General features: G+C 41.4%; 1 protein-coding gene across 1 annotated transcript; it reads left to right on the top strand.

Moving 5' to 3' along the window:
• Window positions 1-1,167: 1,167 nt before the first annotated feature.
• Window positions 1,168-39,289, top strand: mtnr1aa (melatonin receptor 1A a). Its single transcript, XM_086211871.1, has 2 exons — window positions 1,168-1,578; window positions 37,684-39,289. Exons 1-2 carry the CDS (start codon window positions 1,395-1,397, stop codon window positions 38,550-38,552), a joined length of 1,053 nt encoding a protein of 350 aa, XP_086067997.1. The 5' UTR covers window positions 1,168-1,394; the 3' UTR covers window positions 38,553-39,289.
• Window positions 39,290-72,089: the final 32,800 nt, after the last annotated feature.

Raw genomic sequence — 72,089 nt, forward strand, 5'->3', positions numbered from 1 at the left:
AAAATAAAATAAACAAGAGCAGAGAGACCTAAAAAGTGAATACATTGCCTTCCAGTGAGTGATATTTTCCCACCATTTATTTTGAAAGGATGTCATTCAGACAGCTGTTGAATAAAGCTGTAGGTGTTTGTGTGTCAGATGAGTGGGTCTGACACGCCACTGACGACTGAGATGCTCCATTCTTTGGACTGAAAATCCATATACTCTCAGAAATCTGACCCTCCATGACAGAGGAGCTCAAAAGACTTGAAAGCTCCATCTCCTCCACGTGTGTATTTCGTCATACAAACATATTATTTTGATTCTTTTTTCACACGAATATGCAAATATTTTTCATTTCACAATTCAAAACTGCTGGACACAAAATGGATCTCGTTCTACTTTAAAGTCAAATCATTCAAACTTCCCCATCATCCTTTTATGCTAAATATTGGACCAGGATTTGCGTCCAAGATAACTACGACTTCTATGAACCACATTCCAAGGACCAACTCTTAAGGTCTGATTCTCAGTGAGCTAAAAGTAAAAATAATAATCATAATAAAGGTACAATTTCTTCACTTGATGTAAAAACAGTGATGCTCAAAACGAACTGGAGAAAACGCAATTTCCACAGGGAGGCTTTGATATGGTCTGGTTTTATTTAATAAAATAATAGTATCCACAATACGGTGTAAACTCATGACTGAAAGATTGTTGGTGCCAGTTTTTTTGGAGTCCCTTTAAACCGCAACACTGTAAATGTGGGTAAATTTATTTTGGGAAACTGAATGACTATCACCCTTCATCTGTAGGCTACACTGACACAGTTCTCCATTGTCTTCTTGGCTCTGAGGCTTTTTTTTCCCAAAGAGAAGAACCATGAATGATTCCTCAAGGTAATAATGAATGAGCGGCTGAAATAAAGCGATGCAGGCGACCGCAAAGCTATGAATGAACACATATGTGGAAAGGCAGGGCGTTTTTTTTTCATGAACGGCTGCTTTTACTCCGATTGGCCACAGGGCGGCAGTGTTTCTCACTTTGAAATAATAGAAAAAAAATAAAATAAGAAATGCTCATCTCCGGAATGTTTGGTCACATGCTGGGAAGGTTTGAAGTTGCGGCTTCATGTCACACATGCGTAACGACAAAGTGAATGGCACACGGGCGCAGAAGTGACACCGAGGAGACCACAGAGGGGTGGTGGTGGGGGGGGGGAGACGACCAGGGCTGATCCACCACAGCAGCTGGGGAAAGTCTACACGCAGAGAGAGAAGGATGAGGATGAGAGCCGTGGAAGGCTGTAGTGTTCCACCTCCACCGGCGTCTCCGGAACCCAGGCTTTAGGACGCACGGGAAAGTGGCGGTGAATTCGGCTTAGTTGAGAAAGTTCGGCGACCGTAGCCTATACAATGGTTATAAATGGTTCTCACCTGAACAGCACCTCGCCAGACCCCAGTGACACCGTCCTGAGCCGCCCGCCCTGGGTTACCACAACTTTGGGGTGCTTCCTCATCTTCACTATCGTAGTTGACATCTTGGGGAACCTCCTGGTCATCTTCTCCGTGTATCGCAACAAGAAGCTCAGGAACGCAGGTGAGTGGACTCAAGGAGGAGAGAGCGCGCGCGGGGACCGGAGCGGCTCACGCGCGCTCTCTCTCACTCTTCGGCTCGTGCAATTAGACGCAGCTGCGTTTGAAAGCGAACGGAAACAAACTTTGACACGTCGAATCATTCAACGCCGGCGGCTAGAAATGTACTTTAATGCCTTGTGCGATTACATCTGCTTTTAAATTGACCAAGTTAAGTTTTCAGTCATTTTTTTGTGTACAGTTTTGCTTTTGTTTTGTTTGTTTTTATATATCCAACCACTTGAAAGTGTCTGTTTTTTTTCTTCTTCTTTAACTCCCTCTCATCCCCTGTCATTTGTTTCACCGCGAGAACTCCCACTTTTCTATGTCTGTTGAAATCTGAGACGTAAATTCTCAGGTGTGAGACGATTACTCACGACGTGCTCTGATTGTAACGGACAGTTCTCATCGACCTGCTGTAGCCTACTTTTGGAGCGGATATAATTCACTGACCCACACCGAGTAAGCGGGCAGCTAAGCAGGCTCGGAGGAGAGCAAAGCGACGAGAAACATTCGAGCAATTCTTGACTGTCTGAAACCGAAGGGAAAGCCCATGCATCCCAGCAGTAATGCTTACCAGGCTTTTTTTTTCCAGCCCCGTCCCTCCTCCACTATCCACGTTTGAGATTCAATCTAATGATGACAACCACAACGTCATTTTTAAAGTATTACCGGTGATGGGACGTGAGCCTCGGTGTGTTCTACTGTGTGTAAATTGATTAAATTCTTTACGCCTGCGAGTCTGGATGAGATTGACACATCAGAGTTTGGCCTGAAGGTGCTTAAAGGCTGATATTTTAATAGCCGAGAGAGGACAGAGCAGCGCTGAGAAAACCCAAGAGCCTCCTGTCGTGCTCAGGTCTGCGCACTGTAACTGACAGCTACACATATCATGGCTGTCATCATTTGGAGGCCAGAGTCGGGTGATTTGCTAAATACACTCCTGACATTACCATTTCACTCACTGCAGAAATGTTAGGGTCAGAATAGATTTTCATCATGTGGCTAGAGAGCACAGATCCCCTGCAAGGAATATTAGGTCTTATCTTGGATGTTCAAGGATATGATTGTTTCTCGCTGAGATTCCTGCAAGTTCCCACTGCCTTTAGATATATCCGCATTTGATCAAATAAAATAAAGAAGAAGGGGGGAAAAAGGCAGGAAAGTCTGCAGTGTTTGCCCCGGAGTATTTGAGTAGAGCTGCACACTTGAAATAGAATTTGTCATTGAGAGTAGTGCTGTGCGACTTAAAGTTGTGGCATTGCATGATAAATTGAGGAACAAAGTCATAGACGAGAGGAGAGATAAGTTTAGGGAAATGGCATCTTTGAAGTAGTTCCGTTAATTATGGCTAATTACATGTAAAGGGGTCATAATGCAGCAGTAGCAGGATTTTAAATCAAGCAAGCTGTTAACTTATATTATCTCCGATGCTTAAATGTCGGAGACTGTTGAGAGTTATCAGAAGGATTTATTTATTCAGCTCATTTGACAATTTAATTTTCTTCTCGCCACGCCGATTTCAGCCCCCTAAAGTCCAACGTCTGAGGATCAAAAGGAAGTGATGGATAAAAACATTCCGCTTAATTGTGTTTTGCATAACTGTCCGTGAATACTAACAAGGTCTACACAGGCCGGTGACGTGGTTCCCCAAGTTCATGCCTTTGAAGCGTATTTGCTACTTTCCATATTCAAGTTCTGAGGACATGCATGTCTAACTTGAAGCTCTCGCAATTTGCTGTTCAAAAAGTCATTGGCCAAATGTGTGCAAATTGGCAGACGGATTGATTGACACAGAAAACTTTTCCATTCATACTTTCATTATTCTTGGAATGTCGTGATGGCTGCTGGCTGTTAGCGTTTGTTTTTCTGGCCCTCGTCTGTGGGAATCTGATGCCACTGATGATTGTCTGAAGAGTGGCCGAGAATTTCACTTGGACTGAACGTCAGTGTCAGTTTTCAGGAGTGCGTTGTAACTGCCGCGTTTTCAACCCAGAAAGAATTCAATAGCCTGTGACTTAATAGTTGACATCTTCTCTATTTGGCATGAACCTAATGTTGTTAGCGATTGCACAGCAGTCCAACAACAAGCGGATAAATTAAATAATGAGTGATGAAATATACTCAGTGGAGGACCTGGCAGGCTTTGTGGTCACATACTGCAGGCAGCAGCGCTACTGTCTCTGCATGGCCAAACTCTCTGCCAGTGCACGAAATGGCTAGTGAGCGAGCGAGCGTGAAGCCAACAACACATGGTGAGTGGTTTGAGCTGCATGGCTGGATACAAAGTATGTGCTGTGAGCTCAGCTTCATGCCAATAAAGCATCTTAAATGTACCTGTTTTGTTGTAGATAAAGGCATTTTCCACCTCACGCTGTGAAAAGTACAAAGGACGACCAACAGGCAATCTTTACATCCTAACTCGCGGATAAGTAAACTGCAAGATGATTTTTGTAATCATGTGATGACAACAGGAGAGACAATCAAACCTATGTGTGACTGCGTGCCATGATCCTCCATCCCATAGGTCGTGGTGTAATTTCTTCTTTGGTAAAAGACTCCCAGCTTCATATCCATGCTTGAAGCAGAGCCAAATCAAATAAAAACTGTTTTGAGAAGTGGTTTGCATTCAGAAAGGAAGGGAGCAGTCTGATGATGCTGCTAGGTGTCAGCAGTTAGGATTGGAAACCAATGAGTCAGGCTAGAGCTGCCAGCTGTACCACTCCAGTCCCAGTAATGCCTCCTACTGGGTAAAACTGAGGGACAGAGTCGCCCTGAAACTCTGCTACTTCGCACTACATACTAGTACTACATACGAGTACTACATACCGGGATAAAGTATGGCTACTGTTTTATAGCAGAAAAGTTTACTCATACACAGGACATCGTGCTGTGCTTCCACTGGCAAGAAGTGAGTTTGGAGATGAAGCATACAGTAATTCAGCTTAGACACTTTGGTTGCTGTGGAATATTCGCAGAAGTAAAAATGTCAGCACAAGGTGGAACACTGCCTCTGATCCTTGTTGTGGATTATATCAAGAATGATACAAAGGTTCTGTAAAACCGACAACCGATCCCTGAATACAAGCGTCTGGGCGTCTGATTCAGCGCTCAGACGTGTAGGAGATGACCATTCTTTGGATCTGTGGTATCTGTCCAGATCTTTCTCTACTGGGGTTGAACTGCTGGGCAAAAGGGGTGTTTGCAGGCCTATGGGAAAACACACCCAGCCTGTTAGAGCGAAGAAGAAGAACTGATTGCTATTTAACTTGAGTAATGTGGCGGGATTTTACATCGGGACGTGCTACCAATGAGACGCTGACATACGCAACATTGAAGGTGTGGTTTGGAGTGGCGACTGTCGAACCTGAGCTGGCTCATAAAATGATGATCATATCATACCCATATTAGGTCAATTGTTTGGTTGTGCTGTATTTTATCAACTCGATCCTGGCCAAAATCACTAGATCGGACAATGGAGGTACCTGTGAATATAATCTGAGTCTATAAATGATCTTAGATTCATGTGAAAGTGCTCCTGTAAGTATTGAGCCACAACAAGTGTAAAGACAGAAGAGTCACATCTGTACGGTAGAAAATCTGTTTACGGTCCCACATTTTTGTAGGTGGCAGGTGAAGTAAAGTACAACCATATAAATGTATTATTTATTGCTTAGATGTCTTATAGAGTTAAAAAAAAAAAGAAAAGAACTGATATATCGATAGACAGAGCCTCACAGCTGTGATAGCGGACATGAGAAGCAGTTATGAGCAATCTCATGTCTTCCTTTTTAACACTGATATTCCCTGATACACAAGTTCAGGTATCAGCGGCCGGACTGGGAAAAAGGAAAAACTGGCGTGGATCATCTCCAGGTCCGACATTCCATCCTTCCACGCTTCTTGTGTTGTCTGCGTCAGTTTGTAAACCAAAATAAAAGGCTTTTTTTGTACCTTCACCCACGACTGACGAGTAAAGATAGACCCGGCGTGCTGATATGAAACCTCAGTGCGCTGAGCCACATGTATATGTAGATGCTGCAGCAAAATATACTTCCTAGCTCCACATTGAAGCAGGCTGTCTTTGCTTTTTTTCTTTTTTTTTTGAGTGTGACACAGAGTTTATCCTTTTTTCTAAATGTTGCGTGAACTGGCAAGGCGCCAGCGGAATGCTATTCCCGACCATTCATGTTCATTACACCTCTGACGGTATTATTGCTCTCTGTTTAATGAATATTTCAAAACATTAATGAAGAATTAAGTGGCATTTGCAAATGTCTCCAATTAAAATGACTGTTTTGGGTTTCTAAATATCCAGTGGCTTTGTTGGGAGATTTTTAATGGAAATTGGATCAGCACTGTTGAGCCTAATAAAGAGATGACTGTGAAAAGAAAACAAATCCCCTTCTGTAGATCTTATACACCAGATGTTGATATTGCAGCATCCTGTTTTATTTTCATCATGAGGAAAGCCATTTGAAAGACCTGTTTTGTGAGAAATATTTATCCATTAGACCTGGCTTCCGGGCTTGAATATTTCTGAATCAAGTTTGCACGTGTATGATTAAACTGACGACAGAGTTTCTTGGGCTGAATTTGTTTTTACTGGAAAAGATCCGCAGGGGCTACTCAGATCTCCCACGCATAAATACTGCTTTATATTTGATTAAAAGGATTTATGGTATTTTTAGTGAGTTGAAACTGGGAAGCAAGCTGTCTTTATTTGCTCTCTCTCTGCTTTAATGTCTCAGTTATACCTAGCTGTGCTCATGCTATTCTTCAGCGTCCTCAGGTTCTCAAAGCAATATCATTTTCTGGATTCATGCTGAGCTCAGGAACAGCCTGCACAAAAGTCTCCTAGAATGCTTTCTTCAATTCCGAGACTGCGTGTTTGTTGCTTGACCAAACACAAGGAAACTTTAAAGCCTTGAGTTTTGTAACACAGAGATGCTTGAAAAGGTGGCAAGAACACTGCGTAACCTATCCTCTGCAGGCAGTATCTGTGTCACTCTGCTGTATCATGTGTTGCCACCACTGATGACAATGCTGGCTCTTTGTGAACCCTGCTGTGCCCCTGCTGAAACATTAGCGGTGAGAGACAAACACAACTGAAACGGTTTCTACGGGACAGCAGCTCAAAGTGCCTCCTTAAAGCTGTTAAAAAAAAAAAGAACATTTTACACGCAGACATTTGCATGGTGCGCATGCTGAGTTGACTTTAAGATGTGGACAGAAAGTACAGGCGTGACTTTAGTCAGAGTCCGTTGTCAAATCCTTCACACTGAGAAGCAGAAAATCGAAACAAACTGAAAATAAAATACCGAACCGTTACCACCAAACCAAGGATCAACTTTCACACGTTAACCAAAATCTTTTGGCTCCATGTTGAAAGCAAAGTAAGGTTATGTGCACCCGCCACATGCAAGCAGATGACTCGTCACCACTGCTGAGAAAGTGCACAATGAGCAACTGCTGCCACCTCAAACTCAATGGTTGGAACCATCAGTCAGGAAACCCCAAGGATAAACCCAGAGAACGACCCCCCCACCCCCATGCGGAACAGGAATCAGTAAAAGTGCTGCTGTGTTGTACTACAACTTCCACTGTTTATGTACTCTTAAAGCGCCGTTTAAGTGAAAATGTAGGTGGTCAAACCTTTAATCTTCAAGATTATTGAGACAAAGCCCACAATGTGCTGACCTAAACTGTAGTGGCTGTGAGGAACGGGAGTGCTGACTGGTCACGGCTGCTGACGAGTGCCGAGGCAATGCTAAGTTAGCAACCTTAACCACTGAGACATTTGAGCCAGCAGCAAAGCTCAACTTGATTCACCCATAATAAGGCAGACCACCAGTGATGGCCTGCCGGTTGCAGACGGCGCCGAGTGGCGAGGCCCAGCTTGTGCGGGGCTCACGTGCTGGAGTTGAATAATAAGCACATTAAACTGCCAAGTCTAAATCGATTCAGAAAAATCAGATTTTTATTGTTTATGATTCATTTCATTTATTCATTTCAGCTCAGAAAATGATGGATGGATTCCCGTTCACTGTGAATGTCCCGAGGTTACTACCAAATAATACGCTAGAAGTCAGGGATTCTCATCAGAGCAAAGATGGTAATTTGATGTATGAATATATTGGGAAAGTCTGCAACAGAAAGCGGGTTGAGGTGACGTGGGACCACCAACTGCCAGACTTTGCAGCAGAAGACAACTGCCTGAGTCTAGTCACGTTCCATTTTTGAGTCCGTTGCTCGCTTTTTGGTGAGTTTTACAACTTTAACTCCTGTAGGTATGTGTCAGTTAGAGTTCAAGTATGAGCTCCAAACCTGAAGTTTTTGAAGGGTCCCTCTGGAACTGCAGAGGCCACAGACTACACCTGAATGTTCACATAGGGGTGGCGTGTCTGCTGTATGTTTTCATCCAGGATGTTAATCAGATTGTACTGCTAGTAAGATAAACACTTTTGCAGTACCGTCACATACTTTTCACAGCTCGCCATAATTTAAACATTGGTTTTGAATTCGATATGGCTGAGAGAATATGCATCCTGTCGTTCCCTCTAATTTGCAAGAAACATAATGCAATAGAATACAATATTTTATGAAAGCCCATGTTTGGCTGGTTGTGTCCTATTATTCCTCCTGTTCCCAGACAGACATGTGAAGGCGTAGCTGCTCGCTGGCTCTGTCAGTTGCAGTGTTGATTGCCGTGATAAGCATCAGAGCGGCTCAGCATGGTGGAGCAGCTTTACAGCAGATGAACAGAAAGGAAAAAAAGAGCTCAGTGGGTGAAAAACATGGGCTAATTGGGGGCCCACAACGGCCAGCAGTTGATATATAGTTTGCAATTAATTTGCAGTTGACCCAGGCTGAATAAATTAATATTGAGCAGGGGGTGATAGGAATCTTTTTCTCTTACTCATGAGGCACTTAAGTCTCAGCTGTAGATTAGCTAACGACCCTGCTGTCAGCCAGGACACAATAAGAAAGGTGCGTATACGTGGGGCTGCTTTACACCTGATAACTTGCAGTTTACACACTGTTTCCTGTCACATGTGGAATACTTAATTATGTTTTCATTAATTAAACACACCTTGCACATCTAATTCACAGCTTTTTGGCTCTCATAAGGACTAAAACTCAAACATTAGATACCACAAAGATCTAATTAGGTAGCAGATATATGCACGGCTTTGTCTCCACTGCTGGGACTGTGTGGATGATGTTATCTTTGTGTTGCCAGCCTTGTCCGGTGTGTTTGCTGCTGCCTTTTTGCTCTTAGACACAGAGAGAGAAAGAGAGAGAGAGAGAGAGAAAGAGAGAAAGAGAGAGAGAGAAAGGTGCACAGAAGTATGTGATAGTGGAGATAAAGACAAGAATGGAGAGGCAGCAGCTCGGTGCAAGCCTGTCATACGGAACAGACATGCAGTGAGGGAGACAAAGGCTTATTTGTTTATATGCGAGTCCATGATTCTGTGTCTCACTCTTGTCAGCATGTGTATTTATAACATTAGTATGAATAATAACATTTTAAAAAGGTCTAAAGTTCTTTGACCCCATATTTTATAGTTGTCAGGTGCTTCACTGTCCTGCCGGGTTTAGATTTTCCAGGGCCATCAGAAAGATGAAAAACTGACCCTGCTATCGCTCACATCAGCTTCTAGATAAATGACTGATTTTCTAATATTTGCAGGATTACCTGTAAACGTAGCAGCTGCCTGCAGTGATATTTTATCTAGAAATGGTTTGCTTCTTCCATTTGATAATGATGAAGATCTTTTCTAGATTTCTCCTCCATATTTCTCTCTCATTTTTCTTTCAGGCTTTCACATTCTGCTGAGTGTTTTTCATCCCCCTCACCAAGTTTTGCACGTCATTTCAGTTTTCCACGTTCTTTGTACTCCTCCTCCTGAGCTTACTCACTCACACACACTCTTTTTTTTTTCCCTTTTCACTTTAATTTGACCCGCCAGGCTTCATATTCCATGACACCCTGTCGGTTTGTATCACTCTGATCCAACACCCCCACCGTCCTCTAAGGATGTTATGTTGTCAGACCGCATACCTGTAGAGGAATTCTGCCAATAGGGCTTTGCATCAAGTCAGTCAGGCAGTAAGACGGTTATCACACAAACCCTGTGGACTCCTGATTAAATAACGGTCAAGTGGGCAAAATGAATCGAAGCAGTTATTTTACGTTGTGGTCTGCTTGGCGATGGTCAGATTAACGAGACCAGGCGTCTGGCATCTGGTCGTCTCTGTGGCGACCCTCCTGTGCTGGCTTCTTGTCTCCTGCTCTCATTCTGTCTGGGACCGTCTCACAGTTTCACACACTCGCTGGCTGAGGGAAGCATGTTTTAACTTCAAAAGGACGACATAACGAGTCTATAAATACTTATACGTACAAGAGACTATATTTGCAGCCATGTAATATTCTGTACCCACCCCCCCCACACCCACACTCCAACAACCATCCCTTCCTCCTTCCATTCTTGCCTGTGCTATTTTTAATCATTTACAATATTCTACAGTGCTAACTTCTTTCTGCTTGATAGGAGCTCGGGATGACGCACATGGGAAGCTTAGGGCAGTGAGATCAAGTAAAACCTAATGCTCATCCAAGGGGAATTATGCATAACACATGCATACTGTAGAGTGCTTACTGTAGAGCGGTAACTATTTGATTACACACACATACACACACACACACATACACACACGAGGCGGCAGGCGCTCAGAGGTTAGAGATGCTGGCTGGTGATGAGAAGGGTGCCAGCTGAATCCCAGTTGAGAGAATCAGAACAGAGAAGCGAGCGGCGCTCTCCTCTGTGTTGAAGGTGCCCTTGAATGAAGCACTTAGTCCACCATTGCTATTCAGCGGCAACAGCAGAAGAATGTGGTAGGATTCAGCGGCTTCCAGCAGTGAACGCGTCAGATTATGCGATTGTTAAAGCAAGGCGCTGATTAAAAAAAAGAGAGAGAGAATGAAAAAACATGCAGACTCTGCAGTCAATCTGCCTCAACTTTTAAAACAGCCTCAACTTCCCACTGTCTCCTCCTTTATCGCTTAGCTTTTCTGACATTTTATCATCAGTTGGTTTAAAAATCAGGGCGCGATTTGTCTAGTCAAATAAATAAGCAATCAGCTCACTTTAGCAGGAACCATTCAGTTACGCTGCATGTAATGATGATTATTAAGGCAAACACATCCATGTCATTTGATGTTGCCCAGTTTAACACTTCTCCATTCAGCCTGACTCTGTTTAACGGTTCACAGTGGTGATTCCTCAGTCACAGTCCTACATTCACTCCAGATGACTGCAGCGCTAGAAAAGTAGCGCTCCTCCTAATGACGCTGGAAGCAGGTGTAAAAGTCTTAAAATAATCCTAAAGTTACAATTCATGTTTCTTTTTGAGGTTCGTAACACAGTTTCAAACCAAGCCAAGTCTAAAATAGGAATGCCTTTGTTTGACGGTCCCACCTAATTTTAGTGCATGAGTATTTTGGGAACCTGTGCACGTTCTGCCGGAGAATAAAAGCAGGACAGTTTGTTGTTCAGAGAAAGTGAAGAGAGTCGGACCATCCTAATCTGGACTTTCACGGTGAAATAATGGCTCTATCACTCTGCACAAGACACCCTTCTGAGTGAATTTCCTCAGCAACCTGCGAGAAGAAATAGTCTCTGTTCAGTCTGAGTACACTGAAACAAAGTTATCATTGAAATGGACAGCAGTGAATCCACTAAAGCAACATCTATGTTTAGAATCAGCTGACTCATTAAATCGTAAATAAGTATTAATAAATTTACTGCAATGTAAAAGTAAGAAGACCAAGGGATTTACGTCATTGCTAGCAGTGTTTGTTGTTTGTCTTTATTTCTTAGTTTGTTAATATTAACAGTGTACAGCCTGAATGATATAAAGATTTTTGGTTGATGATATCGAGGTTAGAGAGGCATGGTGGTGCAGTGGTGCAGTGGTCAGCGCTGTCGCCTCACAGCAAGAAGGTTCCAGGTTCGAGCCCCGGCTCCAGCACAGGATCTTTCTGTGTGGAGTCTGCATGTTCTCCCTGTTCCTGTGTGGGTTCTCTCTGGTACTCCAGCTTCCTCCCACAGTCCAAAGACATCAAGAGAGGACGAGGCTGATTGACACTCTAAACTGACTGTAGATGTGACTGTGAGTGGGAATGGTTGTCTGTCTCTATGTGTTGGCCCTGTGATGGACTGGTGACCTGTCCAGGGTGAACCCCGCCTCTCGCCCAAAGGCGGCTGGGATAGGCTCCACCCCCCAACCTTAATAGGATAAGCGGTAGAAAATGGATGGATGGAAAACTCTGGCTAGAAATACGACTATGCAAGTTTATAGAGCAAGGCTTAGAAACAGGTCAATCAGAAGAGAACCAAGGATGGACGACCCAGAGGAGAAATATAGCTCCTCATCCAGTTTTCCTGCTGGATTTATTTTTGTCTGCCTCTCGTCTCAATCCACTCCACATTCTGAAAACGCTGTTTTGTTTACTTTCACTGTAATGATCATTATTTGTCTGAAATTTTCAGCTCTTAAAATAACAATAAGATCCAAATGAAAATTTGCTTGGTTTAATAAATGAGCTGTACAATATCATTAATTTGTATCCGTGATTAAAGTTAAGTCTCTCAACTTTGAGGGTGTTTTCATTTTCGAAAGACTTTTCAAGCCAACCAAACTCAGTCCTCTTAAATAAGGGACTCACATGTCTTGTCATTTGAAAGAGTTCTCTTTGTGGTCCACTTCAGTCCTCGAGGCAGCGAACATCACAGCACATCATAGCACCTACGGCGGACTTGAATTGATCTGAATCTACCTCCTTAATCAGTCTGAGGTCGCTTTGATCGCTGGGATGGACCAAGGTAACCCTTCGGAGCCTGTGAGAACCTTAAAAGAACTGCTGCCGTTCTTGTGTTCCCTCTGAGATCATTAACCCCACAGTATTATGTGTCTTCCTTCTTCTAAAGAGGAGTTCAGTGAAAACTGAAGAACAGAATCTAATAGTCTTCCAATGAAGAAAAGCTCTTATTTCTGATGACGAGATGAAGCCAGGACTTCTGGGAAGGGTCAAGCCTGAAGAGTTCTCTCGTGCTTTTTCTTACAGCACTCAGACCTTTGCACTCACACGGATGCAGCAAACATGTGCTGACCTCAGAGGTGACCAAACTAGCGAATGTCAAATGTCGTAATCAAGTTGTGCGAGCAAACAGTCACTCACCCATTTGACCCAGCCGTCATCAATCATCGCAGCTGAATATGTGCATTGTTTTATATTCTGTGGCATATCAGTGGTGGTTAAGATCTTGGTTTGGTTTAAGGGAAGATCATGAGTTTGTTTGGTTTTAAAAAGGCAGTAAAACCCTGGGGTGGACTTTTGAGTAAAGCGACGCAAAAGTCCTGATTCGGCTGAACTCATTTAAGATTGAGAATAACATTTTTACTGAGGGAGCTCAGGCTGTGGGGCAACTCTTCTGCACACCTCTATCATTACCCGGCATCCCCGTACACGAGAAGATGCAACAATCTTCTCTTATCTGAGTGTATATCTCAGATGTTCATCGCCATTGAATTGTTTATGTACCTTGCACATAAAAATGAGCTAGCTTCAAATTTTCAATAGATACTTGGGTAAAACAGGTGACTGAGTTTAAAAGTTAGATTAGGGCTCTGTTCACACATCGGCCCAGGCAGACTAAAGCTGTTTTTTTCCTCGTCTTTGTGACTCAGATCAGATTTTTTTTAATGATCAGATTGTAATAGATTTGATCTTTTACAAATTTGATTTGGGACACTTTCAAGCATAGCTCCAAATCAGATAAAGATTTGATTTTTATCAAGATTTGGTTCAGTCTGAACAACCATGTGACCTGTGATGGGCCTGCTTCCACTGCATAATAACTTCAAAATGAAACTGTACCGCTCACATCTGTAGCCTTCACATCCCTGGTTGCCTCTGTACGCAGAGGGCTGCGTGCGATATAGGGTTTATCTGCGTTTGTGAGTTGGTTTAATAAATGAGCTGTACAATATCATTAATTTGTATCCATGATTAAAGTTAAGTCTCTCAACTTTGAGGGTGTTTTCATTTTCTAAAGACTTTTCAAGCCAACCAAACTCCGTCCTCTTAAATAAGGGACTCACATTGTCTTGTCATTTGAAAGAGTTCTCTTTGTGGTCCACTTCAGTCCTCGAGGCAGCGAACATCACAGCACATCATAGCACCGACGGCGGACTTGAATTGATCTGAATCTACCTCCTTAATCAGTCTGAGGTCGCTTTGATCGCTGGGATGGACCAAGGTAACCCTTCGGAACCTGTGAGAACCTTAAAAGAACTGCTGCCGTTCTTGTGTTCCCTCTGAGATCATTAACCCCACAGTGTCTTCCTTCTTCTAAAGAGGAGTTCAGGGTTTATCTGCGTTTGTGAGTCAAACTAGGACCATGACTCCAATTTTTGGAGGAAAAATGATCTGGAAAGAAATCTGAATGGAGCACAAATGCCTGCAGGGTGAATATAGTCTTAAGTAGTCTTTATTGAGTTTGTGAAATGTTGTGATTTATAGACTATATTCGCTATAACCCTCAGCAAGGACCAAGTAGCATCTCTGTTGGAAGGGATTTACTTAAAGTCTACTTGCTGTAGTAATAAACTATGCTATAAATACATAGGAGTCAGCTGACCAGCAAAAATAGAGCCTATCCACTCAATATGGTAGCTCAATTTCATCTTTTGGTTCTGTTGTTGTATCGGCATTATTGTCTCCTCAGCAGCTCGTTTGAAAACGGTGACGGCAAAGCTCACATTATATCTGATATTACATAAGAGTCAGTGACCCCTGCGTCTTGTTTTCTCCGCTTGCAGTCGTGTCAAAATAGTGATTTTAAAATGTTTTCTTCAGCAACCTTTTCTGATTAGACGAGTCAGATTTAACGATGCAGAAGTGTACACTAATTCTCAAGGGGCAGATTATGACACATTCTTTGTGGCCTGTCACGTTTGTAAAGTAATTAGTCCTACGCGTTCCTCTAATGAGCTGAAGCTGAGCGCGTGAGAGTTCCTCCACACACTGCGCTTTCCTTTAATGACCCATAAACATGCTCCCTGTGATTATTGTCGAAATGATTGCATTTTGTCAAACTTTCAGATGCATTTGCACATTGTGTTCTTTGGTTGCCATCCAAGACCAAGAGGGAATTATTGAATAAGGAGTTAGTTATTCATACCGTCTAGAGCTCAGTGACCTAGTCAAGGCATCAATTTCTCCCAGAATATGAGGACGTACTCACGGCAATTGGTCTTATAAGAAATAATCTGATATATTTTATGAGAGAAATATTGCAGCGTGATAAAAAAAAATGTAGATTTGTATCATACGACTGTGGCATAGGGATGTTCATTAAAGCAGTCTGCTGACTCTGCTGCAACAGTCATACAAATATCTTATTAATTTTCATTTCTTCCAGAAGTGTGATTCAGCACCAGATCAGACAGCAGTGTGCTGTGACAGTGGTTGCTGATAGATAAGGCAAGTTGAGGGACACTTGAAAAGTAACTTTGCTGATTTTCATCCAGCTTTGTGGGTAGGTCATGCAAATGAATACTATTCAAATTCCCTCCATGTTGCCTGCATCCACAGCTCATCGATCATTTGCCGTCAGAAGTCCTTTGGGTGATGGGAAAGAGGGGCAGCTGCTCCTCGATGCTCCAAAATGAAAACGGCCTGTTCACTGTTTTTCAAATGACAATGACATCTAAACTCAGAAGTCCATTAAAGGCAAATGTGTTACTAACACGGCCTGGAAATGACCTCAGAGGGCACCTAGCCCAGGGCGTTGGGCTTGTAAGTGATCTGATCTTTCGAACTCAAGTGAATGTAAGTGCCACTTTCCTCTCTTTTCTCTGGTAATGTAGCACCCATTTCAAAAACATTAGCGCCTTTCAACTGCACAGAAAACCCAGGTTCATGAAAAGACTTTCTCTCTTTTCTACGTTTTTAGGACTTCAAGATGCATTTTTTTAAATCTGAAAGCCCCCACAACTTCATTTTCAGAACTTTCTTCCTCTGTGTTTTTTGTACCCTGGTTACAAAAACATGTTCTTGTGAATATCTAGGTGATTAGAAATATAACAAAAAGCACTGATATCCTTATAGACGAAGCACCATTCTGCTTTGTTTTGCTCTGGATTTGAAATATTGCATCTAATATTGGAAATCCTAAAGTGTTAGATTTGGTCATTTTCTCCTCTGCTATTGTTAACCATGTTGATATCATAAGTCCCTCCTCCTCTGCATTCTCATTGGTCATTTTTACAGACCTGTCCTTTACGACTTGACCGATGTGATCTCAGTAATCACTTGTTGCTTAGAGAGACACTGTTTTCTACTTCTGTTTTTGTCAGTGTTGGCTGATTGACAACTTGGTGACAGGAGGCACTCAGGAGACACTGACAAAACCCACCGGTCCACCACTGTCACTGCAGAGGACCTGTGACTCAGTGTGTAGCCGAGTCATGACTGTCCCTCAGCCACCCACCAGCAATGACAAGAACCACCGTGAGAAGAGAAATTGCAGTTTCAAACTTAGAATAAAGATTCAGAATTTGGGCATTACGTACAATCATTGTCCAAACCTGGCAGTGCAGTATATTCTTATAAGAGGACAGGAAAAACAACAGATACATGCAGTTTAAACATCTCTATAAATACTGGGAGTCATTTGTCGACTAATGAGTTCCTATAGATGTGATCACTTAACCTGTTTCTTTGGGGTCAAGTTATTTCAAAAAGAATAACAAAAACGAACAAACAACAACAACAACAACCATGGACTGGCTCAAATAGTGATATCAGAAAAGATGAGAACTGGTGAGAAGCAGATTTGGAAACATACCCACAGGAGGAAGGGTGATGATGTCGCCGGAGGATGTGAACAGCTTTCCTGCTGACAGTGAAAAATGTTTGGAGAGCTGTGCATCAAACTGTAGAGAAGACAGAATATGATAATGTCCTCCCCTTCTTTTGTAATTCAATTAGTTTTGAGAAAAGCAGCTGCAGATGCTGTCACTTGCTCTGCACAGAGCCCTAAATACACTATATCACATCTAGAATGACTAATTGATGATTCATTCAACATCTGTGCCCATTAATTTCTCATAAGCTAAATCATCCTGTTAAAAATTTTAAATTATTTCTCTGTGCTCTAATTTCAGGTTAGGTAAGTGCACGTGTGTGTGTGTGTGTGTGTGTGTGTGTGTGTGTGTGTGTGTGTGTGTGTGTGTGTGTGTGTGTGTGTGATTTCAACCAATCCTGTCCTTCATTATTGAGGTTAAAATAATGATTGGATTCCAGTAAACTTGAGGTGAAGGTATGAGGTTACGCATCGCTGATAGTGTCCAGGTCAAAGTGTAGCTATCAACCCCTCCCCCGTATGCATCATCCAAAAAATTTCACCCGTCAGCGGTTAAGTAGAGGTTCTGTGGTGGAACCAACAGGAGACCTGAAATTTTGTTGTAATGGTAATTGAATATTTTGCCCAATTATTACACAGAAATCACATTTTTCCATATATAACAAAGCAATACAACCGTCCATTGACATTTGAAGTAATTTTTGAGTTGAGTAGAGCTACGTTGTGTATTTTGGTACTGCGCTTTCCTTGCACAGTGAAATCTGTCCATCTTTGGGGATTTCTAGCCGCGATGGACTTTACACTTTAGGGTTTTTGTTTATTTTACAAAAGGTGTTTGGTTTTTCTCATTTCACTCCCTGTTTCCTATCCAAATTTGATGCCTTTTTTTGGACTAAATTTGCAGCTGCACCTCAAAGACCAACAGAGGATAACACATAATGCCATGCATGATCCCATGTGTTGGTTTCATGTATGATAGCAGGCAGTGTTTTTTCCATCACGGTGCCAACTTCAAGAGTTCAGTTCAAGGAGTTAATTCTGTTTATTATAGTATTTATTATGGCAGTCGTTATCGTCTGTCCCCTAGACTACAACCTATAATTCAATATATGCCAAGAAGCAGTGCTGTTGCTCAGTGTTTGGGGCAGGAGGAATGAATGGCGTTGTACTCATTCACACTGGATTCATGTGTTTGTTTCAAGGAGGCTGTGAATCATGTTGTGAAGTGGTCCATTAATTGTTGGAATGATGAGGAGACAGGTGGACACAAACGCAGAGAACTCAGCAGGCAGGAGCGAGTGAACCAAACTGAAAAAACAAACAGACGAGGAGCTCAGGAACAAATGAGACTAGTTCCACTGAGAACACGAGGAACGTTCACGGGGAAGACAAAGAATAGTAGGAGGAAATGATTTTAAAAACAAAGTGAACTAATTGCATGACAAGACTCAGGTGGGAGAAGGTGAGGGCAGGGAAGGAGCTGGCTGAATAAGGATCATTAGAAACAGAGCTGCGACTGACGAAGGCTGATTAACAAACAAGGCACAGGCAACCACAACCAGAAAAGGAGGTAAAGGAGACAAAAACAGGAAGTAAAGTAAATCAAGACACAAGGGAAGAGTGCATTTCAAAATAAGACATGCAACTGGCGGGAGATATACATAAAGAGAATGAAACCACAGACGCAAAGGAAAAGAGGGAACAACAATTAAAATGTGAACAGTCCAAGTGAGAACATTACTGAGTTAACTGAAAAGCACTTGCATGTGGATACTTTAATGGATCGACATCAGCTTGAATAAACCTCCTTAAATGCTGATATTTTTTTCCCCCGCACTGCCAGCTGGCTTTATGTCTCCTCTGACTTTTCGTAAAGTTGTGGACTGTAAAACCAGAGCAGGATGAGCCTATAAAGTTTTATGGATGGGTTAGGAACTGTGGAGTACTGTCACATTTATGTGTGGCTTTGTTTTTATAGGCAAACCCATTTCACAGCACGCGCAATCAATTGTTCATACAAAATATTACGGAACGCACTCTTGATGAGCAAAAAATGTTCAACAGTTTCTGTTTTCGTCATCCACTTTTCTTAACTCAACCCTTCACCTGAATTTACTCATATATTTAAATCTAAATGTGGTCTGATGGCTGGACTAAACTTAAACTGAGATGTTGAGGATGCTAGGTGCTTGTTCTTTGTTTGAGGACTAAACGAATACGGTCATCTGCTCATTGAGGAATACATCTATTTTACAGTATTTTTTTAAAATAAAATTATTCATCAGTAAATGTGATTGTGTTTTGCAGCGTGTAGCTTCCCTTAATCATGCTAGTTTAGGTTCTGCAACAAACAAAATAGCTAAAAACGCATCAGGATCTTAAACATACCAATGTGAGACATACGTGACGTGAGAACTGATCCCTCCTGATTGCTTTTGTTGTGTTTGTGTTCTCCGTTCTACTGCACCACCAGTTTGTCTAACAGAGAGAGGGGCAGGTGATTGATGTCTCCCAGCTGCTGTGTGTTTGCACTACATACCATGCTTATTTTCTGTGCCTTGGTCTATACGACTTCTTTCCACACACAGATGCAGTTTCTGTGTGGCCAACGCTGGTGTGACTGTACACACATAATCAGGGTACATCTGAGGGAACTTTTGAACTTGTCATCATAATTGTGATGGGACTGGCCGCGCAGGATGTGACGCGAGGCTGGGAGACGACACGTCCATGTAGAAGATACTAGCGATGCAAAAGAAGATAGTGAGGTTTCAATATGGAGATTAGAGGCAATATGACATTCTTAATGCTCTTTGTGTGGCTTTGAAGCAAAGCTGTTAAATGTAATAAAAAGGAAGTCAGTGACAATGTCCAAATCATATACTTGAGGGACTCTTGGAAATGAATAATAAGATAAGCGGATAACGACAGCAGCAAAGTTAAACGCCCTTTCATTGTGGCGTGTAGGTTTTAAACACAATCAAAAGATGGCATTCAAAACATGCGGAAAGAATCCTAACTGTGGTGCAAGGAGATTACAGTGAGCTCTTTCAGGTCAATTGGGGTCAGATAGGATGACGGGAGTTACTGCACAAACTAATCATACATAATAAAGCTCAACAGATGCAAAACCTCTGCACTGACCTCAATTTTCCATGGGAACAGCAACAGTATAACAGAATATATACAATAAGTGTTTGCTTTGGGACAGTTACGTAACTCATTACATGGCAGCCGCATCACCTTAAACTAGAGTCTCATAGAGTCCTGACTCCTGCATATTGTTCTGCACAGCATAAAGGCGTGTGTCTACACATGCCTCTCTTCCACGTACATTTGCATGCATTGGGTGGAGAAATGCAGGTGGCAGGACTCAAGGATTGTGAAACTGTTCATACAAAACTCATATTTTCCAACTTTTTGACACATTTTTACATTTCTTAGGGAGAAAATAATTTAAATTAACACAATTCATTGAAATTCTGCTTAATGAATGTTTCTTCCAATCCAAATTAGTGTTAACCCTGAGGGAACATAACATTTTTAACCACAAAGTTTCTGACTTTATTCTCAGAATTCATTTGTCCGGAAACTAAAATGCTTCCATTGCTACATTGTTGTTGTTGTTGTTGTTGTTGTTTTTTTGTTTGTTTTGCCTGCAGCCAAAAAAAAAAAAAAATCTACCAAGATTAAGTAATTAGTCTACAGATGTATGAAAAATGTTCTCATCGCAGGTTGTTGTAATTCCTTCTGGATGTAGTCTTCGGTATACACAGCTTTAAGGCCTTGACTAGGCCACCTCCATTAATTGCCGGAACTTCAGAAAGTTCTACCTCCTTGTCTGGAAATTTTTTTAACTTAAATTCTTCAAATTATGCAACTATTCACAGCTGAGACAACAATTTTTGGAACAAATCACTCGCCCCTTCACTATCTGCGTCTTCACTATTATTGTCCTTGGCTTTAACTTGTGATAGCAAGAGTCTGCAGCTGTCCTCTGGTTAGACCCTGACCAAGACCAACACAGAACCCTCAGGTAGCAAAACACCTCATGCGCTCTATTGTAGGTTACAGGTGGTTGGTCAGTAATAAATTTAGCCTGGAGTGTAACCAGACTTTCGAGTTGTTCGATTTCTCCACCATCAGTTTCAGATCTGGGGAGGATTTCTGTGGTGTCTGATCGCCTGTAGGGGGAGTAATCAACTTGTGTTTCTCTAGGAATCGTTTCAGCTCTTCACCGGAGTCTCCTCTGGAGACCAAGACTGTCTGAACATTATTTCAATGCAAACCATGAAGTCGCTCTGCTCTTGACCAAGCTCAATGAACTGAACATTAGCCGGGCTAATAGCACAGTACGAGCTGCTGTCAAGATGATTAGAAAAGCTAAAGAGGAAGGTCATCACGCTCATCATCGACTGGAAAGACCCTGGTGGCTAACCAAGCTTTGAAGACAGATGGCTTTGAAGTACTGGTGAAAACACCGGATTCATGTTTTCTAATAATAGTGTGCAAATATTTCACCTAAAACAAGATCCTGAAGTTGTACAGCAGCTGTCACGGGAAAGTGGGGCAAAACAAACACACAGACACACACTTGGCATCAGCTGTGCTGTGTGATAAGATCTCAACTTCCACCATGTATGAATCTCTGCTCGCTGCTACGTGAGGTATCATTAACTGATAACACATTCAGCAGCAGGCATAGGCATACAAGCTCAGGAAGGACAATATGAGTATCATATTACTGCATATCATCATATGCAATATTTATAGTATTAGATTTTTTTAGGCGACATGCCTCCACCCTCATATTAGTGAGGATGGTCAGATGGCTTTTATGTCACTTCCTGTTAATATTCTCCAATTCTCCAATTTAATATTTTGATGAAAGCATCTAGGATTTTAATATAACTTTGCTTTGGTTGTCCAACCTCAATAACCTTGAAGCATGGTGAGTGTGCTGGTTTCATAATGAGTGGCAGTGGCTCCTCATTAAATGCTTGCTTTCCAGGGACCTAAATGACATAAATGAGATCAAACCAATCTTTTGACAGGATCAAGCTGCTTGATAATTGCAAATGGGAATCCAAGCCACCCTGTTATTGGTTGTGTGTGTGTGTGTGTGTGTGTGTGTGTGTGTGTGTGTGCGTGTGTATGTCTTAAACCATGAGGACATACATCTGTGTACATTGTCACAAGGGATTCGACCTCCTCTTGGGGGATAAAATATAAAGGTTAGGTTCTCCAGGAAACTAATGTAAGTTAATGCAAAGCCCTCTGTGGTGGGGTAGGTGTGTGTGTGTGTGTGTTTGTGTGTGTGTGTGTGTGTGTGTGTGTGTGTGTGTGTGTGTGTGTGTGTGTGTCTTAAACCACAAGGACATACATCTGTGTACATTGTCACAGGGGATTTGACCTCCTCTTGGGGTTTAAAAAAGTCCCCATGAAATAAAGCTCAGGTTCTCCAAGAAGCTAGAGTAAGTCAATGCAAAGTCCTCTGAGGTGGGGTAATGGTGTGTGTGTGTGTGTGTGTGTGTGTGTGTGTGTGTGTGTGAGTGAGCAACCGAGAGACTTTGAAATGTAGTGAGATATTTGCCAGTGTTTACTGGGGGTATTTTCTTCATGCATAAATACGAGCATGTAAAGAGTGTTGAGTCACTGCTGGTTTATCATGGTCTGATACCACATTTACTATCTGTTTGTATAAACTGAGATAAATATGACTAACATTCATCTAACTATTATTTACACCCTTTCTACTCAAAATACATTGGACACATTGGCGGCCATCACGTTGACATGTTGTTGAATAATTCTATACATTGATTTGATTTATTTTCATGTGGAAATAACACACAGTGTTAACCTGTTGCCTCACATTGCTTCTACAATGAGGCATTTATTCTAATATTTGTTTTAAAAGCTGTTTGTTTTTTGAAACAGTTTTGTACTGTTTCTGTCATTGTCCATGCCTGCAGGTCAGAAAGAAAACAGACCGGCAGCGTAAAAGCAGAGCTCCTCATCAACCCTGCAGCTCTAATAGATTCGTGTTAAGCAGCAGTTATCACGTCACAGCGGATGTCTGCTGTGACTAACCCTGCAACAGACTGGCCATTTGAGTATTTGTTCTTATATTTATGTACAGAAAACTTGGCCGATTCTCTGAGAGCTGATTCTGTGTAAGAGTGTTGGTTCCCGTGACAACCCCTGGTGGTCTGCAGACACCAGCACTTTGGCACCTATGGGCCAGTCACAGGTGGGCCAGACATCATGTTTTGACACCAAGTGTCTGATGCTTGTGATATATGTTGGGAGGTAGAAGCCTGATTTTGTTTTCTACCTTCAATGACCTTTTCAGCAGCACTAATATCTAATTCTTTAAATGTCAAAAGTGTAAGGTCCCATGATTTTTTTCCTCTTTTGCTATTCAACATTTGCTTCATGTAAGTGCTGTAATTTCCAGCCAAACCGGTTTCAGAGTAGAATCAGATGTTTCATCCTCTTCCATGTGACCATCAACAGACAGTACTCCTGTTCATGTTTTCAGTAACCCTCTGTCTGCAGAGCTGGATGTGCAAGCTTTATGTAACTGACATGACTTTGGCTGTCTTTCTCATCAATTTCCCTCTTGTCTTTGGTAAATGAAAAAGTATGTGGAAACAAAGTTTGTCTCCGTCCCAGCCAGAGTTGATTCAATCTGCTGAGGCGAACATTAAGCACAAGCAATAACCGTGCAAATAAATGTGCAGCACGAATTTGAGGTGTGTTGCTGTTTGAGAAGTAGATTAAGTTGTCGCAGCACTGGGAAGCACAAATCATAACACTCTACTCCAACCCATCCCGCGTGTCCTGGTTGAACCTTGTCTCGCCCTATCTGGGTCAATCCATCAGCCCCCCTACCAGGCTCTGCCTTTCAGACTGCTCCTCTTCTCCTCACTCTAGAGTCACCTGTGGAACACCGAGGCAGGGATGGAGAAAGAATTAAATAAACTACCTTGTGAGTGGGACAGGTGAGGACGAACAGCCTGGAAAATGTGTTTTCAGCAGATAATTTGTCCACATTGCTGTATGTTCAAAGCTTGCTCTGTGTTTGGTGGGATTTTCAAACAAGACACAAACTAACTCACAGAGAACTGTTGTTTATTACTTTGGTGGATGGTGTGTGTGTGTGTGTGTGTGTGCGTGCGCGTGCGTGCGTTTATTTCGCAGCAGCATTTTTGATTGTTCGAATTTGGCTCAGAGAGATGGGATTTGTGGAGGAAAAAAAACTTGCTTGATGAAGGTGAACTTCTTAAAACACAATAGCACAGTCAAACGTGATCAATGTGTGGGAAGAATTCCATATATGTCAGTCATAGTGAGCCACGTCCAGGTAGCGAATTTGTCCCATTTAAATAGATTAGTTAATACGTATTATTTGTTCTCATGAATCCAAACCCAGCCTATGTTACCTTTTCATGAACAGCACAGTCATTTCAGAGACCAGCTGACTTCCCTGTGAGGCAGTTGCATTTTCACGTTTCGACGTAGAAAGTCAATGTGGCGTCAAGTATTCCACACCTTCGCCACATAGGGATACTTTGCGACATTACAATTCCAAAATCATTCTGATTTCTTTTGTTCTTATTATTTCTGCATGATTAAAAGAAGAGAGCGAACAGCATCGTGACATCATACAGTAGTTACTGCTGCAAAACACACGCACACGAAAGCACAAGATGGTGGGCACAAGGGGGAGGAGTCAGGAGGCTGAAAGGGCGGAAAATGTCAGCTAACATTTAAAAGTCTTTGAGCAGCAAACTGAATTCCTTCCTTCTCATGATATATTGAATTTTTTTTAAAAATGACATGGGATACATGTCCATCCTGTAAACTCGGACTAACAAGGCAGTTGCTTTGATGCGTGTAAACACTGTTCAGCACTTGAAAAATGTGTCTGCTCAGTGTGTATTCACGCACCGTTGGATCAGAGGTGAAGTAAAATTCGTTAACACGAGTGTCAATCTCATGGAATAAATAAATGAGCACTGTTTGTTTATGACGGCTGTGACACTATGGATTCTTTCTTACCACTCTAAAAGACAAACCATAAACTTGTGGTCTGGATGTTTGTTGTGATTCAGTAGGATCAAATCTGGGAAAACAACCACAAAACAATAGACTGTTAACTGAAGTAGAGTCACTAAACTGACTGGAAACAATGATCTCTCATGTTGAGTCACCTACCAAATGCTCCCGACAGTAAGCAAATAAATGACAACAAAAAAAAAACCTCCTTGAAATTCTTGTTTTGAGAATGGAGCAAAAAAGTACTCAGAACTACCAGCGCTCCTCACTGAATCAAAGTCTCTCCATACTGATGGCAGCTGCAGCACATGCACCACAAGTAAATGCATAAAATCAAGGCATTAGTCATCTTTTATCGCTTTTACTTTAAGAGCTAATACATGACATGTCCCGCAGTATGAAAGGGGTAAAGTCACTCTGGATACTAGCATCAGCACAATAACCTGCCACATCAATGACAGATTGACACAAGAGAAACTCAGCAAAAACGTCAGTCCAGTGAGGTGTGTGTGTGTGTGTGTGTGTGTGTGTGTGGGCTGAAGGGGGGGGGGGGTCCTGCTCCTGTCATCCTGCTTAATGTTCATTTGTAATCTTGGTTCTGTGAAAAGCAGGACACATGCAATGATGCATAGAAGTCACACACATAGTATTCAGAGTTTTCTCCTCTATAACAGATGCTGGCACAAGTGTGGCTCACTGGGCAGCAGCTGGAGTACTGTAAATGTTAGCAGCACCAGCAGCTACATGAGCTGTGGCCACATGGTTCACTCAACTCAAAGCTCCTCAGGGGAAGTACAGTATCCCCCCCCCCCCTCACACACACACACACAATGACCTGATGCTCATCAAGACCAGTGTGATGGAAAAAACTCTACTGCATCTATGACTCGATAAGATTAAAGATTCAAGATGATTTTCCTTCCTGCTCCAACAAATGACTTGATTTTTTTTTTAACCTGTGTTGCCACTGGTTCATGACACATGAAGACTGTGTAATCAGATTGACAACATGACATTGGACAACTTGTCTCGGGGGCTTTATCTGGAAGACGTGACTGGACCTGTCAGGCTGTGTCAGGCCACCAGCTGTGGGGGCCTGGCTGACATCCAGTATGACACCACCCGTGGTGTTTTGTCATCTCTGCTCCCTAACCAGAGAAAGTAAGTGTGGCAGACAGGTATTTTCACAAAGCATGAACCTCAAAACTGTAATGGTGTTCTAAGAAAGAGGCCCAGCAATTTGAGGATGAAAGTACTTAATCTGGATTAGGAAGAGGTTAGTTTGTGAGGTTGTAAACTTCTGTGGCAACCCTGGTTGGACTTTCACGTGTGTGTTGCCTTCATCTCATGTGAGTTCCTTCTGTTTTGCAGTACCCCGCAGTGTTGGGAGAAGTTAGCCTTAAAGTCTTTCCTCCAAAAAGTGACTTTCTGGCACAAAGCTCCCTCCTCACATTAATCCTCTTTCTGACAAAAAAGACACTTTCTGTTGAGTAAAAGCCCAAAAACCTTCAGGATGTCAGGTGATCAGGAACAGTGACAAAGTCCTTATTTCAGCCAGCAGATCAGTGGGTGAAAGAACCCAACATGATTTTCATGCACATTTCATGTGTTATTTTTTTTCACTTGTCTGTCCCCATTTAGTTTGATACGGGTAAAAAAACACTCTTTTAGTTTCCTCACTGACTGGTATCTGTTAAAGGCTCAAAACCTTTGAAACAAACTTCTCCCGTGTGTCGTACCCTCTCCTTCCTCCACATCTGTCCCGCATCTGTCCTCATCAGCTCCCTTCCTCTACTCATGTCTTACCACCTGTTCGTCCTTGTCTCATTAGGTTTTGTTGAGTCTCGCCTGTTTGTTGTGCTGGTTTTGTTTGCAGTTTAAATTAAAGTAAAACTTTTCCGTGATCCACCCGCGCAGCTCACTCCCGGGCCACGTTCGCCATCCCAACCAACTTACTGGATCTTGATGGTGACTTAAGTTTCACCCCAGTTTAGTCCTAAATCAGCCTTTTCAGATATGTTTGCTATGGACCATAATCGTAGTTCAGAAACAACATTATACAAATCTGTTGTTTCCAGAAGTGGATGATGCCTGTGCTTTATTTAGTTTTATTATGGCGACTGAGCTGAGCCAAAACCACTTCCTAATTAGATAAGAAAAAATGCAGCAGTGTTTGCAATGGGCTGCACAGCCTGCATTGTGCGCTGAACTGAAGAAGATAGCATTTTGTACGATCCTGAGGAATGAAGAAGACATTTTGTGCTAATCTAAAAAATTTCCTACCCGACGGGAAATCCTTCTCTCTTTGATAAAAGAAATTACACAGGAGCACTGGGCAGTTAACAATCCTGAGTCAGCGTCTGAATTAAAACTCACAGAAACTCAGTGTTGTTTTGTTAAGCAGTTAATTCTGACATTTAAGATGACCAGTCTTCTTGCCGTATGAAAACAGCTGTGTAGTCTCATGGTCATGCCAACCAGAATCAGCTCGGCAGTGCATAAAGCTGCTTTCCCCTGTGTCGTTTGTGGTTGGTACTTCCTCAGCACGAGGCCACTTGAGGTCAGTTCATAAATCCCTGTTGCACCAGGGTTAGGAATAAACCACTGTCACCTAAATCCACATCCGTTTTTTTTATTCTCCCCGTAGCTGAAAAAAAAAAAAAAACGGATAGAGTAATAGCGTTGGTTACTGACCAATTTTGGCATCCATTCTCCATGTTTTATCATTAATGTGCTGCTTTATGTTCAGTGGGTTGTTTTTTTTTTTTCTTGACTCTTGAAATAGCTCCTATAAGAGAAGTGAGGAGATTAAAGCTGCCAAGAGTTTTATGTCTCGTCATCCACGCCTGTCACTGGCTTCATTCATAAACACAATATCTGTAAATCCAATACTGACCCAGGGACATAATCTCTCCCTGTCTCTCTCTCTGTCTCTCTCTCTGTCGCTGTCTCTCTCTGTCTCTCTCTCTCTCTCTCTCTCTTTCAAGATGATTAGAATTGCAGTTCAAGAAAAGTTCCAATGTCATGCATGTTGTTTCGCGGGCAGTTTGCCACATTTAGGCTGCTAGTTCTGCTGGATGGAGTGCCATGAAAATCCCCTTTTTTTTCTGTTTTTTCTACTTATGGTGCTAGCAGGGAGATATTTTGATTGAACTCTGTAAGACCTCATTAAATGCCCCCAACACACAGTCACACATAAAGGGATGGGAATTGAGAATCGCTTCCAAATTGTCTGATCCACATGCCAGCATGTGGAGTGTTTGGATGACGTCAAGTTCATGTGTCTGAGCTGGTCATGACAGAGAGGAAGAAACCTTGCAATGTCTGATGAGTAGCAAGAAAACAACTGCAATTTCCTTCAATTGCCTTCTATGCAACATAAGCGTGAATAGCTTGAATGTCACATGTTTGTCACTCAGCAAGATTTCCACATCTTCTCATCCAGGCAATGTGTGTGTGTGTGTGTGTGTGTGTGTGTGTGTGTGTGTGTGTGTGTGTGTGTGTGTTAGTGCTGTTAACAACATCAGTGCAACGCAGGCAGGAAAACGTTAACTGCGCAAATAGTCACAGATGTGATAAAGCAATCGATGCTGACAACCTTTTGAATGACTATGCTTTCACCTCTGAAAATAAATCAACAGGAGAATCATTAGAGACTAATAACAGCAGTAATGCTATAATATCAATAACCTTTGTGTCACCTCATTCATTAAAAAGCCATCTTTATTCAAGAACCTGTAAACTGCTGGAGCTGTAAGGCTACGCTCTTAGGAAAATCAACATAATATTCATAATCACCACTGTCGCAAAACCACATAGATCCATGTCAAGTTTGTTCAGGAGACTCATTGAACCCCCTTGTGGCCATGGCAAAAAAGGCTTGCAGTAGTAAATGCATTACATATTATTCATTATTTTTCACTAAGAATTAAGGACTAAGAATTCATTGTAGGCACGGTGGTGCAGTGGTCAACACTGTCGCCTCACAGCAAGAAGGTTCTGGGTTCAAGCCCCGGCTCCAGCACGGGATCTTTCTGTGTAGAGTCTGCATGTCCTCCCTGTGTCTGTGTGGGTTCTCTCTGGTACTCCAGCTTCCTCCCACAGTCCAAAGACATCAAGAGGGGACGAGGCTGATTGATACTCTAAATTGACCGTAGGTGTGGCTGTGAGTGTGAATGGATGTCTGTCTGTATCCCACTCATTCAGAATGAACCAGGGGGAACCCCGCCTCTCGCCTGAAGGCTGCTGGGATAGGCTCCAGCTCCCCCGCGACCCTTAACAGGGTAAGTCGTAAAAAAATGGATGGATGGATGGAATTGATTGTAGTTGTCTGCTCTCGAGAAATATCAAGAAAAGTAGATCCAGTGATAATTCTTGGTCGTGTCTTTGTTGCTAGCAGCAACAACGCTGATTTTCAGTGAAACATCTTATCTTGAGAAACACTAGCACCTTCACTGTCTGGTTTACAGTTTGGTTTTGGCAGTTTGTCCATGTGGATCCTACAGTCTTTATTGCAATATTCTTACTGTACATAGCAGATAAAAATGTATCTGCTTGTCCCTTCACCATGTACTTTTGAGTAAAAGCCTCTGTTGGTACACATTTTTTCCGGAGGGAACTCAAACCTGAAACTTCCAACAGCACCTTTGAATTTACGGTTTGTTCAGGTGACTCAAGCCTTGTAGTTTCCCCCTGAACAACCACACAGTTCTTATTGTGACACTCATGCTGAAGCTTGAACCTTAAGAACTCAAATCCACTCAGCCTCATTCATGAAATGTCCTTATGCTCAAATGTGTTCTGACATGCAATTGGATTTTCTTAACCCTGAATTTAGCCTTACAGACAGGAAGTAAAGCCTGAAGCCTTTTCGTAAGTCTTTCTCCTAACATGAACAGTATAGGTACCTGTCAGTGTTACATTTATTGTCATAATTGAGGCCAAATGAACCCAAACCATTATCCCTAGCACAGTGTTGTCACATCATTATGCATTTCATCATGATTTCCTTGGGAGGGCAAAAGATGCTGTGCTGCTGATTATCAGATCAAACAAGTGTCATGGCAACATATTTTTTCATTTAATTTGGAGGGGGTATTATTGTTGTACAAAGCGCTTTGTCATGTTGGCAAAGGTGTGCATCAGGTAATGATTATAAGAGAGGTGGGCGTTCAAATATTCAAAATGTTCCGGTGAAGGGAAACATAATTAAAAGGAAATGATCATCACCGTCATTCTCTCAGCTGTCACTGTTTGTTTTGCATCATTTCAACTGCTCAGTGAATCGCAGTGGGAAATGACAAAAGATATAAGACAAACAATCATACCGAAATACCTGGAAAAGCTGGCGGATTTGAAGATTTAATTTAAATGCATTTATTTTAACATCCATTTTTTTTGTTCTTTTTTAAAAAATTTTAACCGGCCTGCATGTCAAACTCAGGCCACCCTTTTTAGTCTTAAAGCTTCGCATTAAAAACTGTCACTGGCAATTACACACTCTGTGTTCAGAATACAATATAATTAGAGCAATAAAAGAGGAAGGGAAACGATAAGACCCAGAATTAAGGATTAGTGATTTGTTTTAAAATAATTTGTTTTACTGGTCTCTTGCCTGAACTTTGCTGTGTGTCTCATCAACCAAAAGTATTCCAGGTCATTAGACGTCCATCGAAGCACTGATGAGTGTGTGGTTCTTTTGGAGTGGCTTGGCACCTCCTGTTGATTTAATAAGATGAAAACACACACAAATTATCATCCATAATGACACTGCACTTTGGTGTAGCACTTTCCAAATTAGAGGCCACGGACAGAACACACTTAACTGCACTGCTGCCTTCTGATGGATGCAAAGATTTAATTAGCATCGGGAAAGCCTTTCATATTCTCATGGTATTTATTGGGAATACAGTAAATGAAACCAAATATGAGAGCTGCATTTTTCATTATTGTGGCTCATTTCTGCCCTCAGAATATTAACTTTAGCTGCATCAAATAACTACTGTTCAGCAAAATGTGCTGCCTTGTGTTCCTGGAACTCCCATCTGTTGATGCGATTTCTTTCATTCTGGTGTCTTTTGCACAGCAATGGGCAACGAACATTTCAAGGTCAAGAAAATACCCACACCTGATAATGGAGCTTTTGCTAGTCTTTTCGCCGCCATAGAAACAGAGTCAATCTTGAAATGTAGGGGAGACCAGGTATGGTTGGAACACTTTTTTTTCCCCAGCACCTTTAACTCAGTGAAAAAAAATTTCAGGACTTTTTCACAAAGTACCCACATTTATTTTCCTGAAATGTCACATATGAAAAACCTCGTTAAGAATATGAAGAACCTTGTTAGTTGAAGTCACACATGGAGGTTGTAATACATGCGAGGCTTAGTTGTAACAAAATAGTTGGCAAAGTTAGGAGATCCGCAGGCCACAAATGTGATATACATCAGCCTCAGTTGCAGGTTCTGATCATCAGGTCAGGTTTCTGTTTCACAAGCTTCAAGACTGTGAAGCAGGGGGCCTTGTTTGCTGCTTCTCAGCTCATGTTTTAGGTATTTGTGTTGTAGAACCAAACCTCTGCTTACCTCGCATGGAGTCAACTCATAGTTCAGGTTAGCTACCTGCCAAATAGCCACTTGCTGCAGAGGCATTCTGTAAAAGGATTAAATGCATCTGTTCCCAGCTTTGACAAAGATACGAGGTGATAAGAGAGGAAGTGGGAAAACACTGAAATGATCACGTGATTCCTCATCCTTCACAACTGGATTGGTCTGCCATACGTAATTCTCCCATTGTTAGAAGCATACCTGGTCTCCTCATAACATAGGAGCTAAACATTAATACGCTATACATGTATCATTATTATTAAAATATACATAAATCCCTGGTACCCTGAAATGTATTCATATTCCTGGAGTCTTTTCACATATTAACATATATTAAAAGAACGTTCTGTGGTACAGTCAGCCAAGGGCAGTGGATTTAAGACCTTTAAGTGCTTTTTTGCACATCCATAATCAATAACTCCCTCTGACAAGGTATGCAGTTAGACTGGACTTTTGACCTTGGGTAATGAAATGCGTAGTTCATTAGCACAGTTGGGACATACAAGGCCACAGTGTGCCGCGGCTGATAAATTCAGTCTTGCTCCACCTTAAGCACATGCACATCTTATCTTCTATCAAGCCTCCGAACCTTCCAGGGATGCAGCGGATGCCGTAAATCTGAAATAGATCTCTTCAGTTTAAATACTGTCAGCTTAGTCCTTTGCTATAAGGAGAACAGCAAACATACGTACATCTGTATAACAACACTGACCGCCAGGATGATATTGTTCTGATGGAGGAATATTTTTGCCTTTAATATAACTTTGAGAATGAAAGTAAGTTTTAATTCAATCGGTTGTAAAAATTCTGAATTTGATTATTTTACTCAGAAAAGCCATCCAGCCATACAGTACATCTACTCTGAGCAAGCAGATAAAATGGGCCGGTTCAGGGTGACAAAGAACAAAGAATTCAAGGACCAACGTCATAGAGTTTGAAATGGTAAAATCTTAATTACGTTGGTCAGAGCTACATGCCAGAGTAGAGAGAGATGTCATTGCTGAGAAACAGCAAGACTGTGAGAGAAAAACATTGGTTAATCCAGCGTAAGTCTTCAGCTGTGATGCAAAGCAGTCCGGAGGAAAGAGACAGCTCAGCACCAGTCTAACAACTTCCCTGCTGCGAAGCATGAAGGTGGCAGTCTCATGTTCTTTTCAGAACTGAGGAGCAGGGGAATTGTGCTTTGGAGGAAGAATAAATGCAGCCAAATGTGAAGTTTTCCTATGGTTTTTTTTGTCTGTGTTTTTTCTTTCTGGTCAGCTTTCCAGCCATGAGAGACTGACTGTTAATGAATTCAAAGTCCCAAAGATTAAAGGTAGATCAGTTCTTGGCTTAGACGTGTAGCTAATGCCCAATTATGGAGAGTAACTGTAGAATTGGTGAGCCCACTGGCTTGGCCAGTGTTGATGTTTGCGTCTCTGGGGGCGGTTAGATCTGTAAGATGGGAGATGGAGCCATGAGGGAGCGGTGACAGAAAATGCAGACTGATGAGTGAAGCTGTTGTGCTTGGACGAGTGTATTTTATTGGATAAAGAAAGCCTCTCAAATGTTTATCCTAATTTGATTTGAAGACAGAAGAAAAATATGTGACTGGAGATGGACCAAAACACTTACATGATTTGATGAAAGATGTCACTGAACAATTAGCGTGCTAAGCTTGATATCAAATCACAGGCCTTCCATTAATGGAATAGCTTTTATTAACATTTGACATTTCCATCTTGAAATATTTACAAATGAGAAATAACACCTGAGATTCACAACATTAGCAGACCCTGGGGTAGCACAGGAAAGGAAACGTGACGTCATGTTTGGTGTCTCTAAGTGTTCAAAGAGGAGGTGCCTCTGGAAGAAATATATCTACCAATCAATCAAATCAAAAGCCTTTATTTTCATTGTATAGCATACAATGAAATTGGAGTGCAGCTCCCTTTGGTGCAATTTTTCAAACGACATTACAACAGATATTGAATATATATACAAGGTTCTGGGCATTAAAAAAGATATAAATAGAAATAATTAAGAATTAAGAAAACTATACATAAATGTATGTGTGTGTGTGTGTGTGTGTGTGTGTGTGTGTGTGTGTGTGTGTATGTATGTATGTATATATATATATATATATATATATATATATATATATACATACATATACATACACACAATTGCAGTGAATTATCAAAAGTGAACAGGGGTGTGGTATTTGAAATTACACATGACAGAGATAGAACAGTTATTGCACTTGAAATCCATCCATCCATTTTCTACAGCTTATTCCTGTTAAGGGTCACAGGGGGGCTGGAGCCTATCCCAGCAGCCTTTGGGCGAGAGGCGGGGTTCACACTGGACAGGTCACCAGTCCATTGCAGGGCCAACACATACAAACAGTTAACCGTTCACACTCTCATCCACACCTACGGTCAATTTAGAGAATCAATCTGCCTCGTCCAGGGAGGACATGCAGACTCTGCACAGAAAGACTCCATGCCTGTGCCTGAGCCAGGGCTTGAACCCAGAACCTTCTTGCTGTGAGGAGAAAGTGACTTCGCGCTTGAAATGTAAACGACAATTATTGCACATTATTGTCTGTTGATTATCAATGATTTACAAAAATCCCAAAATACACACAAAAAAGTATGAAAAAGACGCACCAAACTGGAGAGCTAAGAGCCGCTGGCCCCGTGTGTGCCGCCATCTTGTTATCATCAACAAATCAGTATAGACAGATGCCAGTGTCACACTATAGTTTATTCTTGCTCCGATAACATTTAGTAGTTCACTCCAACACCAACGAGAACTCCCTGAACTGAGATTAGCTTGTCTGCTCCTGTTTTCCATTGCTGTCCCTTCGCGAATGGCACTGCCTGACAACATTCGTTGGAGGAAGCCAGTGACCAAGAAGGAGCAAAAGTCCGTATGAATGAGTTCAATTAAATGGGTGCAGACCCTGAAGTCATTCTGAAGGCACCGCTGTATTCTGGTCAACCAGTAAGGGTTTCAGAGTGCATGCTGGGAGGTCCATGAGAAGGACAGTGCAATAATAGAGAAGATCATGGCCTGTACCAAGAGTTGGGTGTCAAACTGAGTCAGGGAAGGCCTGAATGTTAAAGCTGTGCAACCTGGAGACAGACAAGTTGAGTCACATTGTGTCTTTATAGTCAAAAATTAAATGTCACATTTTACCTCACGGTGCTTTACAATCTGCACAAGTTATGACACCCAGATGCAACATCAGACGGACAGCTGGTCACGTCGTAACACCGTGCTGGGGTTGTAGATGAAGGGGGGCTTTTTAGACTGATATTATGATGGATATATTGGCTGGAATGACCAAGATTTCAGTCGTACATGTTTAGCTGAAGGTGGACATGAGAGACAAGTCAAGCTCTGTTCTAAAACTGTCTCTCCCCGTATGGCCCAGTATATCTTGGTCTTAAATCCCTTTCAAAAATCTGTTGAAAGACCACTGTGTTGCTGCTTACCCACATTTCCCATTCCAAGTAGCTCTAGAAGTACTGATTCAGATTTTCTAAATTGATACAGGCATAAAAAAATCATCCTATTCCATTTTTAGTTTATGCTACCTCATGGTTTGATGTAGAAAAGTCTTTGACACCATCTAAATCCCCTGTAAAACATTTAGCTTTTCAGTCGACTAACGCGCAGACGGTCCTCACTTGTCGCTAAATCCTAACAGAAATGTGAAAGGGTGGGATTGCAGAAATGGAAAAGGGACACAGCACCAGGCCATATCTGTCCTCCAGCCAAATGAAAACTCAGTGATGTGTCAATCACATGACTAGTCACAGTGTCAGAGACAGTGAGTGAGAGAGTCCAACAGCCAGCTGGCTGTAGGCCTTTCACAGCTTGACCTTGTCAAGGTCAAGGCTGTTAATTCTGATTGACTTGTGTTTAGTTCTCATGCAGAGTTGTTACAGAAAAGACAAGACAAGCGAGGCAGATACGCTCTTCAAATGTCTCAGCAGCTTTTTTGAGGAGACGCCAGAACACATCTCTGCACACGCACAGTTTAAAAAAAAAAAACTCACATTAATTTTCTGATAAACACGGTCTACACAAAAAAATTGTAACCAGTTTGTTGCAATCTACAAGCCCTCTCAGCTCTATGGATCATTTTAGCATTTTTATCTCACTGTTCTGGTTTGAAAGCATGCAACTTTGTTGCTTTGGTTGAATCTAACTGCTTGCCTTTCCTATCTTAGGTCAACTACACAGCAGTTAGCTTCCAGCAAGTAAATCTTACAAAACAATTAGCATCTAAAGTTTCTTGCATAAGGATTCTCTTCTAGTCTGTAATTCTGTTGTTTTAAATCATCTTGATCATGTTACTTTCCCAACTTCCATCCAGCCATCCATTTTCTACTGCTTATCTTGTTAATGGTTGTGGGGGGAGTGTGAATACACTCACAGTCACACCTACAGTCAATTTAGAGTATCAATCAGCCTCGTCCCCTCTTGATGTCTTTGGACTGTGGGAGGAAGCTGGAGTACCAGAGAGAACCCACGCAGGAACAGGGAGAACATGCAGGCTCGAACCCAGAACCTTTTTGCTGTGAGGTGACAGTGCTAACCACTGCACCGCCATGCTGCCCCTTTGCCAACTTGTTCTCTGAAAATACAATATCATATAGAGTAAATACTCATGCATACAATAAAGCCGCAGTGGGAGCTTGTGACAAAAGCAGATGAATGTAAATACACGCTGAGGGCAGCTGAATGACATATGAAAGGACAAACCCACATGTGATCCGCAGCAGTACAAAGCTGGGCATGCTCTACAGGAGATAACAGTATTGTGTTTCTAATGCGCAGGTGAGACTGACAGGTCTGCTGGCAGTTAGGGGGAGTGTGTCTGAAACTGATAGATCAAATGTCCATGTAGAAATGAAATTGTCTCTTGCTCTGTAGTGATTGTAGAGATACACATCAGGCCTGGTTCCTATTTTACGTGCAGCAAATGCATCTTATCATCTGTGACAGGGTGTTGTCAGAAAAGCAAAAGTGGATATTGGTTTGTCATTATGCCTTTTAAGGTGTTGTTTACTACTGTAGATTACAACACATTTCTCTAATATGAGTGACAGCAGTGGAAATGATGTGTGGCTGAATGTTGAGATCTTCCGACATCCTCGTGACAGGCCGCCCAGCCGCAAATAACGAGAAAAGGCGGAGATAATCTGGATGTGGGTAATTATGGAATCTGACAATACAAAGCAGGATGAATCTGCAAACATGCGTGTGAGTGTGTTTCCACAGAGCTTAATAAGATATTTGCTTCTTTTTTTTGTCACTTTGAAGTTTGTGTCACATATCAGTAGAAGGAGGTTCAGGATCACAGTCGCTGTCCCTCACTTCTCTCATGTGTGTTCTTCAATAATCCATGTCTAATTTTCTCATCAGTTTGGAACAAAGAATGCCTTGTGTGCCTGTGATTAAGCCTGGCCTGTAGATCGTGTTTGCCTAGCATGCATAGTTTGGAGTCCATGCTGACAAGTAAAAAGAAAAAAAAATATGGTGAGATGAACCCCTTCACGTCATTGTGCACATCAGCGTATTGAGTCCTCACGACTTATTATCAAGGAAGTAACTGGATATGCAGTGAAGCAGAAAGTGAGGATTATCCAGTACAATCAAGCCTTAAAGCCAAAAAATATTAATGTCAAAGATGTGAAAATATTATCTTGTCTGGATGTTGACATTTGTCAGGTGTTATTTTTTTGTTAATATCTTGTATTCAATGTAATTTAAAACCAATGAAGAATCAGTGTCGACTCTCAAACTGATAGGAGATCTGTAAATACGTCTAATTTTTCTCGTTCTATTTTTTTTCTCAGTGTATACACATTCACCTTTTTTTTAAACGCGGTAAAACAAAATCTCATTGAGATTAAAATCTCTTTTTCCTAGGTTGTCCAACACAATATTTAGTGATACAAAATAACTGGCTGCCAAAACGTTGAAGAAATGTGGTATTTGTGGAATATTTTAATTGCGTTCTTGAAGTTAAAAGGCAGTGGGAGAAATGGATGCAGGATGACAGTGAACAAAGCTTAAGGATGGACTGATTTGAATGCATGTACCTTGTTTGAGATCAGAGACCTGGTAACCATGACTGTTCTTTCTTCTGGTTTTTTTGTGTCTTACTAAGCACACATGTCCTAATTTTCTATCTAATTCTGCATTGGAATACATAATTAAAATGCATATCTTTTTGTTTAAGTGTAAAAAAAAAAAAACTCATTAAAAATATGAGTGTCAAATAAAAGGTAGTGGTACAGTCTTATCAGGCAAATATTTGCAGTGTCTGGATGAACGGTTTGGCTTTCTCTCAACACAATCACTGGCATTCTCTTTGTCTTGTTTGTTTTGTAGAGCAATCTGCTCTGCTTCTGGTGTCAATGACTCACGTGTCTCCCCTGTGGGTGTGTTTGTGTGTTGTGTCTGCAGGGAACATCTTTGTGGTGAGCCTCGCCGTTGCAGACCTTGTTGTGGCCATCTACCCGTACCCTCTGGTTCTCACCTCCATCTTCCACAATGGCTGGAACCTGGGCTACGTCCACTGCCAGATCAGCGGCTTCCTCATGGGCGTCAGTGTCATCGGCTCCATCTTTAACATCACCGGCATCGCCATCAATAGATACTGTTACATCTGCCACAGCCTCAAGTATGATAAGCTGTACAGTGACAAAAACTCTGTCTGCTATGTGCTCTTAATCTGGGCACTGACTGTAGTGGCTATCGTGCCCAACCTGTTTGTGGGGTCGCTGCAGTACGACCCGCGCGTTTACTCCTGCACCTTTGAGCAGTCGGCCAGCTCAGCATACACAATTGCAGTGGTTTTCTTTCACTTTATTTTACCCATTATGATTGTCACCTACTGCTATCTGCGCATCTGGATACTTGTCATACAGGTGAGGAGGCGGGTCAAGCCGGACAATCGACCTAAACTGACGCCACATGATGTGAGGAACTTTGTCACCATGTTTGTGGTGTTTGTGCTCTTCGCCGTATGCTGGGCGCCTCTCAACTTCATCGGTTTGGCCGTCGCGATCAAGCCGGAGGTGGTGATCCCCCTCATACCTGAATGGTTATTCGTGGCCAGCTACTTCATGGCCTACTTCAACAGCTGCCTTAATGCCATTGTATACGGCGTGCTGAACCAGAACTTCCGGCGTGAGTACAAGCGCATTGTAGTATCAGTGTGCACAGCACGCATCTTCTTCCAGGACAGCTCCAACGATGCAGGCGAGAGGCTGAAGAGTAAACCGTCACCACTCATGACCAACAATAACCAGGTCAAGGTAGATTCTGTCTGAAGGGATACTGAGTGGACGGACGACAAAACAAAAAAAAAGTGGGGAAAAACAGATATATAAATATAAATCAGCTTCTCTCCTCTGAGTTGTCTGCAGACTGTAATAAGGTGCTATCTGACCTCTCAACAATCACAGTAAAACAGGGGTGCATATTATCTTTGACTTTTATCAAGCACTTTTGTTTTATTCTGCAGTACCTGTAGTACAGTGAATATATGACGTCTGTTTTGTTTTCATGTTTACAGTGATGATATAAATGTATCATTATATTAAGTATTTATTTTGTATGAAATGTCATGTAGATATATTAGTAAAATATATCAGGTTCCAAATAAACAAAGACGTTTTACAAGGCCAATAAAAAAAAAAGAAAACAATTTCGAATACACAATGTTGAAAATACATGAAGAAGTTCATAAATGAAGTCAAAACAATTTTAACAACCTCATTTGTGACACTGTTGTGACACTAATTGAGTACAAGCAATGTGGGTTGCTGCTGTCTTATTATACCCTGCAATATTATCCCTTTCATTAGGTGGAATATATATTTTAGTAAAAAGGTTCTTTCTCTCTCTCTCTCTCGCTCTCTCTGCCACCCTGTGATCTCATTATACTGTATGCATGGATATCAGGAATTGTTCATATGCAAAAATAAATCTGACATTGATGGAAGATTTGCTTTGGTGCGCTTTGTGAATTGCTCTGTAAACGGATGATTTGGGATGAATCTGGAATACTGCAACTTTTTTTTTTCTTTCATTCTGGACATTATTCTTATTGGTAGTATTAACGTGTGCGCTTGGAAAAAAGTAATTACTGAGATCTGGGAATGCAGCCACATCACCGGCAAGGAGTCTTAGGGGACACAAAAACAACTAGACAATCAGAAATGCAGTGAACAGACCAGCAGTTTTACTGGACCAAATCAGCGTCAACCCCCCTCAGTCTGGAGGGGAAAAAAACTGTTTGAGCACCCTGAAAATGTCAGTAATAATCCCTCTTTGCTGGGGTGAGCGAGCACACAAGTACACGAGGCCAATGTTGATCCAGGATCAGTCAAATGCGATAGGTGTTTACAGGCAATCGTTTGACTGTTTGCCACCATTTTCTCATCAAAATTAATTATCAGCTTGTGGTGATCGTGTTGTTTGTATTCAACTTTCAGTCTGCAAGTTCTCCTCCAGACATCAATTAAACCACGTCAGTCAACACGAGCCATAAACGTTTTATTTCTCAGCCATTTTAACAATGGTATGCTCCCAGATCCCAGCAGTTACGTGAGGGGGAACAGCTGAGAGGGTTGACGACAACTCCAAACACAAATTGTAAATAACCTGAATCATCATTTAATCAAGAAATATCGCAGTCCATTCTATTGCAATGTTTTGTCTCACTGATGTAATTGAGCCACACCCAGAAATGACAGTCATTTAGTTTCAACAGACATTACCAGCTAGCCTAGCGCTCCAGCTGCAGTGTCTATGAAAAGTATATTGTATCAGACGGAACTGGATGGAGTTATTTCACTTTATTTTGCTTGTTTTGTTTGATGTTTTTAGCTGCTATTCCTGCTGAGCGTCAACTGTGGCTGCCGTCTGCCACAAATCTGACTGGGTGATGTGAATTTACACAAACAAAATAGAGCACATTTTTCATTAGTTGTAGAACGTGCAAGAAACATTTGGAAAATATACAGTATGTTAGACATATTCTTTCTTTAACAGCCTGCTTGGTATATTGTGGCCAAATGCCGGATCAGTCAGATTATGTCGGCAAAGAAATTTCAAGGTGACCATATTAAAAAGTATTGGAGGCACTGATGTCCTTCATAATGTGAAAGCCTCTGCAGTGCATAGGCAGGGACAGTAAAGCTGGATGTAAATCTGCGTTTGCATGTGTGTTGCATAGCGTGCGTAGGCAACCCGGTTAGTGGAACACAGACAAAGGCATCGTGCATCACAGAGGAGAGCAGCTCAACTATGCATTTGAAATCCACTTGGCTTACATAACAACCACTGACCATCATCCTCAAAGCAAGAGCTGAAAGAGCCAGCTCCCAGCAGACTCCCTGCCCCCTTCTCTATCCGTTTAATCCCAAGAGCTGTGTGTGGTAGGAAAGGACTGAATGGGTTGGGGATGAGCAAATGTAAAAATCCCAGGGATTTATACAGTAATCTGTGCCCAAAGATTTTTATAGCCCAGGATGGAGAACAAATAGGAGGAGAATAATCAGGTGTTACAAGACCAAAGGCACTGATTTAGGTCTGTCTTCCATTACTGATTCAACAATAGAACATGTCCTTCACCATGTCAAGGCCGTCAATCAGTAGAGCAAAAAACATACCAGCACCCACGCGGGCTGCAGGATGGAGCTGTAATCTTTGACTGGACAAAACAAGACGAAACAGTTCTAAGAAAATGGAGGAATGGAGGGATACTCAACTATGGACTGTTACAAAAGACACATTTTGGAATTTTTTTTTAAACTTTAAATTTTATTAAAATATTTTCCTTTGCATAGATGTAACATACACATCAAAACATACAACCACAAACATAAATCAACATATGGGATATCTGATATTTGATCAAATTTGATCCTGTAAGTATGGACTATTTTCATATAAGTGGATTAAATTTTCCCCATCACTAATGTTGCTGTTGTTATTTGTTTTTTTTTTCTTTTTTAAATTTTTCTGATTGATTAAAGTGGGCTTGTATGTTTTGGCTTTAGCTTCAGTGGATGTGGGTCAAACCGTCTTCAGCGCAAAGACCTTTTTCTGACCTTTGTCCTCCTGACAGCTGATTTGCAGTACCTTGGAGTAATACAGTGTGTTCCACGTGCAGGAATACAAGAAAATGCTAAGGTTCAAAACTGTAGAGGCAAAACTCAGGCCTATCTGACTGTGAGAGTAAAGCAATGAAAAGTTGTCATCATCACTTGTAAGAAGATATTGATTTTTGTTAGGTAGCCATTTATTCAAGAGGCTAAAATAACTCGCCCCAAATTGTAAGACCCAAGCTATGGATGACTACCCCACACGACCCCATTTCAATAAATCAGAAATATCCCTCTGAATTAAACGCAGGTTTAGACTGGGATGGAAATGGCTCTCCCGGTGTTAATACCTCATCACCCCTTCACCATTATAAAAGACTCAGAAACACACTGGCCCTTAATACCTCCAATTATAATTGATGAAAAATCTGGACTGCTGTGTAACTAAGCTATTTTAAGAACAAATGGAAGGTTTCTAGCCGCCAGGTCACCACAGTGAGGATACCATAATAGAGTCACTTTATTGTGCAGTCAGTCTTTCATGATGAATGTCTATATTTGGACGGACGATAATCTAGTTGGGTTTTTTTTTTCCATTGCCAAAGTAATCCCTTCAACCTTGAAACTTGAAGGACTTACTTTCTGACTTGCTCCGCTGCAGCTGCTGAACTGGGTCTTATTTATAAATGTTGCACGCACACAAAATGAGGCCCTGGACAGGTCACCGCGGCTGACACACAGAGACGATCGATCAGCGTCAAACCAACGTTGGCAACCATATTAGGTAGTTTTTTTACGCATAGACTATAACTTGCACAAACATTCTGGCAGCTGTCACAAAATTGTCAGAACATGCTGTACCAGATGTGGCTCATAAATAAAAATTAGTCTCCAATTAACCAAATTTGTCTGCTTTTTTTGTGTTTTGTTTTGTTTTTGTTTTTGCTCTGTGGGAGGAAGGAAGCTGGTGCAGCCAGAGAGAACCTTCAACACAGAAAGGCCTCCAGGAGGTCAGCAGGTTTGAACTCAAAACACTTAAGCTCGAACCTTGTGGTTGTTGTGAGATATTCCATATTTTATTCATACTCTTCCATAAGCACCACTCAGATCGAAGGGAAATGAGTAAAGTCAAATCATGAATCAAATTCTACTCAATATTTTCTCAGTGCCTCTTCATCATAACATGACACTGGCTCAGCAGGATGCCTTCTTGCGTTCTTCAAGGAGATTAAAGATGAAAAACATTTAAAAAAATGAAAATGAAAATGAAAATCCACGTCTTGTCTGCATTTTATCAGTCCACACAGAAGATGTCCACCGTGCAACTGTGAAACTGGGATGGCTGTTCTGTAAAGACCATCTCTCATCTCGCCGAGAAAACACAGACAGTGACTTCCTTCATTGTTTCTGGCAGCTGAGAGTCTCCTCGATAGACAAGTAACATTGCTAAAATGCTGAATAATGCAACTCAGTTCTCCTGCTTTATTTTTCTCATGGAGACTTAATCCACAGGTGAATTGATGCTGCCACCTGGGCCCCTAAATCCTGCCCCCCGAGCTGTTGAGGCCCAGAAAAACACTAGACTCCATAGTAAGAGAGAGACACAGCAGAGAAGTAATCATAATGAACTCACCAGCAGCCAAGTTACATAAAATCTGAGGACAAAGGAACGTGTTGAACATGGAACAGGGAACATAAGCAGCATAGATCTGGTCCAGCTAGACTGGCACCACATAACTGGACAATCTCTTCATAATAAATCAACAAGAAACCATTTTCATGTCATTTTCACTGCCTTTGTACATTTCCTATTTCATTATATCCACCAATAGCAGCAACCTAGTTTCCTCGCTCATTCAGTCATTTTCTCCTGCAGGTGTTTGTCTGGCTGTTTTTCCAGCTTCAACCCAAGTATAATTGTTTTCTCGCACCTTTTACCACCTTTCCAAATGGAGCATTACAGAACTGTTTTCTGCCTGACCCAACTGAATCATATGGGCCTCTTCAGAGACAGAAAAAAGATGTGTATTTAGACAAACGCGCAGAAGGATAAAGAATGTAATATTGTATCCACAGGATTCTGGTTGAAATGAAATTACAATATGCAGTATAAAGAGGACAGTAGCATTTCTATTGCATTATGCACAGTTTTAATCATGCAGCTGTACTGTTCAGTCTGTAATGTGGCTGCAATCAAATCCAAACTGTTACCTGTTAGTTTAATCCATTAATTAATTCATGTTTCATCCCCCCAGCAGCTTGCACAGGACCCTACAGAGGCAATGGTGATAACTGGAAACCTGTTTGAGAATGCAGCACTGAGATCCATCTCCATGCCTCAAGTGACATAGCCATATGGGTGTAATTATGGGTGTCAAATTACTTTTAAGCCCAAAACTCATCAAGGGAACACTGTTGATCCATCAGACTTTGTTGGGCTATGAGGAGGGTCGAGCTCTCAGGAGTTGATCTGCAACAGCACAGGTTCTTCAGTGAACTACATCATTATCCCTTTTCAGACAGAGAATGCTTCAAATTTGCAGAGGCAGTAGAGGCGGGAATTTTCCATCTTGCTTGTGTGAAATGGAGGCGCAATATTCCTCTTTCCAAAGAAGCTGCCACTTGTGTGGGCGTAAACACGTTATGTGATGTGCAGCACGTTGTTGTGCATGATAAGTAACATACAACATGTACGTCGGGAGAATATTAAGCCCCATGACAGTCTTGCAAACCTCATAGTGTCCCAGTCCAACCTCCCTCTGGTGCTGCTGTTGTGGTCACACTCCTGGTGGTACTTTTTTTCGTAAGTTTTTCAACTTGCTGGTGAAGTTCCGTCAACCAGCGACAGCCTCATCTACCAAGGAAGCAATATGCCGCACTCTGCCTGAATACTCGGACCGTGCCACTAAAAAGACGGGCGAATTAGCAGCTCGTTGGCCAGCGTGAAAACGCCAACTGTGTCATCGCTTGTAATGCCTTACATTGTTGTAATTTTGCTATTTCTATTTGACTTGTTACTGAGAAGATATGCAGTGTACTAAAAATGATCTTAGAGGTGCTGGGATGTTATATGGCATGTGTTTTTGTTGTGTTACTGTTCTTATAGAGGCTGTCTTGAACTATTGTGGCTCCCATTTATGATTATTGATGCATAATCTCTTTGTTTACTCATAAACGCATCTATGAAATGCAAACACTTGGTCAGATCTCTTCCTGACAGGTAGCTAAAATCCCCCAAAAAGATGGTGCCAGTCCGAGGCTGAGAGGTTACATAACGAGGTTTGTTCCCTCATCAGCTGGGTGCTTGTTTCAGCAGAGTCAACACAACCAGTTGACTGTTTGTGTGTCTGTTTGTTGAATTAGGCTCGTGTTAAAAGTGGGTTTCCCTTTTTCTCCAGATGTCTTCTGACAGCCTCCTGTACCTTATGACATTCTGACCTCATAATGACTCCCAACTTTGGTTTTCTTTTCTTCTGGGCCAAATTTCAGCTCTTCTGCCATTTTCTGTAGAATTAGTGAGTGGCTGTGGAGAAATGTATTCTCTAAACCGACTTTTAAACCCAAGTCCACAGTTTTGTATGAACATTAATTTTTCTATGACCTGCAGGGTTTTGTTGGTTTCCACAAAAAATGCCCCAACAGTTGTACATGTACTTAGGTTGTTATTTTGAACATTTTTGCCCTTATACTTAATCTTGAAAAAACAACAACAACAACAACAATACAAGTATATTTTCATCAAATTAAATTTGGTGTGGCGAATGGTTTGACATCTCTATGCAGACGATACCCTGCTATATGTACCGCTACAGCCCCAGCACTCCACTGTCCCGTTCGAGAATACATCAGATTATTCCACTTTAAATTCTAAAATTAAGCTTCATTAAGTTTTTGTGACTCAGGATTGCCATCATGCATGATAAGACCTCAATGAAAATACAGCCACTACACTCTGGATCTAAATTCCCCTCCTTGGACCATCAATATCAGACGTTGTTTTTCTTTCACAATCTGATCCACCCCCCCCCCCCCCATCTTCCTTACTACAGAATTGCTTTTGTCTGTCTCTTTGACTCTTCTTGTCGAGAGATGAATACAAAAAAACCATTCCTATCCATTTATGTCTAAAGTAGTTAATTTATGCACCTGGAAATTTGTGGCACTTGAGTGACAGGAAATTTGAAAGAGGAAATTAATGTAAAAAGAAAAAGGAGGTGAAACAGGAAATGAGATTTGAACATTTACAGAGAAAGCAGGTGAAGAGAAAGGAACAAAATGTGTTTAAAAGAACAAAGTGAACAAATGACTAAAAGAGAGCGAGGGGTGTTAAAAGCAGATGTAAGAGAATAGGATATGACAAATCTTTTGCCACTTCATTAATGATCAGAAATCTTGTCTGATTATAAACACACTTTACACTTTTTCCTCTTTCAGTGGAGGACATTGCCGGGAATAAATAAGTAGAAGAAGAGTGAAGAAAAGAGGACAGACGAACCCAGAGACCCATCAGGGCGAAATAGAAACAGCTCATACTGTATGTGTTTGTTATACCATGCTAGCTCCGAAAGAATTGCGATATAATGTGAGCAAATATTCATATCATTGCCTCCTTAAAATAATCACCAAAGTCATTTTTTTCTAGTTTTTCAGAAAACACAAAAAACTGGAAACAAATCATCATCAGGAGTTAATTTAAACAAAAAAATAAAAATAAAAAAATTGTCAAAAATTGACTTGGGCCGTTATTTTAAGAAGGTGATGATATGTTGGCTTGATATTAAAGAGTACATGACTTGGCATTGTTGGGGATCACTGATTTACAATTAGAGGTGCTGAGATAAAGATGGCCCATATTCAAAAGTCGCAGATTTGTAGGCCAAACTTTCATTCTATGAGGTCCACTGCAGCAGAGTAAGTAGATCATTTATGCCCAAATCATCCTGTAACTTCTCATAGATTAGATTAGTCATCAGCAACATTTTTCTTACTTTCACAACAACAATTAGACACAACATCGTAAACTGTAGAGGACGATATTGTGTTTTCCCAAAATAGCATACAGTATGGGACAGATTTTCTTTTAAGTCATTCTACCATAGTATCTCCAATGCTTTCAGACATACTGCATATATAGCTGTCAAATAGGGGTAAATCTCTGTGACTGAGCCCCCCTCAGGATGAGTTTGGGCTAAGCCTTGAATGTTTATAACTTCTGGCTCTGCCCCTGGCAATGAGTTGCGGCATTTATTCTTGATGGCTTCTCCTTCTCCCACTGTGACTTAGAATGTAACTCAGTTGTACATCACTTTAGACAAAAGCTTCTTTTAAAGGAATGAAATGAAAGGGACTGTGAGAACTCTTTGATTCATTTGAATAAGAATGTAATTGGCAGTAATTGCATTCACAATTGACAGCTTTACAATTGGGTTATTAATCAGTTCTTCTCCAATAAAAGAAATTGTTTTTGTTCAGTCACCGCTAACTACAGCTCTGTGTAAATATTTCTGATCTCACACTGAAACACCTTTACAGCTTTTTTATTTCTCAAATGCAGTTCTCACTTTAGTACATAGAGTAGTAATGGATGTCTCTTTGGGGACAAGTGTATTGTCACTGTCACGCTGTGCAGCTTCTTGGGTTTTTACATGATGTTCCAGCGGTGTGGGTCGGGGGAAGCTTCTCCATCCATTGTTAAAGACATACAATATTCAGTGATATATTGACATTGTCTATGTAAACCCCTGTATTTTGTCATGGATTTGCCTTACTGGAAATGCTCCTCACCCCCAGTTGTCCTCTGTAGTAAAACAGAACAGAGTCAGCAACTGCACTTTGCGCCACAGAGAGAGAGAGAGAGAGCAGTTTCGTCCAGCTGGATGGATGACTCACCTCCTCATAAAAGATTGTGTTTGCTATGAATATGTTTCACTGCATACGTGCCAAACATCAATGCGTTCTGTGAGAGTTTTCTTCGGTTACTTCGTCTGGGTCACCCTACAATTCATATTTTGCTTGAAGAACAATTTTTAGCAAAGCAATGTCTGCGCGTCACTGTCCTGAAGACTTTGATTTGATTTTGTACGACATATATGTTTTCTGTTTGTTTGTTTGTTTTTTTTGTTTAAACTTGTCAGTAACTTCCACCCACATGTAGCAAACAAACAAAAAAATTGCAAGATTGAGCTTTTCATGTTTAGGTGTTACGTTTACTTGAGAAAATCAGGAGGAGGTTGAACTGTGTAGGACTGCGGGAAGGTGAGTCTGAAAGTCTCAAAGGCCCTATCATGTACTAGATTCATTGAGATCTTGATGATAAGAAAATCAAAAAATCAAAATATTCATGTTCATAAAGTGTTATTTCAGAATGTGTCAAAATAAACGGCAGAGCATGCTTTCTTTGGTTTATGTGTTAATGTGTGCATGTTTGTTCATGTATGTTAGTTTGGTGAGCCCATAGGGAGACAGCGAAAGTTTGGGAGTGAATGAAAGGGTGAAGTGTGGATCGATGGGGATGCATGACACACAAACAGCAACCCTGCCTTCTTCAAATCACATTAGCACTAAATTGTTCCCATTACGTTGCACAGACAAACATAATTGCTGTCTAGGTAATGTTCACGGCTACTTTGTTTTAAATGAATCAAGCGTTACATTTCTGTTCTCCGGCAAGGCTGTAGGGAAGTCGTTAGGGTGGATGGCACGCAACCTAATATCCGAGCCTTGAGCTCAGAGGCTAGAGTTCAGATCTTGAGTTCTGCGTGAGGAGGAATAAAAGCATTTTGGTTGAAGTTAGAGAGAGAGAGAGAGAGACTGTTTTGTTTATGGTTGATACCTTGTGCTCTAAGTCACTAAAGATCTCCATCTAATCTTTCAGTACCTAAACATAACTGTAGAAATGTTCAATAATGCTGTTGTCACTCGGAGCGGATATTGTATTTTGAGAACAGATACTTTTGGCCCCAAAAATAAATAAATAAACAGAGGAGACTCAAAGACTTATATGTTCAATAACAATACAATAACATCTTTACTACTTGACTGAGGGAACATTTTCTCATTATATTGACAGAAACTATAATGAACTTTGCAATATTTAAGTTTCTAAATTTATTTTTCATTGCAATGTACACGCACACTCACACACACACACACACGAATACACTGAGATCTTGAGATGGGAATGTCACATGGTTGGAATGCCTGGAAGCAGCTGACTGATCATTCAGGGCAGGATGCCTCGTACCGTGATTCATGGACCAGGGGCATGAATCACATTACAAGTCATGGACATGGATTTCATTTCACACTGTTGCAGTGGTCCACACACTCTTGTCACGGCTTGCAGAAAAGATCAAACTCATACAAATGGGTTATTTTTTTTACCTTCATACTGTCTGCATACTCTAATAGCCATAAGGAATCCATTGGCCAAGCAAAAGCACATCAAGGAGAGCACATTGACATAGGTAGAATGTGGCGTTACTGTATCTACCCGGTAAGCGCTTTTCATCATGACTGGAGAGAGAGACAGAGAGAGTGAGAGAGACAGAGAGAGAGAGAGAGAGAGAGACTGGGCTGTAACTTTGTTATTGTAATGAGGTCTACCTTTAATACTGTGAGTTTTCCAATCAAACTTCAGTAATGTTGAAACTTTTATGATTATTAGAGTGTGACGCTTCATGCAAAAGCCCTGGTTGTGCCTCCGTGGAACAGCAGAAGACTGGAGACGTCACCGTATGATTTCACGTTATCCTTCAGCTGCATGCATGCATGCATGTCTGTCCACTTCTGTGCTTCATCAGTAATGAATTTGAAAAAACAAAAACAAAAAACTTTTCAAAGATAAACTCTGGTTGAAACGTCATTACATCTGCTGGAGGTCATGTGTTCAACAGGTTCCTCGCACCCTCCACAGGGACTCATTGCGGCTCCTTGTAATTCTGTAGCAAGCGGCGATAAGCGTTGCACCCCCATGGACGTCGCTGTGAAGCCGCGTTTGGCACAAAGGACAAATGCGTGCACTTTGGTGCAACTATCACCTTTAGGTGGTGCAAGAGGACACACTTGGTATATCTATATTTTTACTGTGCATCACGTGAAGACAAAAGAGTGTCATTTGGATGTAGTTTTGGCTCAGATAATAAGAGTTAACACCAAACAGATGTGCTCAGAGAATTTGGGGAGGCACAATAATTAAACTTCACTGAAGTGACAAAGGCATATTGTGGCACTCACATGCATCTGTCTTGGAAGTCTGTTCAGTTTATGCACCAGATTTTTTTTAAAAAATGAACTATTTTTCTCCACAAACCAAATTTGTGCTTTCCCCAGCAGTTTAGACACATACAGTTAATCAGTCTGTCCTTGTGTGTCCTCCATCCTTTAGCACGAAACACCCTCAACCCTCCTATGAATGCGTCGGCCGTTACATGTGTGGGAAGAGCTTAATTTCCATTCTATACTCCTGAGGGAGGCAGAATGCATTTTCAGCAATGTGCTCTGTTTGTTTAAAAAGTCCTATATGCTTTACATACTCATTTAAAAGTTATTTTAGCAACTTTATGGTTGTGTTCTGAAGGCTCGGTGGGATATAGCTATATGACATTAAAAATGGATTCTTTTCCAGTTAACTCAGAGGCAGAAAAAAAATCCTAAAACTTCACCTGAGGCCTGTTTCACAAAGATGTGCCACTAAGTTGAACTCTTCCTGGTTACTCAGTATTTATTTCCCGTGTGCTGACCAATCTGATTGAGGCACATATTTGCAGTTCTAATGAACCTCAGTAATTATAGTCATATTGCATATGAAATGTCATCATGAGACAATTACACGTGATGACTGGTGAAAACATTCATCAGCAATTTGCCAGAGCTCGCTTCGGCGAGATTGTTTCCCAAAGTCTCAGACGTTATCATTATCATTATCATTGTTATTATCTCACAGAGGGAAATTTTGGTGCCATTGTGTGTATCCTGACTCTGTGAATCCATATCACCAGAACATCCTGGTTATCTCAAATGATGATGATGTCAAGAAAACAGGATTTTCACCTAATGATTTTACCTAATTTGGATTTCAGCGGGAGACATTGTGAGCAATAGAGTCATTTAAGAGTTGAGACTGAATTATAACAATCATAGGTAGAAACAGATCCGCGGATTTGATGTGAAAAAAAGAGGACTTTGTGCTTTGAGAGGTGCTGTTTCAAAAAGATGCGGAGGAGGACTTGACACTGAGTTAACATAATCTCCTGTATTAGTAAGGGTTCGTGCAATACTGTGCGTGAGCAGTGAATTATTTCATCAGAGGATACTGCCATGAAAAGGCAGAATGATGACTCATATTTGAGTTTGATTTCAAGTAGCTCTCAGACAATATTACCATTTCTGTCTCACCCTCATCCTTTTTATTACTTTTGGATTTTGTACATTATGTGGAGTGCATGTGGAGGCTGTTTCACTGGACGTCTACATGTGTGCTGGTGTCTGTAATGAAAATACTGCCTCTACCTTTAATGGTCTTGAGGGGCACTTAGCAGGAGAGTGTGAAGCTGACGCCCTAATAGAAGGAGGTGTGATGTCTGTGCCCTAATTAGACTGATGCTACTTTTACTTTCTGAGATAATTAGGTTTTATTTAAAAATCACTCTGCAGGTGATGTCATTTTTCGCCATGAAATACTGACCTACCACACACGCACACTCAACACTGCCAATGGATTACGTAGCTCCTTACCTGAACCCCAACTAAAAGTTACCAAATTTTCACTGTTAATCTGTCAAACAGCTCCTTAAACACACACACACACACACACACACACACACACACACACACACACACACACACACACAATCTGAATGGTGCCATCTAGACCCCCTGGAAATGCAAAGTTAAGACTGGACCTCCGAAAAGTTGTTTTATCACCTTCAAGATGATTATTTTAAAACTCTTTTCAAACCTGGTCAAAACGTTGGTGTACACAGTACAAAACACGCTCATTGACCTCAGCGCCAAAGAGCCGAGCTTGATGCACAAGAGCCAGTTTTTTCTAGGGTTAGAAAATGGCCCAAACCATGATGTACACACAGGATGTTTCACAGTTGTTTTGGTTCACATCAAACAGAAAAATCCCTGAAGTTTTGCAAGTTTTACCTTAGAATTGTGGGAGGTGCTAAAACGCCTCCACAGTGTACGTGAGACAAGATGTTTTTACAGTTAGTTTCAAAGAGCTAAAATCCTGCACTGGGATACTGAGCTCAGGACGCCATGTAGAAGTATTACTCAGAATAACCTCATCCACAGTAGGACAGCCGCTATATCACACTTCACTACACGATTATCACGTGAAAATGTCACAATAACAATCATATTTAGATAACCCTAGATTGTAGCTGAGGAAAACAGAATGTCAATTTTACCTTTAAATGTTGATATTTGGGGTTTTTTGGGCACTTGAGTTAGCATGGAGGGGTAATAACACTACCTAAAAGATGTTAATGGTTACTGGTACTGAATTATTGTTGTCTTTTGAATCATTAACCTCATATCAATATTTCATTCTTTAAATATCACCAATATTTCAGATCCTGGTATATTGTGACACCCTTAATCCACATTGCGGTAAAGTAAATGTCTCCATAGTCAAACACAGCTTTTAGAACACACTGGACACACCAACATTGGTGATGCAAATGGAAATAAATAATTGCTCAGAGCTGTGAACGTACGAACAGCATGGTTGTCTAGATGTCCATGTCTTTAACCGCTCATTGCATTATTTACACTGAAGTGCAGTCATATTTCATTTAATGTTGGCAGCTATTTTTAGAACTCTCAAAGAAGTGTAGCACGCAAGGTTATCTGGGTCGCATGTAATTCCAAGTCTGTTTGTGTGTGTTTGTCAGGCAGAGAAATGCTATTAGTTATACTGTTGATGCAAAATTCAATGCTAATTCAGCGAAAAGGACAAGAATTTATAGCTCACTCACCCAACATTTGGCAGAAAGAAATGGGAAATAATTAACAGATAAGATAGCAAATCAAAAAGTACTGTTTGTCACTTAAGTTATGATAACACTGCCAATGTCGAAATTTAAAGAGAATGCATTTTTCTGGGAGGAATTAATGTCTCTCACGTTACAGTGATAATACAGACTAAATCATGTCTGGATCAGCAGGTACCTTTGAAATTGCAAAGTCAGGAGTTTCCCAGCTTTCCGTATATGCTTAGGTTGTGTCCCAATTCAGAAACTTAATCCTCATAAGTCCCCAATTCTAAAACCAAATACATCATACCAGCTTGACAAGGACTAGCCCATTTCAAAGGTGCCTGGAAATGGCTGAGAAATGCACCTTCATGCACCTGCTGTATACATTACTGCAGCAGCTGTGTGTGTGTGTGTGTGTGTGTGTGTGTGTGTGTGTGTGTTTGTGTGTGTGTGCGTGTGTAGGTTTTCATCTATGAAAGATAGGAAAAGGCACAAGAAGATATACACAGTCAGGTGTCAAGTGTTATTTCAAAGTATTTGTACTGTGTGTTTGTTCTTCTAGTGGGTACCTCTGAAGTGTAAGTTCAGCTGAGTGTATGGCCCTTGCTGCCTGGATAGGTTTAGTTGGTTGGGTGCACCTTGGAGTATGTTTATTTGATGGCTGGTTGGAGCCGACACTGTCTTGTCCATAGCGCAAGTCAATGAAAGCGGTGGTAGAGGTGCTCTGATTAAACAGGTCAGCGCTCACAGGTTCACAAACTCAATAAGAGCTTTCAAACGCTCATACTGGACAACTAAATACACCATTACACAATGAACAGCGATGGTTGACTGGAGTGCCTGCATAGATGCAAACTGAAACGTTGCTTGAAAAAAAAAAAAACCATGTCGGTGACCCCGGCCTTTGACCATGCCAGTTTTTGGACCTTTTTCACCAAAGAAATTCCCTCAAAGTGTGCCAGATGTATTGTGCTACAAATTAGACACGTGGATGGGCAACTCAACAGGTATGAGTTTTGCCAGCATGGACGTGTAAAAACCAAGTGCAGAGATCTAGTGCATGTCAATACTGAACAGCAGAGGCACAGTAGTGAATACAATAAGGAGCTATCATTAGTTTTCATGGAGTGGGAACTTTTCCATTTTGAGAATCAAAACCAAAAAAATCAACCCTCCAATCACAGGATGCGTGTGGGAATATATGGGGGGAATCAGCATTGCTCATGTCAGCCATGACACTAAAACCACATCCCGCAGGTCAGTGTCAAGTATGGCTAAACTGCTGAACCCAAACCCTGAGCAGAGAGGCAATGAGACAGGCATAGGAGATTTATTCTCTTGCAGAAAGGTTGTGCAGATCAGAGGGGAGAGCCGTTGTGGAATGGAGCTGGCGAGGGTTGAATCCAGGGGAGAGGAAAATGGCAAACAGGTTGAAGGGTCAGAGACATGGGCCAAAGCAGCGCAGACGAAACTGTGGGGAGGGGAAGAAAAACAATCATCAAGCTTGAAATCACAGACAAAGAGCAAATGCACAATTATGGCTGGAAAGACAAACTGGACTGACAGCAAAAGTACTATGATCTGGCAGGGTGGATGAGCGATGTAGTCGTCCTGGTATTGGAGGTACTGCAGTTGTTGGATCTCTGTTGTTACCTCAGCGCTCAAAGAGGAGAGGGACCTAGGTGGAAGGCGATAGGTCAGCGAGACACAAGTGGAGAGTGACAGAGGAGGAGGCAGCTGCAGCAGCGGGGAGGCTGCAATGTAAAGTTGTTACTGTGGGGATTTAAAATGACCAAGATTTGACAATCATCTCAAATGCAAAACCAATTTCAGAGGAAAATAGGCACAAGTGCCCCACAACAGTTACAACTGCTGAAAAAGAAAATATGTCAGACAAGAGGCGTTTGAGTGGAGATGTGATCCTAATGAAGGAGACCGGTCACAGCTGTTCCTATTATTTTGTGGGAGGGTGCATATCAGGCAACATATGCTGTTTTTTGGAGCCAAAAGAAAACCGAATCTTAACCAGATTTTATCTGTTTTTCTTTGTTTAGGACATGCAAGCATCACATCTTTGTGAAGAGGAACCTCTGTTATACTCTCAAAGTCTTGAGTCTAAATAGAATACGACAGTGCGAGTGGTAACCCACACACAAAAAAAACCCAAAGTTTTATCCATCCCACATGAATTACCTGTATGACCTGTGAAATATATTTTCATCATATCAAAATATCACAAACTTAATGCCACTTGACAAGGTTGTCACCTCCCCAAACCCTGAGAAACAATTAAAACCACTGGAGCACAAGAGGGTAAATTAGCCAGAGATTAATTTACATATATATAGAAAAGGTAGGCAATAACTGATGAATCAATAAATATTTATTGATGGAAAAACTCAATTAAACAAACTGGAGAAATACACAGGGATCGCACCACAATAAACAGTAGAAAATCAGACAAAGACCGAGTAAAGAGAAGGAACATGGAAATGATACATACTGGAATAAAACAGGTGAAGTGATCAAAAAAGTGGGAAACAGACAAAGAGAGGAAGTCAAGCAAGCAGAGACACTCAAAGGAAGACATTAAAAAAACAGGAAAGGTTTCATCAAAGTAACCGCTGGTGATGAGAAATCATGGAACGGCGCCACGAGATTTGAAGAGAAATAATCGCTAACACATGACTAAGCTACTGTTTTTGCATGAACGCAACTGTAAGCATTAATTGAGGTATTTTAAACTTTCATGTTTTATTCACTTACAGCTAATTACACCAGATGAAACTGCAGTAAAAATGTCTCCATTTGTTCGTTTCTCGACGCGCGCGTAGATCTCACGTTGAATTAACTGATGCTGCACGAGTTTATTGACATCTCCGAGAATAAAAGGAATCTTGATCATTCTTCAAATGGACAAATAACCATATTAAAAATGAACAGAGAATTATTTTTATCTCATTTCATGATGAAGCGGCATATTCTGCCCCAGCCAATCAGTCCCTTACATGGACGGACGATGGCAGCTGAATATGGAACGAGTGCACGCCTCCACAGAGTCTTTGAGAGATCTTCTTCTTTTTTTCTTTTTTTTTTTTTACTTTTAATGACTGCCCTAATGAAGAAGTCCTCCTCGGGTCCTGGATAAAATGGGAAAAGCAATGATGGATGGGTTTAGAGTCAGAGAGAAAAGGATTCCAGAGAGACATGCTCAAGGGTGGCCCCAGGAGGAGATCATGGTGCGTTCGCTGATGCAGTTCACAGAAGGAGTCCCTTTTAGCAAACGTTCAAGCAGTGACACTTTCTCCTAATGAGGGAGAGAGACATCTTTTTTCCTTTTTTTTTTTTTTTTTTTTTTGCTGGGGAGCCATTAATAGTGTTAACTGGGCTTGCTGGAGGAGAATACAATTATCCACCCTGACTTAGCATGTCTCTGTGGAAGTCTTGCTGTGGCACATGTGCAACCGTCGCATTTTAAGTTCCACAATCGTGATTTAGATTTTGAAAAATGTAAACCTAGGTGGGAATATTGTCTGCTTGACTTGGTATCAGAATATGGTAATGGAAAATAATCTGAACAGAAACTAGCGAAAAAATGTTAAATTACAATGAAAATCCCTCAAATACAGTTGACGACTTTAGGTCATTATATTTTTAATTAGCTATTATTTTAATATGCAACAGTGAATCTTAACTATTTATGATTTAATTTGAATATATGCTCAATTTTTTTATATCAGTTAATATATGGTTAGTATTCGGAGTGGTTTGATTCACCTCATTTTTACTGAATCTGTTTGAGAGAGGTGTTGCTATCCATGTACTATTTTCATGGTCACTGTGGAGACGGAGAAGTATCAACCCTACATCTACATGACATTTCTATCAAGACAGCTGGATTATAATGTTTCCCCTGAAATATGACACAGGAAACACTCTGTCCTGTTTTTATGATGAATATTCAGACTGAAGTTTTGAAACTGGTACCAGGAATACAAGTGTAGTGTATCAGGTATTTTCAACTTTGGATGGGAGTCAAACACAGTACCCAAGTACTTGGACGAGTCCGCGATTTGGAGGTCTTGACAGTGAATAGAACCGGCACTGGTGTCAGTATTGGTTCTCTTCAGGTCAATTTCAAGTTCCTTGGTTTTTGGTACATGGAGATCAGTTACGATCGATCACAGCAAATTGAATTAAAGGCAAATGATTGAACATCTGTTCACAAGGACATTGAGTTAAATAAATGGCTGTCATTCTTGTTAATAGAACACACGTTCTGAAGTATTTCTCAAGGGGACAGACTTCTGTATGCAGCTGCCAAATCTCAAGTCTCCTTGTGTGAACTTGGCTGGATCTGATGAGTTACAATGTTCTGTGACAAGACTTAAATCTTGAGCATCATATTGCTTCTGACTTAATTGCCTGCTACCAAATTATCTGTTATACTCAAGGAGAAAATGAGCCTTTGTCATTCACTGGCTCTGCAGAGTTTGTGGGACTGCGTATCGGTTTGTTTCCATCCATGATACTCAGTGAAAAATGCTTGGTCACTCCCCTTGGAGCCTGATACTGAAGGAACCCTACAGAATCTGAATGACACCCAGTCCAAACCCATTTATGATCTTTCCCTAACCAGAACTTAACAAAGCATCAGAACTTTCATGTCTGTGCTTCACCGTCTTGCCCATATTCGGCTGCTTCTCCCTGTTCTCTCTCTGACCGCTTGACACCTCCAGTCCTCCTGTCAGATGCTTATCCTGCAGCCTGTCCCAACTGGCAGCCGGATCTTCTGGTGGCAGCTGTCCCTCCCCACCTCTTCCTTTACTACTGACGCTTGAGTCACCCTGCAGAGAAGCTCTTCCTGCTCTCCTCATGCGAGGCTCCTCCTCTGACACCACGCCAGGGTTGCCCTAGAGAGCAGCGCCTCCTCTGTCCCCATCCTTCTGTTTTACAGGATGTAACAGACATCAGGAGCAGTGGGAGGAATCCTGATGGGCCCCTTGTTCATTTGGATGACTTCAACAGCCCATTTTATATTCATCATTATTATTAGTAGTAGTAATTTATGAAGAAACATCACTTTAGAAAAAGAGAAAACATAAATGTGCAATAGTAAAAAAAATGGCATTAGCAGAACATAAACTAATAATCACACTGTTGACTTGCATCATATTGCAGCACTGAATCCCATTGCACTGAGTCTCCTGTGAATGTACTTTGAGTTTTGTTATTATGATCATTCCTCGTGGTATATACAGTATCTGGCTAACGCCTTGCAAGAAATGCAAAAATTGGTTAGATAGTGGTTACCTACAGGGTTGGTTGCAGTGACTGAGTGGATAACCAATTTTTGCAAACCCTACTTTCAAGTTTTAACAGTCATGTACCCTAACGTGACCAGTAAGGCTTTACTGGCTAGCTGACGCATCAACCACGCAGACAGTTCACTGTGCACCCCATCCAAGCTTTCGCCCGCTTCCACTGTCAGTGATTGTCATCATATTTATCTTTTCAAAATGTATCATGTATGTTCTCGTATCAAGATCGGTATTTTATTTGGCCATTAAAAAAGGGACAAAGGTGAATTAAAGCAGCCTGTTTGTTTGGCTGTGACATGAAGTTCTGCAGTATGGAACGCTGCTGGTTTTTGGTGCGTAGAACAGAAGGCAACATATGGGGTTAATGAGCTGAGCTGTGCAGGACATATGTTCTCTCCTGCTTGGTAGAGAATACTTCGTCAAGGTGGCCACAACTGTGATACTGCTGGGGTAGAATACCACACTGACTAACTCCTAAACAATGCTAATTTCATCCTCTGAACAAACACGTTTTGTGTGTACATATTTCTGTTTTTGCCTGTTTTTTGTGAATAGATCTTTCACAGTCACCTTGTGAGGACAAAAACATCTTCTTGAGTCATTCAAATTCGCCAGGTGTGTAAATTCAGTCTGACTTGCAATTATTTCAAAATTTAGAAAAGAACACAAGGCAACGTGCATTCTGTATTGTGTCTTTAATGGCTCTGGCTTTATGAAGGTCAGAGTCAAGGGCATACAGAGAATAAATCACAGAAAAGATACAATGACAGAAGCCACTTTCCCAGCTGTAATATGAGGAAGCAGCATTCATGATTTTGTAATGTGAGCCGGTCTGGTGTCAGGGAAATGTTCATGGCTCCTTCCACTTGAAATAGAAGTAGATTAGCACTGCTGTCAAGGGGGCAAGTAAACTGTCAGTCAAGAGAAGAAATCCGAGATTTTAAGTAGTCTTTTAAACAAAAGGGATCCAGTAACATGAGCAGTTATTTAAGTGTAACTGGCTGAGACACGATAGATAGAATATCTCATTAGCGCTGTGCTAATTTACCTTCCTGTTTTCACCAATATCTTTCATTTTTCAATTTTTAAATGGTTGCTGTAAAAATGCACCTATCAGCTACTTTAAAGGTATTTAGGTGGACAACAAGGAATTAAAAATGAAGCCTACATGCCATTCCCACGCTTTATATCCAGACCACCGATTATTATGGAAAAAAATTCCCAAATAATAAAATCTCACTGATCTAAAATTTTAATAACAAACTTCTTGGGGTTTAATGGGTTTTTTATTACTATATAGTTGTTTTTGTTATTTGCACACTTCAGAAAAATATTTCCTCTGTTATCCTGGATAGTACCATATTGTGGCAGGAAAATAAACACAATCAAACAGACTTTTGGACGAGTCATGCACAGGTAGTCCCAGTGGGCTGCGGTGTGCATGCCCTGCCAAGAATGCATTCATCCGGCCAGGGTGAATTTCATCAGACTTCAAAACGCTGTGGTACTATGAAATATAGAAAAAAAGTACATATGAATGATGTTGTTAATAGTTTTATATCATATTCAGTCTCTTGTACCATTTGTCCTCTGTTTACATGCTCTTACTGATTATCAAATCTTTATCAACAAATGATATTCAGCATTGTAGTCTGAGAACTTTTAACATAAAAACAGCATTGAATCCTTCCAGTTTAGGACCTTTTTGGAGATTCATTGTTTGTGTTTAAATATTATATATATATATATATATATATATATATATATATATATATATATATATATATATATATGATTTTTAATTACAAAAATGACCAATGTTGAAATTCTCATAAAATAAAAATACGCGGCACTACAATTTTATTCTGTGGGTTTTCTTTTGAAAAAAATCTGTGTTTGCGTTCACACATTCATGAGAGTGAATTTTATATCTGTGCTGAAACATCTGTTAATTTTGTCAGCTTTTTAGAAAAGGCTGGTGGGGAAAGAATTTCGTCCATAAAAGTCTCGCGACCCTAACTAACCATAACGGCAGTTCCTTTCACCAACAATGCAAGCTGATTTTTTTTCAAAGAGATAATTGTTCCCTTCTGGATTCTCAGCAAGTCAACGATAATGATTGAATGCCAACAGGAACATGCCTTTAATTGCCCATTGTTACAGGGATTTATGTTTCAGTCGTTCACGCACTGCAGTGACCCAGATCATATTTACATCCAGGCATCCTGGCCCTCTTGTACAATTAGAATAACAGGAGTGATTATGAGCAGGGGCTGCACGGTGGTGCAGTGGTCAGCACTGTGGCCTCACAGCAAGAAGGTTCCGGGTTCGAGTCCCGGCTCGGGCACGGGATCTGTCTGTGTGGAGTTTGCATGTTCTCCCCGTGTCTGCGTGGGTTCTCTCTGGGTACTCTGGCTTCCTCCCACTGTCCAAAGACATGCAATTTGGGGACTAGGCTGATTGATACTCTACATTGACCGTAGGTATGAATGTGAGTGTGAATGGTTGTTCGTCTCTGTATGTTGGCCCTGTGATGGACTGGTGACCTGTCCAGGGTGAACCCCGCCTCTCGCCCGTAGATGCTGGGATAGGCTCCAGCCCCCCCGCGACCCTTACTAGTAAGGAATAAGCGGAAGATGACGATGGATGGATGGATGGATTATGAGCAGGTGATGAAGCGCCTCAAATTCTGGATGGAGGAGTCAATAAGCTTTAACATGTGAGACCAACTTTCACTTTCTCCTGTGAGGTCACAATTGACCATGTGCTTGTATGTGTGCGCGTGCTCCATCCATCCTGTTCACTGCAGCAGTTTGATTCAGTTCAGTTATCTATCTACCCAATTGTACACACAATTACGTAGATCACGTGTGTATCTGAATGTGGTAGTGCTGTTAGCGGTTTGTCCTTTTGCCTCATCGCATCACATCACAACTTTATGTTTTTGCCTGATCAGAGGAACTGAGCCGGTCTAGAAATGTATCAGGGGCTTCCTGACTGACTCCCCAGTACATGCTTGAATGCTGAGTCAGCATTTGCCTTGGGTGCAAAAAGTCAGGAAAGTTTTGAGTAAAAATATAAATACTAGATTCTATTAATATATAAACAGGAGCACCAAATATCCCGATAATCTGGATGAGCTCAGGTTAGGGCCAAAGCCTGAATAATCATAATAAAGATAACAATAATAACAAGAACAATAATGACAATTTTATTTTAGATTAGATTCATTTATTTTTCATATTAGGAAAATTTACTTCACGATTCACAAGAGCCAAACCCAACATATATGTACATACCCAATGGATACAAGGTACCTTTGCCACACACACACAAGGTGTCTCAACACGTGACGCACGATATGACACAGACACATTTACACGTTTACACGTCACTGCCGTTTTTGAGTTTTGTTTAGTTCGTGATGGCCTTGGGGACAAAGCTATTGTTGAATTTGACTTGTTTTTTTTCCAGGGAAATGACCTGTAGGGGTGTCCAGAAGGACGGAAGCAGAGTGAAATGTGGGTTGAGGGGCTGACTGTGCGGTGGTCTCAGCTCTGCGTGCAGTGGCTGTGCTGTTAAGGTCTGTGAGATTGGGAGCGCCGAGGCCGATGATCTCAGCAGCTGTGTGTGTGATCTGTGTCAGTCTCTTCATGTTGGGGGCTGACAGCATGTATATGTAGAAGAAGCAGGGTGAGCAGCAGAGGAGGATGGGCTTGATAATGCTTTTGAAGAGTAGCAGCAGGACGTCGGGGGCAACTGAGAGTGGTCGGAGTTTTCGGATGAGAGACTCTTTTGGATGTCAGTGGTGTGTATTTCAAAGCTCAGTTTAATGTCCAGGGTGATACCAAGATATTTGTGACTCTCCACCATCACGACTGCTTCACTACAGATGCTGACAGAGTGTAGTGTGGGCTTGGAGGTTGACCTGTTGGGAGAGTTGTCTTAGAGACATTTAATTGCAGATGATTGTCCATTGTGTGAGATGAGCGCTGGAGTTGTGATAGGCCACAAGGGAGTTATCATCACTGAGTAAAGAAAGTACTGCAGTGTCATCGGAGTACCTGGTGAATGTAGTGATGTGTGAGGGGCTGGTGCAGTCATTGGAGCAGAGGGGGAAAAGAAATGGACTCAGAACACAGCCTTGAGGGGTGCCTTTATTGGCGATGGAGGGTGAAGAGATGGTTCTGCCCATTCAGGTGGATTGTGGTCTGTTGCTGAGGAAACTGTACCCAGTGGATGAGGAGTGGTGGGACGTTGAGGTGGTGGAGTTTCCTGATCATCTGGTGGCGCTGGATGGACTGACGTCTATGAGGAGGAGTCTGGCACTGAAGGGGGGAGGTGGAGGAGACATGCCACTACACCTTCAGTCCCTCTCTTGGCTTTGTAGGCAAACTGGTTGGGGTCCAGATGTTGCTTGACAGATGGAAGTACGATGTGAAGAACCAGTTTTTCCAGGCACTTCATGATAATCGATGTGAGTGCGACGGTAGTGAGTCAGATCTGATGGGCGGGGTTTCTTGGGTTCTGGTACGATGGTGGACGTTTTCTAGAGGGTTGGCACTGTGGTGGTCCCGTAGGATTTCCAGAAGAGGGAGAGCATAACCGGAGAGAGCTTGATGGCACACTCCTTCAGCACCCGTGCCTGGATGCCATCCGACCCTTGGGCCTTTCCCATCCCCCGTCTTACACCAGCTCATCAGCTGGCTTAGGGGTAGAGCATCCAGGGGAATCTTGCAGTCTTCTGAGTAGTCCTTGGTATCGAACCGAGTATAAAAGATATTCAGATTTTCAGCAAAGGAAGTGGCGTGTTATTAATTATTCCACTCTATTCTCTTTACAAGAAAGTTTCATGCAATTATGATGTGATTCAATTCAAATGGCTATTTCAGGAAATTCATTTTTTTCCTCTTCTATTGTTTTTAATGGGGCAGTGTTACTGATTCCATGCTCCTGCTGTAGAGGATCATGTATTTATACTAATACTGCTTAATCTTGGAGTCTATTTTAATACCAGAGCTCCTAATTATTTAATATAAGTAACAACCTTCACGCTGGGAAAAGATAACACTGCATCTAAATGAAGGTTTCAGATAAAATTTTCATACTTCACTTCAAGAAAGTAGTACATCGCCTCTGAAAGGAAGAACGAACTGCTTCTTGTGGGACTGACAGGCTCACACACTAATATAGTGGGGTTATTTTTCCCATTAACTCAAATATTAAAGCCTGGCTATTTACAGATAGAGCTGCAGCAAGAGGCGGAATGACAGTTCATTGAAAAAAGAAAGATCAACTCAGTAGGGAGGTAAAGACAGAGTGACAGAAAGAGTGTGGGCATACGTGTGTGCAGTTGGCTTGTTTGATGCATGGTTGGCATATTCTCAGTTGGATGAGAGGACATTTATATGATGTCAGCACGCATTAACCTCTCTGAAAATACATCGGAAACAAACAGGGACACATGTGCCCAGATCCCACCAGCTCTAAGTAAGTAGCCTATGGAAATAAAAGCAAGCTGAGCAACATGGAAACGTTCCAAAAATAGTAATGAGATATTAAAATGAGAAAGATTTCAAGAAATAAACTCAGGATTTCTGTAATTCTTGACTTATTGAATATCCAATGTTGAATTCACGAATGACCAAGTCTTTAAAGGAGGTTTTCAAAAACTTGAATTCTGCACCAGTCCAGATGCATGCTTGGCCCAAGTTTCATGTTTGGCACCTGGTGGCATGGCAGCGATTTCACTTCTGGCAGCTCTTTTAGTGCCTTGTAGGGATTCTGTCAGTCTTAAGAGGAATCCGTCAAGAATATTAAAAAAAAACAACAACTATATTTTGCCATACATATAAAATATATAAACACATTATAAACCAAAATACAATCTTCCATTGGTAATCGATCATAAGAGATGAGGGTTTTCTGTCCTTTTGTGGTTTCACGTGTAAAATAGCAGCTATTTAAGGCCTTGCTCTTTTGATGAACACATCAACATTCCTTGTTTGTCCTTGACCTTGGGAACATCTACCTGGGGTAACTGTCTCAAAACTCAAGCTTTGCTATCTGAAAGGAAACATTATAGATCCAGTGGTTCCGCCTTCACCTCCAGGGTCAAGCACTTGCTATTGACCCTGTTCACAGTCTGACTTGTAAAAGCAGGGAGAGCATGGAATTAATTAGAAAACATTAGTCTGCATTCCAGACAAGCTAGTCACAGTATATTGGCTTACCGGGACAAGAAATAGAATGGGGTCATTAATTAAGTTGTTATTTACACCTGCTCTTTCACTGCTTTGAATGTCTGCCTTGAAATGGCTTTATTCCTGCTGTGATTCTCAAAATAACATGAATAATTGAGAATACTTATGTGAATATGCATAATTAGAAAACCGAGGTTGCTGAATAATTTACGTGACCTCTTGCATGTTCAATGGACGTGATTGGCTTTTGAACTCATTTTACTGTTTCTCATTTGGTTTCAAATCAGTGTGTCTCATTCAGACATGTGTAGGCGTGAATGTGTGGCTTTGATTGGCCTTTAGCTTGCTTATGTGTGCTTTTTCTCACATTAAGTCTTTCTTAATTGTTACTCCCACCCTATTGAACCATTTAGAAGAACACTCTGCTTTCTCCCTTTCTTCCCTGCCATGACACTGTCCACCTACCCTTTCTCTCTCTCCCACTTGCTTTCAAATGCTCCAACCAAAGGAAGTGCACTGGCCCTCTGGGCTTTGTTAGCCAGCTCCTGGCTCCCATGTTACAGACAGTCCAGTGTTTTCCTAGTACGGCCCTGTGGGCAGAGATGTTAATTTGAAGTGTTCCTGGATGAGACAGCTCGGCAAGAATATAAGCTGGAGTCCACAGAGAAGGATTTATAATGCCTCCATGCTTTAATGATTCTCTACAGTGCAAACATGAGAGCCTGTTTTTAGAAACCTAAATTACCCTGGCAGCCCCTGCTACCCAGGGAAAGGTAGCTTTTGTGGGTTGTGGCTCCCAAAAATAGTTTCACAAGGCACTGCATGTGTAAATGTTTAATGTTTGCACCGTGTGTATTGGGACGCCAAATGAACAACTTCCACGATATTAACGAGATGCCAGAATTAAACAGCATGTGTTACCGGAGGGATTTCAGAAGCCAAGCGCTTAAAATAACTGTTGTCTAGCCTGTTGATCAGAGTTCATACAGTAACTTAGCTCCGCTGATGCTAATCTTGCAGGAATGTGGGGATGTCCTCAGCACAAACCTTAAGGGATCATTTTAGTGATTTCATTTTTCATGCTCTTCGTCACCTGTTATAATTGCCAAGTCGAGGAACGGTTTATTCAGTTCCTTCTGGATTCTTTTTTTGTGATCGTGCTGTGACAGAAGCAATATAGACGTGAAATATCAGGCCAGCTTTGATGACCAACAATGAGCACAAGTTTGAAAATTTGGTTCTGGTTTTATGGTTTTCCCACTGCTCTCTGAGTATTGCCACAACTAAAACACAGACAAGAGGCTGGATGAAGGTCAATAAAATTTTAAAACTGCTGAGTACAGATGTGTTATTATTATAGACGCTGACCATTCACAATCAAGGAAAGGTGACCATAGTGCAAATGACACTTCCTGTAAGATTCCATTTGCAAAGCAGGGGACGTCAAAATCAGATCAACATGGTAAAACTATGGGGGTTTTTTTTGTGGGTGTTTCATGATGAATTATTATAATTAGTATTACACACTCCTGCTGTTCTGTGCAGGCATAGCGGAACTCCTTTGTGCAATAAAGCATAGTATAATCCAGTCAAGGTGCACTCTCACATTAGGGTTTGAACTGTACCAGTAATGACAGGACAAATCAAATGATCACATGCCAGATTTCATGGAGAAACAGCTGACACCAAATCTGAATGCTAATCTCCATGATCAGTCTGCAGCTGCGTTCTGCTTCTGCCAAGGAGGTTATGATTTCAGTGCCATTTGTCTGTCTGTGTCCAGGATTGTGCTAAAAGCACTGAGCCTAGTTTCATGAAGTGTGGAGGGGTGGAGTGTGCACGGCCAAGGAAGAAGAATTTAAACAGTAATTCCAGAATTTTTGGAAATACTGATAGTTTCAGTCGGAGACTTATCCGAAATTGACACTGATGCACATTCACACCTGAATGGCCACTAAGCAGCTCCACAAAAGCTCATTCATTTGCACTTTCCCTCCGATTAAATCTGGATTTTAATGATGGGGGGAGGGGGTTATACTTGTGATGGCCATTTTGGAATTTGATTAATTTGAATCCCAGCTAACATATGATGTGTGTGTAATCGGTGTGATCAACTATCGGGCGGCATGGCTCAGGGGTAGAGTGGCCGTCTAGCAACCGAAGGGTCGCTGGTTCGATCCTCGACCCCGGTGACCATGTTGAAGTGTCCTTGAGCAAGAGACTGAACCCATAATTGCTCCTGATGAGTAGGTTGGCGCCTTGCATGGTAGCCTCCACCATCAGTGTGTGTGTGTGTGAATGAGATGACACTGTAAAGCGCTTTGAGTGCCACTAAGGTAGAAAAGCGCTATATAAAATTGAGTCCATTTACCATAATGTGTTTTCTGTATATGTTTAGTTTACAACACTAAGGCCTTGGAAACTAAACGGAGGCAGTAGGTATACATTTGTTCAATTTAATGTTCAATTGTTTCATTTAAATGACTGAAATGCAAATCAGGAGAGAGCACATCACAAATATGCTGCTTGGTTGCATGAAGAAATGCCAGACTATCTATGTCATACACACCCAATCTGATAATGGAGCCTGCATGTAAACAGCCATTTAACAACTGTGAGAAACTTTGTCCAACCTATTGTTCAGAAGCAATTTTGTCACATTTTAACAACTGAGCTTTACTGACTTCTTCTATGAGGACGGGAAAAAAAAACAAAAGTAAAAGCCAGCAGTTTTTCTTCTCTTCTTTAAAGATTAGAATAGCTGTTGATAACAGCCATAGAGCAAATAAACAAGTCGGGATTTGAAATAATGAGAAAAGACATCCAATTAAGCCATATCTGTGAAAGCAGCACATAGGTCTCGGTGGAACTCCACTGTAGCTGACAACTTTAAACCACAAGATATCACAATAACTGTGAAGTCTGCTGTCATTCCAATTCTTAGCATGGAATGATGGGGGTCTGAAGAGGTCAACGGAGACACAGTTGCTTCCCTGCCCATTCGCTGCTGGTTTGTTGGCCCGTTTCTGTGTTTTGTGCTGCTGCTGCTGCTGCTGTTGCTGTGCCCTCTTAGCAGACTATCAGCTACAGATAGCATTGTGGCGTTCTGCTCTGTGACGGCTGCGTATTCTTGGTCCAAAACTCTTGCACCAAGTCAACACATGATAGCTGTGGAATCAGTTCATGCCAACTCTGTGGTGTCCACCTTGCGTGTTGCTCTCACCACTCGGCGGGTACTTGGATGCTTTTTTTTTGGCTCCCATCCTCCAGAGCAGCAGAGAAAACAGAATGCCTTGTGTGCACTCGCTGCACATAGTTGGCACAGATATAGTTTTTTCTTGACTCGTGTAATCATTTGTTTGTAAGCTTTGCCAGCTCAACTCAGGGCAAGCTGTTGTCATGGCAACACCTGTCCCTTTGGATTATAGAGGCTGTGACTGGAGCCAATTAATCTTTGGCCAATTCAAGTAACTTTAGCAGCTTGGTTACATTTGTGCTCATTCTGCAACAGATAGGGAAACTTCTAGTAACCCATAAATGGAAAACTGAAGAAAATCTGCTGCATGCTGTTAGTCAGTCTTCATGAAGTACATTCACACTCTTTACTTTTGGCCACATTTATGCATAACTACTGTACCAAATGCTGCCCAATATATTGGGCCATAATTGACCAACATTTGATTTCATGGTGCCTGTAACGATCTTTTAAGAGATGCTGCCTGGAGGTGTAGTTGGAGAAACACATACAAAACAACATCCCCCACAAGACCCCTCGGAGGCCACTGACATATTCACACAAACTGGTGCATGTAAATGCACTGTGGGGTGAATATGCAACCTTCAAACCTTGTACCCACAACTGAAGTATGGAACAGTGAGTAGCAGATGCAGCAAAAGCAGACGTAGCACCTTAGTTAGAGGCTTAAAATCTTAAGTGCAACTCTCAAACTCAGTTATCAGGTAGAGTAAAAAGTAGTATTTCGTAGTCATCAGAGTTGTGGGAGTTGGGGACTGAAACCTCCGCATCAACACACTCCAATTACTTGATCTTATAAAAGGCTGCACTTTGTTTAATCTATTGTAATGGTCAGTGGTCACTATTCTGCATGGGGAGGGACAGCAAAGCAGAGAGAGAGAAAATGGTGAATAATTTCCAAAGTTTAGGATCAACACTCACCATGGTGGCTGTGGTGAAACCAAACCGGCCTTGCACGACTGCATGGAATCAACTTCTTCTTTAGTATACTTTATCTTGGCAGTAAAAAGAAACTTTTCTAAAATCCAGGTGAATCTAACGCAGAGCATCTCAGCCTAGCTGATCAACTAGAGGCAAAACCAACTGCATTTAGCACAAAGGGATATTGTGAGGCCAGGAGCTGTACCTAAAACACCATGACAAAAAGTATTGCAGAATGAAACAATGAAAACAAAACAGTAACATTTAATGCCAGTCAGTGTGATTTCTTGTTGAGATGAAGGCTTGTACTTCAGGTGCGTTAATAATGCTCAACTAAGTTTGTAAATCCTCATGACCTGTGAGAAACTTCAGTCGGTAAAACTGCTTTTTTAAAACTCATTTTAGGTCAGGGCCTGACTGAATCTTCTCCGTGGTAGCTGGTAGCTAGTTACTGTTACTAGTTACATCTGTGTATCAGGTAATACGTAGCCCACTGACTACATCAGTAAGGTCGAAGTGCTTCTGGTTTAAAAGCACGTTCTGGGCAGTCAGTGTTCAGGTTCAGGCAAAGCTACAAGAGGAGCACAGGGACGGCAATTTGTGCTTTACTGCCATTTGTACTTGGAGCTTTTATGACTGCTGTAGACTCTTTTGACCCACTAAGAATGTCAATTGTACCCTTTCAAACTGAAAACTTTTTTTTCTTATTCCGGTATGAAAGGAGCGTGTTGGGGGTCAGACGTTGTTTGGATCCCAATCTACTTTTCTACCATTTCTAATGAAGTCACATTTTCTGAGCTAAGGAAGCAATCTTGTTCTGCTTGTAGTGCACTCATGTTTATGTTTTTATATCACATTTGTTTTGTACTGTTTACATGTCATTTAGTCAAGCATCATTCATCTACATTCAGCTGGAAAAACAACAGATTTGGGGGGCTGGGTGCAAGGAGTTGATTAATTTCCAAACAATGCTTGTCACTCCATAAACCGTGGAGTCTAGAGTACTTAATCTCATGCATATTTAATGAGGGGATATTAAAAACGGGTTCACTCATATTGGGTGAGTACTGGGCTGTGTGCCGCTGCTATTTTTAGATCCTCCTTCGTCTGTTTCTGGCTCCGCACGTGAGGCTTTGGGAATGTCAACAGAAGGCTGCAGATAACAAGATGGAAAATAGGAAATGTCAGAGATGACAGAGCTGCTGTGAGTATCTGTGTGCATTTTTTCACAAAATATTGTCACCACGATTAGCGTCAGACTCTGAGGTGAAACAGTGGCCTTTTGCCTCTCAGGCAAAGGCATGGTTATTTAGGTTTTAATGCTCCTATTCTTGCTGTGAGAAGTGGATTTGGGGTAATGCTGTTTCTATTTATAGTCTAGTGTAGTCATATGTCAACAGGACGAGATATAAAAAGACAATGGCATCGAGAGAGTTGGCGATGCAGGCTGTGCTCCTCAGTGTGCATTAGCCAGACATAAAACTTCAGTAGATGTATAGAGGGTTAGTCATCATTGCTCTATTCTTCACTTTATGGTCAATAATTCATTTTAGAGTAGATGGGTGGGACTCATCTTCAGCCTGTGAGTTACACATTGCCGTCCGTTCTTAAAATTGATGATAAAAAACGGCGTAAAAGTATCTTCAAAAGAGATGAATTGTGTTTACCAAGGGGGTCAGTTCTCTGGTTCCTTACTGACCAGGATATCGGCGCAATGGTAAAGGGGGTATTTGCTCAGGATTTGCAGCCTTATTTTAGGCACCGACAAACCTAACTTTTCTTATTTATGGTTGCGCCAGTGTTTGGAGCGGCTACACGGTGGGAAAAAGGTGTTTATCCCAGTGTGTTAGTGTTTCATTGGAATTAAGATCTTTTATCAGTTGTGGTTTTGCAATATTGAGCTACAAGTGTTGTTAAATCCAGTTAGAAAAAAATACAAAGTTTTTCTCCAATAATATGCAACTGGAAGTTGTGTATAAATCTTACTATCTGAAATATTTCAAAAGAAAAAATATTGTGCTGTTGACTATTATTTTTTTTGTAAATGGCTTCACAATAGGAACGTGCCAACCTTGCGCCTAACTGCACCTCCTTTTGAGCTCATTGGTTCACTTGCTATTTGAACAACGTGGTGCTTGGTTGGAAAAAAATCAAATTACATTGATCAGAAATGATTAATATTGCACTGTGCACAGTTCGTGCCAGCCAAAGATATTTTCAACCCATGAAACACAGATTTTTTTTATACATTTGGATTGACATTACAGTTTTTAAGTGTGCAGTGCATAATAGTCTAGCCTGTGTAATGTTAAGTATTTTAAATACGATATCTCTAATCTAAAAACTTTTTACAAGCCAGCAACAATTCAAATTAAATATTTCTCATTTAATACATCAAAGTGCAAGCAGGTAACTAAGCCGGAGCCTAAATGATAGTGACAATATACATTATTGTCCAATTAAACATGAGGGAAATGTCTTTTGGTCTTTTTCACCTACTGATCATTCTGCCTTGATGTGATGTGATGTGAAATGAAATGAAATTGAATGAGTGGTGATGTCATGATTAGTGTGTGAAGATCAGCTCAGCCTGTCTATCATCTTACCATCACAGCACCCATCAAAGCCCCCCGAGGGGAAAAAAAGCCAAGGGCGCAGCGATAAGACTGACAGAAGAAAAAAGATGGAGGGTTGGGAAATGGGACGTGCAGGAGGTGGTGGAATGAATGAAAATATAAACAAATGACTAGAAATACTTTAGATGGGGGGGGGGAACAGAGGAAAAAAAGAGTTTGCACTAATGTGAAATGAAAGGATGAAGCGATTACAACATTCAAAATCTTTGGGGCTTATGATAGTGTCACACATGCTGGGCATTAGCTCTTAATCTGATCGGAAATAGAACCTTAAATCCAGTCTTCTTTATTCCTCCGTTCTCTCACTAATGTAGGCCAAGAAAGAGCAGCGTGGTGGCGCTAGCGCTGAGCACCGATGTCTACTCAAGCTCACTCCTCAGCTGGTACTTTAATGTACCTGTCAGTGGATAATTTGAAGAGCATGTGGTAAACCACAAAAAAAAGCGCCTTTCAATATAACACATGCTCTGAGGCCATGTTATTGTGCTGTGTGCATCCCTGTGGGTGCATGCTGCCTCCTACATGGGCAGCCCCCAGTGGGAGACAAACACCTAACTCAGCATTGGCTCCATGTTCTGGATGCAAGGTGACACTGACATGAAGTGGGATGACACAATGTGACACTGCACTGCTAACTGGTGCGTTTGGAACGAGGAGTCGCATCCCCTTGTGTTTGTATTGCTGTGTCTCTTCTATAAGGAGTTTTACGTCTTTTGTATCCATCTTACCATACACACACCTTTGTTTGACTGGTGGTAGGTGATTTATGAGATTCCATTTCATCTTGGTCTGGTTCCCACCTCTTTCTTTTTTTTTTTTAGTGCTTCACCTATATATTGTCGGTTAATCAGTCCTCGTCAACACCAAGCCTGTTCCTCATGTCTCCTCTTTATGTGACTCCCTATGCCTTCATGTTCTCTCAGCCTGTTCCTTTTTGTCATCGGTACAATTTAACAAGGACAATATCGCATAGCAAGCATAACAAATGGAATGCAGGACATAACATTACACTCTTGGAAATACAGGGAAAAAAGGATGAGAGCAGCTCAAAAGAAGGTGTAGGACACCTTTAGGGGATCCTGGACTGACAGAGAGCCACGATTCACACATGTGAATGAGACAGGGATGCAGGATATGATTGCAACCTACTGTTAAACTAAAAGAAGAAGGTGTTTCCCTGTGTGTTTGTTTGTATTTAGCAACTCAATCTGCAGAATCATCATTAAACATTAGCATGCATCAGGTTGGAACAGTGATAATTGACAGTAACGATGATAAACGACAGGCAATTATGGCTTTCATGTGCAAGGAAAAAGTTAACGGGAAGAGAGAAAACGAACAGAGACATGCAGACACAGTTTGGCAAGAGAAAAGTTGGAATGAAACATTTTCAGAAAGAGTTTGAGGTTCTCACCTTTATTGTTAGCATAC

This window comes from Aulostomus chinensis, chromosome 8, assembly GCF_037954235.1.
Source record: "Aulostomus chinensis isolate RoL2024-O1b breed Wild chromosome 8, RoL_Achi_v1.0, whole genome shotgun sequence".
NCBI lineage: Eukaryota > Metazoa > Chordata > Actinopteri > Syngnathiformes > Aulostomidae > Aulostomus > Aulostomus chinensis.

Bases quoted from the DNA above. Each gene is read 5' to 3' on its own strand.
- mtnr1aa (XM_086211871.1), top strand. From the start codon at position 1,395: ATGGTTATAAATGGTTCTCACCTGAACAGCACCTCGCCAGACCCCAGT. The intron at 1,579-37,683 runs GTGAGTGGACTC...TTGTGTCTGCAG, and splicing joins CAAGAAGCTCAGGAACGCAG to GGAACATCTTTGTGGTGAGC.